The sequence below is a fragment of the Chlamydotis macqueenii genome, chromosome 3, assembly GCF_036417535.1.
Source record: "Chlamydotis macqueenii isolate bChlMac1 chromosome 3, bChlMac1.mat, whole genome shotgun sequence".
In the NCBI taxonomy this organism is placed as follows: Eukaryota; Metazoa; Chordata; class Aves; order Otidiformes; family Otididae; genus Chlamydotis; species Chlamydotis macqueenii.
In genome coordinates, this window is record NC_141558.1 from 114,026,433 (window position 1) to 114,087,380 (window position 60,948).

The window sequence follows — 60,948 nt, forward strand, 5'->3', positions numbered from 1 at the left end:
TTGAGCACCTGAACAACTTACACATGAGTGTAGGTGTGTTAACAAGTGCTCTGTGGAAAAGGGAGGACCTTGGTGGGCAACGAGCAGCTTGTAGTGCTGAGCTGGGGAGCTGGAGCAGGAGAAATGAAGTTGGTGACTCTGGAGAGAGGAACTCTGGGAACACATTTGTAATGGGCATATATTCGAACCACCATAGTGACCTTGGTTTTGTGTTGGAGGTAGAAGGCCTGACATTTGTAATAAGTGCAAGGGGTGGAATTCGCGATGGCTTTGGCCTTCCTGGCTAAATGTTTTGCAGGAGCAAGGTATGAAGTTTGCAATAAGTATTGCATTCAGGTTTTTACAACATTAACCCCTCCAGCCTGGTCCACAGGGATAAGAGGTGAAGTCAACAGAAGTGCATATATTTGGACTTTGATAATGTTGACCCTGATAATCTAGTCCATTGTGTAAGGGGTGGAGCTCCTAACAGATAAAAGTTTGGGCCATGATGCTGATAACTCCCGGACTCTGGTTCCCAGGGACAAGGAGTGGAATTTTAGCGAGCGTATGCACATGTTGCTTCAGGGTTAATCCCTCTGTCTTGTCCGCCAGGAGGAAGAGCGGAGCTTGTAACTGATGTGTGTTAAGATTATGACGATGTTGAAAGTAGAGTTGATAATGGATTTGTGTTTGAACACCTTTTAAGGAGGAGCTTCAAGGAGAGGAACGAGTTGGGCATGAACTGCAGGGATTACCGCATTCACCCATGGGCACTAATTAGTTCACACAGGAGCACCCAATGGGTTCATGCGTGAGCAACTGATTAGTGCATGCATGAGCACCCCATTAATTAATGCATGAGCACCCAGTTAGTGCCTGTATGAGCACCCAGCTGATCCATGCCTGGGCAACCAATTAATGTGCGCATGAGTGTCTGATTAATTTACTCATGAGTACCCTTTCAGCTTGTGCATGAGTACCAGTAAGACTCATGCATGAGCACCCAAATGACTCATGCATGAGCACCTGATTAGCTCATGCATGGGCACCCAATTAATTCATGCATAAGTACCAAGTTAATTTATGCATGAGCACCCAACTGGTTCACATTTGAGCACCCAAACAGTTCTATATGCAAAAGGGTGATGAGAAGTTTGTGTCAACTGGCAATAAGATAAATGAAGTCAAAACTCCCCAGGTCGAAACTGTTTTACCTGCAATGCTTCTGAGCCCTGCTCACCTAGCCACAGTGCAGCATCACGTAGGACCTGTCGCCAGGCCATGGACGTGGGGTAGAAAGAAAGAGGTAGAGGCAAGTTTTGTCCTGATGGTGACGCTGGGGTCATTACCTGGCTTGCTCTGTAAGGAGGCTCCTGCAGCACAACAGCTGGAGACAGGACCTTTGGTAGCATCCCCTTCTTCCCACTTTTTTTTGCCCTCTAAGCGGCTCCCAAGATGAGTTTTGTGGCACATCCCGCTGTCTGAAATGCTTTACAAGCCTCCTCAGCCTGGACTTTACAGGGAGGGGTACGAACTCCAGCTGCAGGCAAATATGTTCTTCAGACAGCAAGCTCTGGAGTTTTTCTGGCTGCCAACTTTCAATTGCTTTGTGGTGAGGACATCAATAGAGATAACCTGTCATTACCCAGCCACTCAGAAACTGGCCATTGGGCAGATCTGGGTTTTGGCTACTGTGGTTTTTAACTCACAGACCATGGCTGCCTCTGCCCCATGAGCATCATATGGGGGTCAGCTAGTTCGCCTGGGGCTTTCTGCACGGCACAACACAGCACAAGATACTCCACCGAGGTAGATGTTAGGTCAGATGGCCACTTTCTTGCTCTCCACAGACAGGTGGAGGGTGAAACTGCTGGCTCAGGCAAAGAGCAACCCACAGCGAACCATCGACACTGGCCTCTATTTACCTGTTTGGGTGTTGCTGCAGATGCTACTTATTTGGTTGTCGGTTTTGTTCTGCATTGCATGACCTAGCAAACATAAATAATTGACTGTGGTGGGGATTAAATGACAAATAATAACCAGGTAGGTGGAGGCATATTTGCACAAGAAAGAGGGAAAGTAGGTGGTGCCGATGTTGGAGGCATTAAGTTGGGTTAGGAGCAAACCCAGCACAAAACCCAATTCTTTTTCTTTACTTCGGTGATTTTTCTTTACTTCTGATTCCCACTGATCTCGGGTAACTCAGGGAAACCCAGCTTAAGCTTAGCAAAGTGCTTACAGAGCTCTACAGGACCCATTTCAAAGCTGACACCTCCGAAAACAGGCAGCACTCCATGCAGACACAGACCCTGGAGGCCAAATCCTGCTTGGGGCTTTGCCACGGATGCTCCCAGACAGGGAAAACCAGTTTGGTGTGGTGGAGCCTGTGAGTGTCTCCCTTTGCCAGAGCATCCAGCTAAACTCAGTGAAGCAATGAGGCTCAGACACCGTGAAGGAGGGAGGGGATGGGTGCTCAGCCACCCCAAGGTGTCCCCTGCCATCCATCCCTGCCTGTCCATGGATGGAGCTCCCTTGTCCTGGCATGGTCATTTTGGGGCTGGTGTTCCAGGGAAAGGTCCAGTTGTGCCTTCAACCCACCTTGTAGATGATGGCTATTACTTCAAAGATGCGATGAAAGATGCGCTCCTCATCTGGCTCAAATGACACATCTCATCTCAGGTCCAGGAAAAGATGTGAGATTCCTCTCTCTCGCATCTGCTGCCCACCTGGGCTATTGGAAAAAAAAAAAAAACAACAAAAAACCAACCTTTTTCCCGCCCCTTTCCTAATCTTTGTTGTACGAGAAAGATTGTGACTTCAGAACAAAAAGTGATAGAGAAGCCTAGCTTTAGGAAATCTTGAAAAATAAATTAAAAAAAAAAAGGTTTTTCTCTTCCCAAAGTTTAAACTAAAAGGTTTTCTTGTGTTGTTTTTTTAAAGTTAAGCCACTGCTCTGTTGCTCCAGACAGATGTGAGCTGGCTACACGGGCTGACCAACCCTGTGCAGTCACTGCCCGGCTCCGGGACGGAGCGCAGCAAGGCAGCAGGCAGGCGGCTCTGCTTGCAGAGCAAGCTTTGCACGAGCGCCCTGGTATCTGCTAAACACCCCTCTCACAGCTAAGGTCGAGGAGAGCTGGCAAAAACATTTTCTTTTCCCCCAAGCCAGATTTGCAACCATTCTGCTCGGGGTTTACCAAGTGCCATGGCAGTGGGAGCTGGCGAGCCTTTCTCAAAAGGAAAGCTCCACAGGGCCGGGTGAAGCTGAGAAAGGTCCAAAATTTAGAAATGTAATAGTAAAAGAAACCCACACCAGGGCAGTGACTTTAATGGAAATGAGCTGCTCGACTTTGCCCTTGGAAGTTTATGTCATTTAAAACAATTGTAAACATGTCAGTGTACATGGATACGGTTTCTATAGCAGCACAGCAACAGTTAAGGGCTCGCTCCCAAACATACCCCAAAGGAAACTAAAAATAGTGTGTCTGTTGTATCAAAATCTGTATACATATTCAGGAAGACATACAGAAACCAGGAGTTCGTAAGCTTCCTTCGGCTTTGTTTTTCCCCCCTCTTTTCTGAAGGGGGACTGGTGCTGGATCAAGCGGCAGCGCGTGGGGAGGGATGAGCCCGGTGCTGTGCTGGCTGTCCCCTCCCTGGTCCTTCCCGGTCAGGGCCAAGCCGAGAGGATGCCTCATCCTCTCCTCCTCGCTCCAGCATGAACAGACCCACTGGCCAGAGGTCAGACCCGGGAGAGTTGGATAGCCTCTACCAAAGACAAATCCAGTTTTCTCCTCTCTGCTGTGTCCTCATCGATGCCTGGTTGCGAGAGAGGCCTGCACATGCCAGTTGCTCTTATGCTGCCTCTGCTGCAGCCTGGAAACCAGTACAGCTGCTGGTTTTTACTGGCAGCGCGTACCCCTTCCCTCTCCACAGCATGGCAGGGTGCGAAGTGGGGTGCAGTCCTGCCCGTCACTGCAGCGGAGTGGGAAGGGCAATGGCAACAGGGTGCAGGCTCATGTGTGTTTAGGACTCGAGGGTTTCTCTCTTGTCTTTGAAACAGCAATTAAACAAGCTTGGGAGGCTTGTTATGCTGCAAAGCTGGGGCAGAAGTGCCTCCTCACTTGGCCAGCCTGGCCCAGGGTCCCACATCCCTTTCTAGGGTTGCTTTTGCCCACCAGCATGGTCATTGGTAGCATCTGCTCCAGCAACCCAACATTGCCTTTGAAGCAGAGGGAATTGTGTTCTCACGGTTTTGCAGCAAGAAGGCGGCGGTGAACAGCCTTTCTGGGAAGCAGGGCGTGTGCTTCTCAAGAGGAGCCTTCAGAAACACTCCTATGGCTGCATGGGAGGGTTTTGCAGTGACAACATCCTTCTCCATAAGAGTGCAAAAGTCCCTTGTGTTCCTAAGAGACCATGTGTTGCGTGTCACAGTGAAAACCATGATGCGCAACAGAGAAGACAGCCGAAATACACAGCAGATACAGCACATCAGAGCCAGCACCAAGAAATTTAACTTGATGCAAAGCAAGGATTTCCAAGGTAGAGATAAGCACTCGGGACCTGCCATGGGCCATCTCTTCCTGAAAGAACGCGGAGTTACGTTACCTTTTTCCTATGCACTTTCACAGTCAGGAAAACACCAATTATAAAGGTTGAATGAAATGCAGGAATGCTTAAATCCCATGCTTCATAGTGAAAACGTCTCACTTCTTCCTTAGTTTCTTCTTTTTAAAGCATCAGTCATCTCATGGCAAAGTACAAAAGATGCAATGAGAGTTAAGTGTCCAACAACCCCACGGCAGCAATGCCATACCCAGCGTGTTGTTCCTAAACGCAGCATCCCACCAGGCACTGGGAAGAGCCGCAGGCACAAACAGCGTTATTCATGCTCGATATCTCAACCAGCTCTACTCATGCTAAAATGATCCCGCTTTTATGATGTAAAACCCTTATGCTTTTTATTTGTTCTTAATGATAAACAGGTGCTTTCCTATGTTTTAAACAAGCGCTGCATGCCATTGCAGTTAATGAGTGACTGGTCCCTGCTAATAAAATCTGCACGAGTGGATTTATTGTGGGCATTAGTTTGCAAAATAATACCTGCATAAAGAGACGTTGCAGTGAAAGGCTTTTGGACTGCAGTCACTACTGGGGGAAAGTGCTTGCTAGCAGGCTGAAATCATCATCCTCTTCAGCTTTTGGGGGATTATAATCAGACAGAAGTGACAAGCGGCACTTAGCATTGCTGCAGCATCTTTAACCACAAAGGAAAAGTATCTCACCTCTCTGTCTGCTTTTATTTTGCAGAGCTCAAATTCCTCTGCTTTGACAAATGGCATCACCGAAAGTTTCGTTTCTGCGTTCCTTGAGCAGCATAACCAGTAAAATGGGAATTGCAAGCTGTAAACAGCACATTAAACCATAAGGAAAGAAGAATGAAGGAGCTGCATCACAGCACCTAATTGCCTTTGTGATCTGCCTGGGATTTTGTGACTTTTCTGCTTTTTACCCTTGTTTAAGGCGAGTTAAGTGCTCTGCCGGGAAGGGCAACATGACCATAACAGTGGCCTCAGTGGCTCGCATGGCAGTGGGACAGGGTCTGACTTTCTCTCTGGCCACACAGCCCTACACTTTGAGCAGTGGCTGTCGCACCATGTGTCCTTCTGCCGTTTGCTTTGCCCTTCCAGCTGTCACGTCCCCTGCTTTTAGGATGTGACTACCCCCGGTGTGACCTGAATTTCTCTTTGTTTGGAGGAAAACAGGTGCTGAGGCAAGAACACCCTTTGGCTGAAGCCTGGTTACGGCACCAGCTATGTGTTTATGCAACAAGAGGTGTAGTAACTCCGTCCCTGAGCCAGCTGGGAAGATGGTGCCATGGATTGAACTTCTCGACTTCACTTGGTCCTTCCTGCACATCATCCCCTCTTCCCACTTCCCTTCAGTCATCAATGCCAAAGAGAGAAGCTCTCCCCGCCCCAAGACATCCAGAAAAATGTCATGCCCACGATCAGCGGGGTTAAACTGTAGTTTTGGCTTTGGGCTTGCATTCCCAGCCACCTCCGTGCAGGGTATGCAAGAGAGGAGCCCAGACATACTGTCTCCCAGCTGATTTTACTCATGGGTTATTTAAAGCAGACATTGATAGCTCTGCAGTCGAGGCAGCTGAGTGCGGCCGCCAGTGGCTAATGAAGGTGAATGTCAGGAGTCATCATGGAAATGATTAGTATAATTAAACCAAGCTGTGAAATGCCAACGTGAGCAGCAGCAAAGTCCCTCTGACAGGAGGTTTGCTTCACTGGATTGAAGACTAGATCCTCCCTTTGAATCTACTTGTGCTGGTTTTCCTTTGGTTTTCCTTTGCATCAGCCCTCTTGTCCTGACGCGGTCGCTGAGAGCTGCCTGCGTCCTGGCATCTGCTCTTGCTGTGGCCATTGACGAGCAGCTTCATTTTTTTCAGTCTCGCTTCCCCAAGCTGTAAAGCACAGATGAAAATATTTAGCTACCTACCTGGCAAAGCTGATGTGCAGATTAATTAATATTTCTCAAGTGCCTTGGAAATTACCAAGTATTATTGCTACATAACAACTGTTGCTACGTACAGAAAATTCCTGCTGCCGGATCCAGGCGTGGACACCGCACCTATGTTTCCTGGCCTCGCAGAGGTCAAAGCCTGGCACGTCAGCCAGAAAAATCCTCCTTTTGGCCTCTCCAGGACTTTGCCCATGTTGCTTCTGCACCATTTGTTATTAAATTGGATATGTCAGGCAGTGCAAGACAACACCATTGGGATGCATCTGTGTGCCCCATCCCAAAGCAACACAAGTGATGGTTTCTGCCAGTGCCAGAGCTGGCAAACCAGGCTGCATCAGAGCACAGCTCGCTCCCATCGGGATTTGCCGGGCTGCTGATGCCAGGTGGTCCTGGAGCAAGCCCATCTTCCCCAGATGATTAGAAACAGCGTCAACACCTAGCCCTGAAAAGCTGCTTCGCTCCTGTCGTGGAGACAGCAAAGCAAGGGTGGACCCGCCAAGCTCTGCAGGCTGCGATACCACACCTTAGTATACGAGTGACTCATGAAGTGCTGAACAAGGAGATGGTTTCATTTCTCTTCCCCTTTTACACAACCAGGGTATGAGTTTTTTAAAAATCCCATGTTTTCCCCTCCATTCCCTAGTTTTCCTACTAGAAAAGCCTTGTTTCCCATTGGCTGTGAACCCTGGCTTGGTGGGCATCACATTGGTCACTCCTGCCAAGGAGCTTCGAGGTTGACAGCACAGAGGAAGCGGGGTGAGCTTGGGTTATGCCAGAGACTCTCAGACCATCACTAAGCCCCAAAGACAACAGATATACTAATAAATTAAGCATGTCCTGGGTGTTTTCCTGGTCCTGAGGCCAGCTGGCAACACACTACTGCTGTCAAAGTCTCCTGCAGCCCCAGAGAAGGTGGTCCTATCCAAACTGCCCCCTCTGAGTGGTCCCCAGCTCACGTGGCTTCCTAACCTGAGCTCATTGGCCTGAGGCAAAACAATGCTAAGGCCCTGGCACAAGTTATTTTACTGTGGCAGACACAGCCAACGTGTTTTAGGGACTGTTTATCACCAAGCCATTAGGTGATGAGGTCCATCACCTGGCATTAGCCACCCCATTAGGTGATGGGGTCCTGGCAAAGACCACGAGCGGTGGGCGGAACAGTGTCACATCTTCCTCAGGATCAGGCAGGATCCAAGGAAGCCACCAGAGCCCAGGCTGATGGGCAGGCAGGGCTGAGAGTTTGCTAGGAAGGTGGGATGCTGGCTCCTGTCAGTGAGTCTGTGCTTTCACAGTTCTGATTCATTCTGGGTTGCTGCAAGCTGCCATAACCAGAGCCTGCAGACACCAGCTCAGGACGTGGTGTTCTTCATCGCCTGGGTAATATTCAGAGCAAGGCTTTTTCCTCACCAGTTTCACAGTGACTCACTTGGGGCAAGCCCATGTGAAACTGAGGGTCTGCAGAAGAGGAGTTTTCCCAGGTGAAAGGACAAGATCGCATCAAATAAAGTTCAGTGGTGGTAAATGCAAATTAAAGTGCAACAGCAGGAAACATTTTGATCTTTCAGGTGAAAGCAATGGAATTGGTATAGGCTGTGTTGGTCCAGGGATGAAGCATGGCTATGAACAGCCAAGTGTTGACTCCAAAATCCAGCAGTGCCCCTAGAAGCAAAAAGAAACCCCAAACCAGTGGTTTAGTTCCTTCCTCAAACACATCACTCACATCACCGATGGTGTCTGAGCCTCTGTTTGGGTACTGCTGAAGATCCTCAGAGGAGACCTGGTGGGTCTGGCCCTAGCCAGGCCACAGTGGGCCTTGCTGTAGGCATCTCGCCACCTTCAAAATGAGTGGAAGGGTTGGAGGTGGCTGTGCTGGGCTGGGCCTGGGGAGCTTTTAATCAGGTCCTGGCTGCAAATCCCCCTTGAGATTGTTTGGACAGAGACCACGGTGGCCTTCTTTAACTTCTTCCTTGGGCTGCCAGCCTTCAGCCAGCCAGAAGATTCTGCGTTAATCATATTTTTTGAGTGGGAAAGCCGAAGAAAGAGTATTACTCGGTTACCACGCAACCAGCTCATGTGGCTTAAATCATAGCTACAACGGGCTTCTGGCATACAAGTTCCGAGGCAGAAAGCACAGGATTTTTTCCATAACACACAGAGAGGAGGAAAAAAAAAAAGAAAAAAAAAAAGAAGAGCTTTGGCTGCCTATATTGAATGCAAACAAAAATATATAGACATCTGTGGTTTTGTGTGTTTTCGTGGGATTCGAGGACTCAAAAGCTGCTTTGTTTCTTCAACTAACCTGTGGTTAGACAGCGTGGACTTGGATGTGGCATGGGCCAGCCTCTAAGCAGTAAATTGTCAAGGGGATGGTAGTTGCCCCTCTCAAAGGAAGGTACGAGATGGGGGTCTGATTCATCTGGATGGGAGATGGGTGCTACGGGTATCCCCACTGCTTGCCAGTCCTTTTACGAGTAAGATAGCATCTCAGCGTGTCCATCACGCATGCTCCTGTGCTGGCTGACAACATTCTGGGCCAAGCCCTTTCATTTTTCTTTGCCTCAGTTTCCTCACGTGTAAAAGGGAATGTGGAGGTCACCTATGAAGTCAACCCATCCCATAAGCAGCGAGAGCACTCACGAACTGATGTTTATGTACTGATTTTCTTATTACATCAACCTCCAGACTGATACACCAGCTCTAATGAGTGACACATAGTGTTTTTATTTTGCCTAATTATGCATTTAAATATGCCTTACTAAAGTAACACCTGCCTCCTCCATTTTGCTGGCTGTGTTGTGGGTTGGGTGAGGGGGAGATGCTACCACATCCTCCTCTCTGAGAAAATGCACGGGGCTGATGTCCTTCCAGCTGACGGCTGTGGAGAGCGTGTTTTAGAGAAGAACAAAAAAAAAAAAAAAAGAGGGAAAAAAAAAGAATTGAAAAAAAAAAGTATTTTTTAAAAAGGACCTTTATTTTGGGAGTGGGTGTCTGGAAAAGCTGAGATGTGTGTTTGTACGGTCCATGGGAGGACCACTGTGAGGTTGAGGAGCAGCTGAGCACCTTCTCCCATCTGAGCCACCCGCAAGATGCTCCCGGCGTGCTGCTGGTGGAGGGCTGACTGTGCCTCGCAGAGTATGGTTGATGGGGAAATCGGCACAGACACTGAACAAACTTTCCCTCTAGGCCCACATGTGAGGAAAAGCAATGAAATACACACCAGAGCCCGCGGGGTGCAATCTTGTCCTCAGTGGAGAGACAGTGTGAGGCTTTACGTGCTGCTTAAGCTCCTCTTCTGCTGTTGTCTTGAAGGCAGGTCCTCTGAAAGGGCTGCAGATTTTGTCCCTCATCATTAATGAATGTACACCAGTGGGATTGATATGTGTCTATCCAGGTGCCCGACTGCGATGCAACTGCCAGCAGCATCCTCACTAGAGACCATGCCGGTGCAACAGCTCCATCCCTCCCTCCTCCCCGCCGTTATGAAGTGCCCCTTGATTTTACATCTCTGCAAATACGCTCTGAAAGGGTATATATTTGCTTATTAAATTAAAGCAAGTTGCATTTCTAAGAACCAGTGGAAGAATGTAATTTAATCGGCGCACACGATCAGCCTGATTGATTGCGAATCATTGCGCAGCCACTCCTCTCCTCTGCCTAAGCGCAGCGCAGGCGTAAGCGCACATCCCCGTCACTGGGCATGGAAAAGGAGGGACCAACTGCCAGGTTTGTTTTTTACTGTGATTTAATGTTGAATCCGCAATGGGCCCAAGGGTGAGTTTGTGAGGAGCTGGAGGAATTAGCATGTTCCTTTTGAAGAACCCAGAATCTGATGATCATACTCTGGGTTACAGCATCACGTCTTGCGTTTGACGTACTCCGACTTCCTGTCAGCCAGCACGAAATGTTGATCTGCTTAACCCTTCCAAAAAGGAATTCAGCCTTGACTTGCAATCTCAAATATTTTCACGTGACTGAAGTCTGACTAATGACGTAATCACAGTTCGTGGCACCGAGCCCCACTGATTACCCACGCAGGCATGCATGGCAACACGTCGCTGCACCGACAGCTGCCCAGCACCCCACCATTGCTCTCAGCCCCAGCAGCTTTGGTCCCCAGTTAAGTTCGTTTGAGTGTAGGTTTGAATCCCTACGGATCTCATGGGCTGGATGAGAAAGGCCACAATGCCAACCTCCATTTCACAGCCTGGGGAGGCCGTGGGTTCAGAGAGGAGGGAGGATGCACCTTGAGGGCAGAGGTTCTCCCCCAGAAATGAGGGGTGTCTCAGAGGTTTTGAGGAGGACTTGATGAGGTATTCTGGCCGGTGGAACTTGGCAGCCCAAGTCTAGAAGATGATTTGGATATGGCCAGGAGATGCACTGGAGCCAGAGGTGGTGGGATTGGACTGACCACGTGCTTTTGGGGACATGGATGTGAGCCCCACTAAGCCACTCTGGCTTGGGGTCATTTTATTTAATAATATAGATGAGAGCAGTGCTGTGTGGATGAGGTGTTGCTGTTGGGGCCACATGCGGCTTAGAGTAGTACAGAAACCTGGCTGAGAGCCTTTACTGTTTCTCCATCGCTGCAGAGAGATCACAGGGCCATACATGCTCTGATGGGAACATTAGAGGAGACCATGTGTCGTTTTATTTTGCATATGACTCAGAAAGCCTGTTTGACACGAACACTGGAACAGTATGTGGCTGTCAGAAAACAGAAAATAATTGTTGAAATATCAAAGATTATTTCAGAGCTCTGCTTTGCTGGGCGGCAGCTCTAAGTTTCAGTGCCAGGAGGGAAAAAATGGTCTGAAACGAGACGGATCAGCAGAGGTGATGCTCTACCTACCTACCTACCCTCCCTTCTCCAACCAATTACCTGCCATGCTGGGTCACCTCAGGCTGGCTTGGGTCCCCCCGAAAGACCAAGTCTTTTATGTTTCAGTTTCTTGCTGTCTCACCATGGGTGGTACAAGCTTACGAGACATGGGATGTGGTGGGATTACAGGAAAAGCAGCTCCCGGGCTTGCTGCTGGCAGGTAGCTGAGTTATGAGGTCCAGCTTTTAGCACCAGCTTGTTCTGGGTATGTCACAGAAGGCTGCAAGCCTGGAGTGGTGGTTGCTCTTTTTCCATAGCAAGGGACATGTGTTAAATATAAGGAAATACCAAAAGCAGCCACCAAACTCAGCTGTTTCCTTTTTTTTTTTTTTTAAGTGCAAAAGAAAAGCTTTCTGAAAACTGTTCCTCCTACAAGAGGAATGCTTTGTAATGGTGGTTTGTCTCTTAAGCTTCCTCTGAACTGTGTTTGAGAAAGAAATGAACCCTGAGGCAGGACAGAAATCGGGAAGGGAATGGCCAGTGGGACTGAGCCAAGGAGTTATGTGAAGAATAAACGCTTGCATGGATTTAAGAAGGGATCGGGCCAATTAATGAAACAGAAGTCCATCAAAGGCTGTTCATCACAAAGGTGCCAATTTAGAGCTAAAGAAGAGGGCCAGAAACGAGATGCAAGCTCTGGTCCTGCTGTGGATGCTGTTCCAGGACAGGGCCAGGCTCGGCTCTGGCATCGCTGGCATCTGGACCCGTCCCTGAGGCAGGAGGGACAAGGCCACAGCGGGGATCCTGGGGTACTGGAAATCCCTCATTGGCGCTTTGGCTTCTGCAGAATTGCGGTACAGCTGGGCAAAATCAGGAAAGAGCCTGCCAAGAGTCAAAGCGACAAACCCATCAGCTACTACAGAAAAGCACAGCAAGGGAGAGCAGCTTGGAGCAGCTCTTCAGAGCCGGACGGGACCCCGTTCAACCCCATTCAACACGGCAAGGGGACCAGTTGCTGTGTCAGGACCTGAATGCTATGGGCAAGGCCAACCCCTGCTCTCTATCATGAATGCCAAGCTCATCCTCTCCCTCCAGGTTTTCTTCAGCATCCTCTGCAGGCACTCCTGCCAGCTGCACCTGATTCCCATATGACTTCCTAAAGTGAGCATGGGACATCGGCGCGAGGTCTCCTGCAATCTAGCCCCGGTACGCCCCAGGCATAATATTTACCTCTCCACACCTCAGTTTCCCCTGGTAAATTGGATAACAATGAGATCTGTTAACAGTCATGTTACATCACATGCGTGGCAAGTGATTCATCACACGCAACGCTCGCAGTATGTAAGGCAGCACAGAGGCGTCGGGCAGCACAGGGTTCATCCCGGTGTGATGCTTGTCTATGATCATGGTGGCCTTCCACCTCTCCCTCATCTTCTTCCTTTTCCCATGTCCCCCAGCTTTTGCCCTCCATCCCAGGGAAGGAAGTGCCTGGTCCCTCAGAGGAAAGACATGGCTTCTTCCCAGGAGGGACCCAGTGGGCTTTCGATGCTAGGTATCGTGCCAGAAGCTTCCCCACCGACACCCCCACACCACCGTCACCCCCCTGCCCACATACGTGCTCCTGACGGACCCACAGCCGGGTTCCATGAGAAGTGACACCTCCAGCAGCTATGGGGCAATGCGGGGTACGCTCCTGCTCGAGGGTGAGGGTACGGCTTGCCCCCATCGTGAAGGATTAGAGGATGCTGGTACCGGTAGCTCAGCAAAGAGGAGATTAAAGGCTGTCTCGATCAGAGGGCTATAAATACCTAGGTTGGAAATAAAGCAGAGATAATGGGCTGCCGAGCGCAGAGAACAAAGTTACAGCAAATCCAAAGACAAACCAATAAACGCTCAGCGGAGAGCTCACTTTTAACAGGAGGCTTTGTTTGCAGCAGTCACCAGAGGCCGGGGGTGGATTTACCATCGAGGATATTTTTAATCTCAGGTGTCAATGCTTCTTTGAAAGAAATACCGCCTCTGAGGCCAAAGCTATTTTCAGGATGCCCCAGGTCAGAAGAGATGATCACCCTGACCCTTTCGTTCTCGTAATCTGGGAGCTGTGCGCTATATCTCTTAATCTCTCTCTAAAAATCCCAGGGCAAATGAAACTCAGGTTGACGACAAGCAGAGCTGTGCTTACACAGCCCAGCACCGCCAATTATTTCTCACCCTTGCTAATTCTTCCGCAGCTCTCGGTGTGGTGGCAAGGAAAGCATCTCCGTTGACTTTGTGAGTCATGCTGGGGCAGGACCATGATGTTTTCTGAGAAATGCGGTGGTAAAAGCCCCCGTTTACCTTAAAAATCTGTTTATTTGTTTCTCACTATGTACAAGAAAACAAAAATAAGTTTGAAGGCCACAACCAAGTCCTGTTTTTCCTTAAACTACAGAAAATATAGAACCAAATCAATTAATGTAGTCTTGCTTTCCATTGCTAGAAGGGTCTTTCAGCTGGAATACTATTTCAAGGCATTTGTCTCAAGAATATATTTTGTCCAAATAAATGCTCTTGGAGAACCACTGTAACAGTCATCACTGGCAGTACCACTGGAGCAGCTGATGATACAGAGCGATCTCCCTGTCTTGCCTGAAATATGTTTTTATATATTTATTTAGGCCTCCCCATGCACATAGCAAGATGTATCTGGTCAAGATCAGGGCAGCACATCGTGGGTTATAACACCCAGGATTATTTATTTCGCTCTTGCAAGGAAATGAGGCTAAAAATCCACAAAGCAGCACTGAGTGGGAGTCCGAGCAGCGTGGGGCTTTCACACTGGGCAGCAGCTTCTCCGTCCAGTTCGTGTTCAGTCCTGAGCCTGGGTGATGGCCTTTGAGCATCACCTCTGACTCCCAGCCAGTGGGCTTCTTGTTCTGCCACGCCTGACATTGTTATTTAAAAACTGACAGCGTTGCACGGCTAAGATCCAAGGGCCAGGACCAAGGTCCGTAAATGTGTGCAGATGTTTGGAAAACCAGCTTTTACTGGAAGAAGGAGAGTGCTGGCTGTGTCCCTGTCTCAGGGTTGTGCTGCAGCCCCACTCTGCAGCCCCAGCCAGAACCCTCCCCGGACAGATACATATATGCATATAAATACATACATATACACATGCATGTACGTACATATATACACACAGATTTATGCACACGTGCATACACATACATACCTACATGGAATGACAGAATGTTTGGGTTGGAAGGGACCTTCAAAAGCCATCCAGTCCAACCCCCCTGCAAGGAGCAGGGACATCTCCAACCAGATCAGGTTGCTCAGAGCCTCGTCCAACCTGGCCTTGAACGTTTCCAGAGATGGGGCCTCCACCACCTCTCTGGGCAACCTGTGCCAGTGTTCCAGCACCCTCAGCGTAAAAAGTTTTTTCCTTATGTCCAGTCTGAATCTACCTCCCTCTGTTTTAAAACCATTACCCCTCGTCCTGTCACAACAGGCCCTGCTAAATAGTCTCCCCCCATCTTTCCTGTAGCCCCCTTGAGGTACTGGCAGGCCGCTATCAGGTCTCTCTGGAGCCTCCTCTTCTGCAGGCTGAACAGCCCCAATTCTCTCAGCCTGTCCTCATAGGAGAGGTGCTCCAGCCCTTTTATCGTCTTCGTATACATATACACATATACGTATACACACGCATATACACACATGCATATACATACATACATGCATTTGCATACACATACACACACACGTATACATATACATGTGTGTATACATATATATGCACACGTATATGCATACATATATGTACATATACATACACATACAAACATGCATACACACGCGTGTGTACACACATATGTTCAGACACACACAGACATACACCCAGAACACGCCTACACGTACACACTCCTGTACACACACGGATGCACATGTATGTATGTGTGTGTATGTACATGTATGCACACATACACACGCGCAGCCACGCGAGTCTGGGCGCACGGCGCGGGGGGGAGACGGCGGCACTACAACTCCCGTCATGCCGCGGGGCGCGAGGGGGGGCGCGGCCTCCTGAACCGCCCCCCCGCCGTCCCGCCCCGGGCAGTGGGGTGCGCGAGCGCGCGGCGGCCGCTGAGGCAGAGGGCGGGCGGCGCGGTGGAGCGGAGAGGGGGACAGGCGACGCGGGAGGAGGCGGCGGCGGCGGTGGTGGTTTGAGGCCGTTGTGAGGGCGGCGGAGCCGGCGTCGATCGGGTTGTTCTCTCCGGCCCTTTCCCGGCCTGTTGCTCGCCGCGCCGGCCGGCCCGCCGGAGCCCACGGGGGCGGGCGGGAAGCGCTGCGGGGGCTCCTTCCCCTCTCGCCTGGCCGCGGTTGTCTCCCGCCGAGAGGAGACGGGGACGGGGGCTGAGGCTGCCCCTTCCTCTTCACCGCGCTCCCCGCCACCCCCCGCCGCTTCGGGGGGCTGCGACTGCCAGCGTTCGGTGCCTCTTCCGCCTGCTTCCTGCCCGCCTGCCTTCCTTCCTCGCTGGGGTGAGTATCGCGCCTGTCGCGACAGGGCCCCCTCCGCGCGCCCGTGTCGCGGGGGGTGGCGGGGCTGGGGGCCTGCCCGGGGGCTGCCTGCTGCCGCGGGCTGCTCCCCGCCCCCCTCCCCGCCGCGCTTTGTGCTGCGCCTCCGCAGGGCCGCCTTTTTGTTGCTGATTTTTTTTTTTTTTTTTCCCCGAGGGTTTGGGGAGTTTGTTGTCCCTTTTTTTTTTTTTTTTTTTTTTTTCCCTTTCCCCCCTCCCCCCTTTTTTTTTTCCCTTTTTTTCCTTCCCACCCCCCCGCTCTGGGGCTGGATGTGCTGGGGGAGCTCTTTGTCATGGAGCGGCTGCCGAGCCGCCTGCCCTCGGGAAAAAAAAAAAAAAATCACTTAAAAAAAAAATTAGGAAAAAGAAGTCCTTCAGTACTTGGACTCTGAGGTTTTGTTGAAGTCGGGGGGTGGGTTTTTTGGTAGTGGTCGTGTTATTTTATTTTTTTTTTTGGGGTGGAAAGAGTCCTCCTGAAGTCCAGGCTGGGTTTATCACCTCCCTGTACCCGAGCGTTGAATGGGAGCAGGCGGGTGAAAACAAAACAAAGGGGGATTCTGTTTTGCTGATGTTAACCTGCAAAATCTTGGTGGGAAAGCTTCCTCCCTTTTTTTTTTTTTTTTTTTTTCCCCCCCCTAGCTCTTCCAAATTTGATGATGTTTTACTCTGGAACAATCCAGGTTGCCGGTAGATAAGTTGTGTCTTTTTAATTTTAAGCTTTTTTTTTTAGGGGCAATTGCAAGGGTTCTCTCCCGCATCCTCAGCCAAGGCTGAGGCCTTGCCATCCAGCACAACTTTTGTCGGGTTTTTCTTTTCACTTTTTTTTTTTTTAATGTAGTTAAATAATGCGGTTTCAGGAAGAGCTAATAGCAGGGGGACATTTCTGCCTGTAACAGCCATGGAGATTATTTTTAAAAGGCAGAGAGGAGGAGCAGTTGTGTTTTCAGTTGAATAATTTTTGCCTCTTAAAGGGGATGTTTTAAAGCAATTATTATGGTTTTATACTGAAAGCTTGTTTCTTTTTTTTTTCCCCTTTTATTTTTTACTACCCCCTCAAAAACTGCAGCTGCTTCACCTCTGCAAAATGCAGCTTCTAGAACACATGCGAGCAAAAAGCAGTCTGGCTGTAACGCTTGTGTTGCTGGCCTTGCCTTTTAAAGGCCACCCATTTGTTTTTGCTGGGACTTTTCTGCCTTGAAAACATGCTACTTGGCAAGTAGCAAAAGCATTTCAGCCAGACAGAGCTGGTGGATCTGTATCCGAAGGATGATGGGTTTATTTTTTCCATTTTGAATGTGCGTGGGGGCAGGGGGAGAGCTGGGGAAAAAAAAAAAGGCTGTTTCTGGTTTCTGTTCAGCAGATTTTCATATATATATATATATATTTTATTTATTTATTTATTTTACAAAGAAGCAGACAGATGACCTGTTGATGATACATCTTCCCTTGCTTTTTATGCCAAAAGGCGCCGGTAGGTTAGTGGAGATGAAAGCTTCACCCAAGCAGGCTACCCAGATTTTCGTTTGCATGTGTCGTCGTGCGGTCTGTGTGGCTTTGTGATGTTTTAGGCTGACAATTTCAGAGTGAGTAATGTAGTACCAAAGTTCAGACGCCTGAGTGGGACACTTCCCCCTCTCCTCTCCTCCGCCCTCCTTCTACTCAGGAAAAAGCCTGCTTTGTAGAAAATTGAGCTCTCCTAGTTGGGAAATCAGACCCCTTTAGTGCTGTGTAAGATAAGCATCCTAACTCTTTTTGAAGTCATATGAATGGCCAGGCAGGAGGCTTTAGGAATGCGTTTTAGTTGTGTATAGGCACCTACGGGGTACCTTAAGCTTAAACATCTCTTGTTTCAAATGAACTAGGCTTGTAGGAGCACCTACATTACCTTGAATATAGTCTTGTGAAGTGTGCCTGATGAGTGTTTCTGTTCTTACTAAACAACTGAAATGTATTTCTCAATGCAGCACGTCACTGTGCTAGCGTTCATCTTGGAAATGAAAAATTTGAGTAACTATAGTATTTCAGATAAAGCAGAACTTGGGTTTTAGTGTTAGCATGAAGTCTGTCTGCTACAACTGTTTTGTATTTTGGTATTGATATGGTTTCTATTAAGAAACTAGGCATGGAAAACAGAATCCTTTCACTTCAGGATTTATGACTAGAGACTGTGTGCTTGTAGGTGCAAAATACAGCATCATCTGCTTGGAGCCAGTGGTATTTAAAACTCGTATTCATTCAGAAGGAGCTAATTACAAGTATGTTTTGATATAAAATGTCTTCTCAGACAGGAACTCTGGAATACAGGAAAGCAGAAAACCCAAAGCTGTTTGTAGATGCTAATCCATGCCCTGAGCTAAAAAAAGGAAGAATGAGGGTGTTTCATGAGAAATCAAAGTCACCTTTAAGTGCATACTTGTAAGTGAAATTACACTGTTGATTAGGAATTCCTGCAGGATGCCAGTAATTGGAGGTACTTGTTGCTAGCTGGTCACTGTGCGCCTTGCTGGTTAGATTGTAAAAGTTTTGACTGTAGGTGGCATCAAGAGGAAAAAGCACAGCTCTTTTGCTTCTCAGACATTTGTTCCTTAATCTCCAGATTCACGGGCAAAACTGTCAAAGGAAGTGACAGCAAAGAGATGCTGTAGGAAGTAGGTCGAGCGCAGCTAAATACTGCTGAGAGAGTTTCAGTGGAAAAAAGTAAGCATGTTTCCATCTGATCTAGTTTCTGTTTCCTTTCAAATCTACTGGTTAACAGGGTGCACCAGTAAATCTCATGCTCCTCCTGTAGTCCTCTGGTTCTACTGAAATTAATATTGTGTCCCCAGTCAGACCCAGTTAGTCTGCCTGGATGGAGAGATTCATGGGGAAGAAGGTGAAATAGCAATTTAAGTTCTGATCCCACGTGTGTAAATTGTGTCAGCTGGACAGAGAAGTGGCTCTGTCTCCCAGGAGGCCCTGGGCAGCTTGTGGGGTGGATTTCCTTCTCCCTGTGCTGCTGGAGGTTCTCCAGTGGATGGCTGGAGGTGGGCTGCAGCAATACAATAGCATCCTGGTGTGTTCTTTGTGGCTTTGATGTTTTGCAGTGGATGTGGCAATTAATAGTCAGAAGTGATTGTGTTTCTTGTTTCAAATGTTTGAATTGATGTATTAAAAAACCTGCCTTCCAGGTTAAAAAATAAAGTTCTTTGGCATGCTAGAATCATCCTTAAAGGATAAAAATGCAAGCTCTACCGCATTGCTTCTTTCTCTTAAAAGCAGTAAAAACTATTGACAGTCACTTGATTTGCCAAAAAATTGCAGCCTTGCGCTATGAATATGTTATTTTCCAAGTGTCCTGTATTTGTATTGATTTGAAAAGGAGATCTTGCTTCAAGTAGGAATGCTTTGTGTGAGTGTGTACACAACTTACTGACTGCCATGTGATTGGGAGCACCAAATGTTGCTAACTGCTCAACATGACCTTTCTGGAGTAACCCTGTAGTTGTGAATGGATGTAAAGTAGTTGACTGGAAACCACAGGCTCCACAGGGAAAGTCTGTTGTCCTCCGCTGGCACCCTGTGCTGAAGGTGGGCGGTCATCAATACCAGCCTTGCTCCAGCAGTGCCTGCTGGGCTGGCACTCTGGGTGTAAATGCTGTGAGGTGCTGTTTCGGAATGTGGGCTCAAGTGTGAGCTGGTCAGCAGCTTGTTTGGTTCAGGTTAATGCAGCACCTCGGTGGAAGCGTTTGGTTAAAGATTGATGGTCCCCCCGGTCTCTGCCATGCAGGAGCACAGTTCAGTTCATGAATAGGTAATAAAAGTTAATCTGCTGACCTTGTTTCTTCATCCGTGCTGCTGAATTCAATTGTAGTGACTTGACTGCCACCCATGGTACATAATTATATAAATGCTGAGTTTTAGGCTTAAAATTTCACGTACTCGAAAGCAGAGTGGACTGAACCTTGCAGTGCATTTCTGGCTGTGGTTTCAGGATCAGGAGTGTCCTATAATTTTCATGTCCTAATTGAAGGTATATGGCAGTTGTCAAAGTAGGAGCAGTCAAAACCTCTTACTTTGGCCCCGTAATTATGTCCCTGCTGATAAAAGGATTACTTCAATTCACACATTGCAATACTTTCCTTGTTCGCTAGTAGAGTATGTCTTGGAAGACTTTGGATATGTGTCATGCTGGCTCAAAACACTCTTGGTCTTCCTTGATGTTGGCTATACAGCTATGTCAACCAGGTATTTTTCTGTGCCAATCCTGTTTGGAGCAGCTTAAGTGCATAAGTGTGTGTTGAGAAGGGAAAAAAGCACTCCTTTTGGGGGAAGTTTTTTAGTAGTACAGAGATGTTTGGGCCAGGGAGGTGCTGATCTGGCTGTACTAGATAGGGTGGGCATGTATGTGTTGGTGGGAGCAATTGCACCATGTAATTGACAATAAGTTAATCAGAGTTCCAGATGTAGGCAAGCTTTTGCTGATGGAGTGCTTTTGTCAGCCTGTTAGTTTACACATTCGGTATTCATGGAGATAAGGATGGTGGTTTTGGCAGAAGAGCTTTTGTCACGCTGTGTTTCCATTTGCAGGTCGGTAACGTTTGCTATAGTGGCTGAGGCCCTGTGTTGTTGACAAGTCTGTAGCGTAGCACAGAAATGAACAGCAAGGAAAGCAGGAAAAAGCTGAATTAAATAGACTTAAACCAGAATTGATCTATGGAATATTTTTAAAATTATTATTAGGATAGTTGATAATATGAATAGCCACTAGAGAATGATGTTTTGTGGATTGATTGAGGTTTTAAGCGAGTAAGATACATTTAAAAATTTTTTTTAGATGCCTAGAAGATATGGGATTGGAGCAAGTTGGTCGAGTAACATTCTTTGGGGGACGATTTACTGGAGCTAGGACTTGAAGAGAAGATGGAAAGAAAAAACACAACCAGAACCCAGGAAAACAATAAACAAAGCACAAAACCTGCCTAATCAAAATTGTCTTTTAGTAGACCACCATCAATGGTTTTTTGCTTCCGTTGCCAATTAATTAATCTGCCTGACTGTACTTAGCTGCTTGTATTTCAAGCATGCAGTGTTTCTGCACCTAGATAACCTCTTGGGCTTCATGACAAACACTTAAAGAGACTCTTTCCTGAGCTGGGATACCTATTTTTCCCTACTTTATGGGCAAGATAGTGGATAGAAATCAAATTAGAGGGGACCGATTTGTTTTCTGTTAAGACGACTGTTAAGATTTGCCATTGACATTGGTGGAGCTCAAGTCCTGCAAGAGTTTCTGGAGGTGTAGTCAGAGCAAACTTAGTGATGTGATTTGAGCCTCTCACCCTGTTCTGCTTGCTTCTTCAGTGGTCCTGCGTAATTGTCTGATGGTTTGCCTAGACGGAGTAGCGAGCTGTTGAGTTTCTCCCTCCCTCCCAGCTTGTCCTCTAGGTTGGTAACCCCTTAGCCTGGGTCAACACCACAAATGTCTTAATTGTTTTATGGGCCAGGGCAGCCAAACCAGCATCTCTGGGTTACATCTAGCTTTGAAATGTTTCTATCCAGCTGGTCATCTATGCCCAAGAAGCAATCAGCAGCGGCTGGGGCAGCTCGTAGGTGGGCTTCAGGTATGGGAACTAGCATGCCTGTGTAGCCTGCAGGTACAGCCCCCTTAACCACCAAGTCCATTGGAACGCTGTAGGACAGCGTTAAACTAGTAGCAAAATTAGACTTAGGGTCACACGTGTTTGGCGTTCTTTTTCTTGTGTTAAGATCATGCTTCTCTGATTGCTTCAGGTCTGCCCCAAAGTTCTGTCTGTTTTTTATAGTCAAGAAGTAGTAAATAGAAAAGGCTTGATCTTAAAATCATACAAACTTGAGTATTTCATCTGTGTTTTGTCTTAAGACAAATTATCCATGTTAAATGATAAAAGTGATCCCTGAAGAACTCCTGCTAAGAAATCTCAAGGCTCCTCTTCTCTTCAGTGTTAATAGGTATACTGAGATTTTTGTCTGATGCTACCTTGATATCCTTTCCACTTACCTGGAGCAGTTGTAGTTCAGTGCAGAATTTTTACAAAAATAAATATTACCTTAATCATGGTTTAACACAAGGTTCAACTGGGAAAATAAGTAATGGTTGTTTTGTCATATCATGTAGCTGAACTATTTATTTGGTATGAGGTTAGGGGAAAAAAATCGAAAATGCATCACACATAGAGGCTTACTATAAACTAATTCGCTTCCTTCTAAAGAACTTATTGCTCATTTTCCTTCTGTAATGCACCTCTTGGGATAAGCTGCTAATTCTAAAAATATGTCAGTTCCACCATTTCCCACTAATATATTTTTTCCTTTGTTTGGCTTTGGTTTGCTTTTTCCCTGAGACACTTTAAGTACTCCGAGGAATGCTCAACATGGAAGAAAGTAAATGCAAATAGGTGTTCGAGTTGCAGAATTTAGATCACTACTGTATTTCAGGGCTAGCAGAGGATGACTTTGAACTTCTGCTCTGCATTGAAAGAGAGTACAGGGGCCTCAACTATTAGCTGATGTCTTGGGTAGGGTATGTGCTTTCTCTTGGATCTGGCTCCTTTCTGCTGGACTGGTGCTGTGTTTTGAATTCAGGAAAGAAAATGTAACATGCTGCTAATGATGTAAAAATCTTCTGATAAAAACTGGGAGAGTTCCTCGTGTATAGGAAACCAGAGCTGTTGACTATTCCTGTGTGGGAAAACAGAGGTATGGATTGTTCAGTCAATACTGCTATTTCCCTCTTCATAGTCAAACCTTGATGGTAATCCTGTTTCAGGTTTAGGAATGACTATTTCAGAACTCCACAAAAAAGCTGTGTGATGCCCACGAGTGGTGTGAGTGCACTGCCTGGCTGTGCATGGCTTCAGCAAAGGGCTGGGAGATATCCAGCTCAAATTCCCTGAAAATTACGGGAGTGATCAGTAAAAAATGCTTCTCAACAAGGAAAAGGTTTAAACATCTCTCAGTTTTTCAGATAGGTAGTGCAGAGAACCAGAAGGCTCAAAAGTAGGCTTGTAGGAGTTTCATTTGTTCTTTTTCTCATGTGATAATGTTTAGGCAAATTTGTGATGATAGTGCTCGACAGTAGATAAGGACGGCTCTTCTCATCCAATCTGCTAACCTGTTAGACTTAAACCATTATATATGGGTTTTTATAGATAGAAACACCTCATATATGTAAAAAACATAACTCTGCACTTCATACCTTGGGATTAGCAGACGAAGTTTGAGACAAGTTATGTTGTAATGCCTATTAGTCTGAAGACAGTTAATCACCCCTATGTGCTTAGATGAATTTAATGGCCAAGTCATCTCCTCTTGATTCTTGTGGTAGGTGGATCCATCATACTGGATCTTTGTTCTTCGATTTTTTTTTTTTTTTTTTTAAGGTAATGACTGTGCTGCTGATAGCCCACATCCACTGTTTTAGCATTCGTTTGGTGCTGTATGTGGTGGATGTGAAATCCCATTCCAGTAGAGCTTTCCATTTTGGTGCAGCATGAACCGTTGCCTGTTGATGAAGGTTTCTGTGAACTACTCAAGGTTGTTGCAGAGGGCTGGTATGTTCTGTGGTGAGGGTAGCAGCTGGGTGGTTTGGTTTTTTTTTTGTTTTTTTTTTTTTTTTAAAGAAGTGATGCATTATTCTGCTGAGGCTGTCAGCCACCTGCTAAGGTTGAGGAACTCAACTTGATCTTGCAAACAGATAAATGCACGAGTGGCTTTTATTTTTATCCATTTATTTTTTTCTTGCACGTGTGCATGTTTTTACAGTCAGTACTGTGGCGAGCCTATTAGCTTTGTCTGAGGCTTTCCGAGCAGCAGATGTGAACGTAGACTAGGTCCTTGTACCTCTCGCTGCTGGCTGAGAAAGGCCAGGATGCTGTAGTAAAATGTGGGGGATTATAAGCCACTTATGACTTAGATAGAGCAACTGCTTTGGAATTTCTATGCCAGCATACACACATTATTTAATTTTTTTCCTCTCATTTAAATAACTATTCATATTTCACTGTTCTGTGAGATAATGTGTAGTCAGCAAGGGAAACTCCTACCTCTAGAGGCAAAGTGTTAAAAGCAGTTTTCCATCAATCTTTTGCTTGCTGTAACTTGTTTAAGTTGGCAGTGTCCTAACAGGAGCAGAGACAGGAGCCTGATCCAAAAGGCGAGGGAAGAGTTAACCTTTACCTTAAACCCAGGAGGGACCTGTTGCACGGAGAAGTGAAGAGCTGATTGACAATGTCAATAAGCATGTGTAGAAAGTGTCTGATGTCTTTCAGTCTCTTAGAGTCTGCAATAGCAAGTATTGTAGGCCTGCTGCTGTTGTTTTATAGCTATTAATGAGCAGTAACAATAAGATTTGCCTGGCCATTTTGTTGTTACATATTTCAAAACCCCTGTCATCAAGAAATAGCAATTTTAAAGGTCCAGATAGTGCTTGGCTTATGTGTAGAGTGAGATGGCGTGAGAAGTTTATTGCTCCTTCCCTTACTCTGGGCAGACATCAAGTGTGGCACTGCCTGTTTCCTCTCCCATTTCCCAAGGCAGGGCTGGGGCTGGAATACTGCTGTGCCAGCACCTCGTACTGGCCTTGAAGACAGGAAAGATGTGTTGCCTCCTGAATCCCCGGGAGATGCGGTGAAGGCCATCTAAGCCCTCCTACATACAATCACAGAAAACCTAACAAAACAGGAATTGTACACCACTCTCCTGTCTAACTAGGAGCTCTGTATATGGGAGGTGGTGGGGAGAGGAACCTGTGTGCTGGGATGATGGATGATGTCTCCAGAGCCCCAGATGGGGATTAGGCTTGTCTCCCCCCTCCCCCCCTTTTTTTTAATGGTTCTTATTTTAATAAAGGTAAGGAACTCACAGGTGTGTTGGTGCTTAATTTATTAATGTTTGGAGGCTGCTGCAGAAATGCGAATTAGTATTCAGGTATTAATCAAATCTTGCTCTGCTCTGAGACAGGTAAACTAATGAAGTACCAACAAATATGAAGGTGGATGGAAAAAAATAGTGCAGTGTGAGTTCCCTGAGTTCACGCTTCCCACTTCTTTCTTCTACTTCCACTGTTTCAGATGTTTAGAAGTGTGTGTCAGTGTGACCAAGGACCAGGTACAGGTCTGAGACACAAGCCTGATGCTGAGGAGGAAAGGACAGTGACTTTGATTTGGAATGTGGGGAGGTATAGCATCTATTTGTAACCCTTGTCACAAGTGGAACGGATTGTAAAATGACAAATACTGATTCTCTGCCAGTCAGCATATGCTCAGTTCGGTGTTGCACAAAGCACGCCAATGAGATTTAATACAAATGTTCCTTCGGAAAGATCACCTTGATTTAATTTTTTTCAGATACATAAAGTAGAAGTGGTCTGAGGCTCTCTGTTCTCTAAAGACTAAGTGCTATATTTCTAGCTCTTGGCAGACATTGTCCACAAGTACTTCGTGTTCCATTGTGCTTATGCCAAATTTAATGTACTGTGTGTACTGAAAGCATCAAAACCAGACTTACTTTAATTTTAGATTTTACAGCTACCATTATTGATTTTTCTTAGAGCTGTTCCATCCAATCTGCTATCGTTTTAATTTCTTTTCCCTGCAGGAATTTGGGGAAGGATCTTGACAGTCTTTATTTGTGTGGCTAGGGACTGTTTATGTGAGTGAGAGCTGTAGATCAGACGTCTCTGCAGTGGCCAAACTCTCCATTTATAGAAGCTAAATCAGCACACTGCATTATTTGTGAACTCCTATCTTTAATACTGGCCGGTATGCTGTGACTAAGGATAACGTTATAAACAAAGTCCATCAACTGTTTTTCAATAAACTTGAATTTTATAAAAATCTGAGGTAGGAAAAGACTGCTACAATCAGCTAAACGTAGCAAAAATTGTGGACTTCAATTTTGCAGTGCTTGTACACTGAATGAATAGAAGTCTGCTCTTAAGACCTTGGACTCTGAAGAGACAAAAAAGGGAAGAGGTAGGGGAGAGAAACGGAGCACAAGTAGGAGTTATGGTAGATAGACAAAGAGAGGAAGGAAATAACTGAGGGAAAGAATAGGGTGTAGTGCAAAGCAGCGAACCAGCATGAGCTGGAGCATTTGTACTGCTACGGTCGTCAGGTCTGCTGATCCCTGCCTGACAGCTGTGTCTGCTGGCCTCATATTTTGGCTGTTCATCTTTTATTTTCAACCCTCAGGGCCAAGTAGCTCTACATAAGCATGGCTTTTGGCCAGGGTGGCTCATAGCCGTCAGAGTGGAGCAGGATTCCCTTCCGTTGTGCTGATCTGGAAGAGCATGGCACTCAGTGGAGCTGGCTTTTTCTGTCTCTTTTAGTCCTTCCACTGTGCCTCCTTTTATTAAATGATAGTGTTTTGGTTTCTGCTTTGCAACTTTACCTTTAGGTACTGTTGCTGGATTAAAGTTACTCAGCTCTTCAAAGACATGCATCTAATGGGGAAGAGAGGCATCTCTTGATACAGAGAGTCTTAAAATCCTAAGGAGTTCTACACTCCCTATTAACAGTCATTATTGTAATTGAAGTATGTGGGAATTCCTAGTTAGTCTTCATTGTAAGCTTAACTATGGCTGGCACTCATGGTTTTTGTTAGGCCTTACTCTTACGCTGAAGGATTAAGTGTGGTTTTACGTCTTAACTTCAGTTGTCCAGTCCTCAGCCATAGTTTATAGTTCAGACTTCATGCCATCTTAAGGACGGTGATTAGCCTTCGGAAGCATTGCTTAAGCTTTGACAATCTCCAGATTGCCAGTCTTCAGAGACTGTGTTTTCTGTCCTCCACCTGTCTTTTCATTCCTACTTAGCACACACGGGTTGGCATCACTGTTGGGGCATGTTCAGTTTCTGCAGTTTGCCTTTGCCAAGCAGTGCTAGAAGATGCTTTCCCAGCATGCAACCGAGGGACCAGTTTGAAAGAATTTACTGTAGAAGAGATTTTTGCAGCTGGACCCTAAGATGTGTTGATGTTGGTATACATCAAGTTTTATTGTAGCAACTGGTTGTGGAAGTAGCTTGCATTAATGACAGCAGACAAACTGTCCCTCATTTTTGCCTCCCAAAAGTGTTTTGGTAGTTTTTCTTTGTGATGTTCCTCATAAGAAAAATTGGTGCTACATCATGCCACAAAACTGAGTAGACTGACAGTGGTTGTCTTCCTCTTGTCTCTTGAGTTCTTCAAAGTCCTAGACCCCCAAGCATAGTGAAGACTGTAATAGAAAAATTGTCCTATGGAGAAATGTACAGGAAATTACTAAACCTGATGAAGACAGAACAAAAAGTTGTTGCAAGTGTGCTTTTGTAACTGAGACAGAATTTGAAATTTTTACTTTATTGCTGTTGTTGTGCTTGTTTCCAAGCTTAATTTTCAAACATCTTTCCTATAAGCTTAGTATTACCTCAATACACATGCTAATAAGATTATTGTTGTACTAAGATGTCTTTTGCTGATGAATGTAGCTTTTGTTACCTAAAAGAACAAAATAAGTTGAATATAAGAGCGAGTATAAAGAAAACAAAATTAGCTCTAAAGTTAACAATAGGAGTAGTTATGTTCCCTTGTTTTTTCAAGATTAAACACAGCTTTTAAGTACTGCTCAGGAACAAACTGTTTCCTGTCATCTCACTGTTAATTAATCCACGCATTTGAAAATACATAATTTTACTCTTTTTATTTTTTTTTCTTTTCTGGAAAGGAACACAAAGTCCACTACATGAAATGTGGTCCCAGCTCTCTGTTCATATCCTATGTTCAGATGCACGTGTGTACCCTAGTCTGTCCAATTCAGGAACAGAGTGGGAGTGAATTTGTTGACACCATGGCTGTGCAAAAACTTGATGTCATCTAAATGCAGGGCAGCAGGCAGGACCACTGCTTTTGCAGGCAGTGGTATTTTATGCTGCCTTCAAATTGTTTAACCACAGCACGCGCTCCCGCTATACGTTAGCGGTAACAACTAAGTGCAGGCGTTCCTGCGGGTCGTGAGAATAGGTGATAAATAATAGTTCTGTGATGCAGTGCTTCTGTCTTTGCATGCAAAGCTCATGCCTATGCGCCAGTGCCCAGGTTTGTCAATGAATAGAAGAATTTAATTTTGGAAGGCAGCTCTGGAGATCATCTGGTCCAGCTCCTCTACTCAGTAGTTTGAAGTTACAGCCAGCTCTTTCATCCCTTTATTTTGCATGTCTTAAATAGCATATGGCCAGAGTGTCTGTGGACAGTACTTGTCTAATGCTTACCAGACACTGTCGATCCTCTGTAAGTGTAAAACTTGGTATACTTCCAGAAGATATTCTTAAGTTTCAGTAAATCTTGAGCATGCTGAATCCAACGGACTGGTAACGGAATTCCTTGAATGATTTTGAACAATTGAGTATTTGAGTTGCTCTGCGCTAGGAATACTGATTGGACACAAGAGTGTGTGCAGTGTTCAAAGAAGTGTTATTCGTGCTTTTCTCAAAATGCATTTATTCCAGTAGATGCCGAGCCAACATTGATAAAGCTCTACGAAGTCATTCTTTACGGTGGCTGTAAACAAGAGGTAGACTTCCCACCACTACCTCTCCCAGCTGACAGATCTCAATGATGCTATAGCCATTTGGTTTTAACATGGATGGGGCTTAACCATATGGTCTCACTCTCGCTTTCTCTCGCAGTGTTGAAAAATGTTGTCCTGTCTGCACTAGCAGCTAACTGATCTGAGCCCATTGTTGACAGCCACCATCATCAATAGATCATTTTCCCTCTGCAAGCCTGGCTTTTGATTATGTATCGTAAATCCAAGTGGAAGTGCGGTTACAATCTTGCGGTTCTTGGACATGGTGAGTTTATGTCTACACAGTTGCTTTAAGAGAACAGACTTTTCTACTTGCACCTGAACTTCTCTATACAAAAAATTTTGAAGAGAAAATTCAATAACTGCTTCTAGAATTCCCTCAAAATAGACCTTTTATTTACCTCTTCAAGATTTTGTTTGAGATTAGTTGCAAGAAGAACAAATGTAGAACAATACAAACTGTTAGTATTGTTTTGCTGTTGCTGTATGTAACAGTATATGTTCTCGCAACATTGTCTTTTTTTTGAGAGAGGTGGAGACAGAATGCTTTAAGTTGTTGATTAGACAGCATCTCTCTACAGCAGCTACCCTCAGCTTTTATAATACTGCAGATGATTATTTTGGCGAGAGGGCTGCTGAGCTGTACCAGTTTGTACTTTCACATGCCCTAACATTGGGTTCCTACAGAAGGTAGCTTCTAGAGGCTCTGAGCTGATACACTTTTCACTGCCTGCTGGGGTGCAAGCAGGGTGCCTCCCTCTCACCTCCCCAGCCTTTGCGCACACGTAGCCCCCTCCCCTTCCACCCAGATGGGAGTTGTGTGGCCCTGCACCCTCTTTGCTCCAGACTTGCTGACCAGAGTTTGTCTGTGAGCTGACTTTTCTCACTAACCCAAAAGAAACGAATTTAATAACAGGAGTTCTCTGAGAGGTTCAGGGAGCTGTGTCTTCAGTTTTGTCATTAGCCTGCCTATATGCCCTTCTGATGTGGTAGGCTTAAGATTCTTGTGTTGCTTTCTGTAGCTTTGTCTGTGAATGTATCTGTGGCTTGTTCTTTTTCCTTAGCCCTCTGGTTTGAGGACAACAGCTGCTGCCTGCTCTCGCTCTTGCTTGCACCAAAGTAATGCAGCGCTGTGAGAACATCAACTTTTCCTTGCTTGGACCAGTTTTTATGCTAAGTTAATGCTAGTGAAATTGAGAGTGCAGCCACAAGTACATTGGGTGTGCTTAATAGTGAGAAGACTTTTGGCATAGCACTTTGAAAATGTTTACAGTTTTATTTTATATCTCGGGGGACTGAAGCAAATAGGCATGAGATACTAATCATAATAATGTTTTTCATGATCAAAGATATCAGTATTTCAATGGTTGCTATTTTTGTTTCAACTGCCAAAGTCCTAAAACAGGTTACGAGCAGTCAGTATTGGTGGTTAACAGCCCAAAACATTTTGAGTATAGAAAACTCGCTTCCTTAATTATTTCACCTGAGTTTGCTGACTTGAATTCATGCTGCATATTTCTTTTAGTTTCTCATCAGCTGTATATTCCACTGTGCCTCTGCGTTTTCTGTCAAGTTTCTATTGTGAGTGAATTTTTATTTCAAAATTACTTAACTTTGCCAGTGCATTTCAAGGTGAAACTCAGCAGATAGTGCAGTATGGTTTACAAGTTTAATAGTAGTATAGCTGTTAAAGCTTTGTTTTATCAACTCGGGAGCCTTGTTTGTTAGGGAGAAGCTTCTATCTAATGAAATATGGTGGGTCAGAAGGGACTTACCATGTTCAAATACTTGTGTGTAAGCCAAAATGCTTGTAACAAACTCTTAGTAAGAGTGTTGTTCTTTAAGAGTTGTGGAACGTAGCTGAAGGTGGTGGCTTGAGAAACCAGAAGGTGCCTGGCATTTGAGTGCTTCAGCTCTTTGGACAAACAGTACGCAACTTAAATACTGTAACTGGCATTGAGCATTGTCTCTGAGGCACTGTAAGTATTCTGGATGTCTGGGACTTACCCAGAATCAGAGCGGTGAATTAAATTACGCATCCAGCCCAGATCTGCTCTAGTATAGTCTTGCTTAGGTAGGGTGATGGCAATCTTCCTCATGCTGGTTAATTCAGTTGGCTTCGATGCAGTTGAATCCTTACTTGCACTTGCATAATTGGGCTCTGGTGTCAGGTTTGGCAAGGTCACCTGCTCTCAAAAACAGAGTTTGGACTTTAGTTTCTTTTGCTTCCTAAGTATGCTTTTACTTTTACTTTTTTTTTTTTTTTTTGCACAGTACACCTAGAAACAAAGTCCTGCTGCTCGGTACAGTTGATCATCTGTTAAACAGATGAGCTACAAACCTCCATTTTATTTTTGTGAAACATTGTGAAGGCTTAATATAATAAAAAGAGAGAGAGAGAACTTAGTCTGTTGCTACATTACTGAGCCAGGAAATAATCCTTCCTGACCAGTTCCTTAGCTGTTCCAGGCATGGTATGATGTAGTTTTATTTTTTGAACAATGGCTTTATTTAGATTGTCCTTCTAACTAATGGTTTTTGTGTGCTTTAAAAAGATACTTAAGGAAGAGGATCTTGTTGCAGTATTCCAGGCAGGGCTAAACTTACAGGCTGCAAGTATTTTTATGTGGTTTAAATTTAATTGGAGGTCCTTCATTTGTGCCACAGTAAAAAATCATCTTTGGAGCATGTTGGGTTTGCAAGCAGTTATCTGAAAGGCTGAAGTTTTGTCAAAGGATGCAGTCTGGTGTGCACTGGAGCTGTTTCAGATTACTCCGTGCGTTTCTGGTCAGAAAGATTCCACGTTGCTTCTGGTTAACAAGGAAGCTTTTCTTATGATCTTTTATTTCAGTTGGCTGCCACTTCACTGGGAGTTTTGATTGTAGTATTTCAATACCCCTTTGTGTTAGGTCTTCTGCTATCTTTGCTTAACTTTTGTATTCTGGACCATAATTTTTGCAGGTAAAGGCAAGTCATGCTACTTCAGTGTATACAGCTACAGTGGTGTTATTTTGGGGGGTGGGGATTGCAGCCTTTCTTTTTCTTTTTTATCCAGTTTCTACGTTTTACATAGACTTCTATATTGAAAGTTAAGGAATGAGCACCATACTGTAACTTTGGGAAATACAGATGTTTAAAATATCTTTATTAAAAAAATAGTAAGTAACGTGAGGATTTGGGGATGGAAAGCACATTTATTGTGATTGTATTAACCTTTTCATTTTTCTGAGTGGGAGAGGATGGCCTGAGAAGACATGTGTAGATACAAAAAGAAGCCAAATAATTCCTAAACTTGCACTCCTTAACATTAGACTCAGTCCTATTCTTAAAAGGAGGACCTAGAAGAAGTAAAACACAGTTACTCTCCCAGTTGGACTTTCACAGATCCCAATCCAGCAAATGGGAGGGTGCTTAGTTTTAATACCAGAAGCAGTAAAAAATAGCTCTCTGTTCCCAAACTAGGAACATGCAGTGATTTCCAGAAGTGGTGCTTTGCTCCACAGGCGCTGAGCTCTAACTCACAGTTCTTGTCAGACGAGTTTCAGGAGCGAAGCTTTGTGTCAACAGTCAAACACTCCTGCATTTTGGCTGTGATGATTGTATTCTTCACTTAAGTAATTTTAAAAAACAACTTATTTCTAGTATGAGATGGGTACTATAATTTTGTTAGATTTTAAAAATTTATTAAAACTATATAGTTATATATCTAATGTTACTGATACAAGTTCTTTCTCACAATTTTACTAAACTATACGTTCAAAATTAATTTATTTTAACCTGAGGACTTTTTTAGAAGATAGGGGTGTTTTTTTTGTATTTGCCTGGTTTTATTGTTGTTTTTTACATTTTCCTGCAATTAAATGGAAGTGCCTCCCTTCTGACAAGGAAAAAAAAGCCTCAGCTTGGAAGTGCTTACTAAAAGAAAAATGCTTCACCTCAGAAATTGTTGGAGCTGATATACTGCTCGTTATCTTGGTTTAGTAATGTTCTGTAGTGTTGATAGCATTTCAGAGTTGTTTAGTGCTGCTGATCTCACATCTTTTTGTCCTCGCAGTCATGTTTACAGAGAAGGAATAAGTATAAAAGATAGGCTAGGGGAGGGTGAGCTTGTGACAGTGCTGTATTTATTTGTATAGTTCAGAGTTTATTTTGGGGACATGTAATTCACACACTTCCATCAGTGAAGTGCTAAAAGTACAGAATGACTTCAGGGTTTTGAAGAGTTTAAGTACAACAGTGCCTGTGAAGCCAGAGAAAGTATTTTCTTTCCTTTATGTACAGAGAATATATATTACTTCTACAGCTGGTGTTGAAGTTACTGAAGTGAGAATGAGCGTGCTTGAAAATTTGTTTTTGAAATTCTAAATAAAATATTGGCCGCTAAGTTGAATCAAGGCAATACATGCTGCTAAGGCAGCAACTTGTGTATTCGTTGTCTCAGCTGATCAGCCTGACAATTTCATAGCCTTTGTCCCGCTTGCCTGGCACTTCGTAAACTCATTCTGGTTATTTAGTGCCAAACTGGCCACGCTGGCTTTGCCATATTGGTAGTTCTTTATCTAGTATGTCTGTTGTATAGTTAATCACTTGAATGGACTTCCTTAAGTGTTTTCTTTGCTTTGAATTTACATTGGTCCAGGAGCTTGAGCGTGGTCAGGCTTCTTTGCTGAGTCTAGGCAGTAACTTCTTCACGTGTGCCAGCTTGGTTGTCCGTGGCTGTTCGTACCCTCTGCGGCTGTATGGTGTTCTCCTGCTCCGCAAACAGATGACATGAGATATCCTAGAGCAGGAGGGGAGCTAATGACAAGCAGCAAATTGAGCGTGAGCAGGACTCCTACAAACCTTTGTGAATGTGTCCAGCAAACTTCTATGAATGCACATGAACGAGGCAGCACTGTGCTCAGCATTAACAGCTGTTAGTAATTTGAAGAAATGTTCGTAAACAATTGAGTTTGAGTTAGTCCTGAGAGGGTCGGTCTGCTCCTAAAAACTTGCAGACATTGCTTCTGAAGAGCCAGATTTCTTGAAATAAATCAGTCTGCACTGAACGGCTGACTAAAAAAGGGCAAGTGAAACAGCTCCTCCGTCCTAGATTATTACTGTTAACTTTGCTGTTCTAGACAAACAGGACGTAAGGTTTCCGTGGTGTGCAGGGGTGCACTTGAAGGTACCCAAACAGTATTGGTAGCCTGTATGGGTACCTGGAGTGCACACCATGGTTTAAAGTGGAGGCTTCTCTCAATCTCTTTCTCAAGATTCAGAAGGGAACAAGCCTGTATTACGTTAACCAGTCACCTTGGTTGATAAATAAGTGCATGCTGTAAATAATGTTAAATTGATTTCAAAACTGTGTGAAGTACTACTGTGTTCTGAATCGTCTGGTACTGTTTAAAAATTACGTAGTCGTGGTGCTGTCACAACTGCGGCTTTTTGTGGCTGGGTGCTCTTTTTGGTGTATTTGCCCAACGGTGTTTCCAATTTCCTGAATGGAAAAATTTTTCTTTGAGAAAATGAGTAGTTCCTTACTACTTAAAGCCTGCCTCTCGGTCCATACAGGTACAAAATGCAAAGCCAAGGGAATTGCTAGAAGGGAGTTTGCGAATGTTAAGGTACTTTTGCATTTATCTTTGCATGTCAGAGAAATGCCTGAAATGGGACAGAAAGGTAGATTTTCTTTCATACTTCTGCTAATTAAAATTTAGCCCAGTCTGTAACTGCTCAACTACATTGGCTTTGAGGCTTCTTCAGGCAACTTTGAAATATGAGCTGGTATCTACAGAGAACCAGAGTCCTGGCCAGGATACAGCTTTAAGCCTGTGTTTTTTTCAGAAGAAATTATTGAGCTATTTTGCTTAAGAACATTGTGTGGGAAATAAGTAAACTTGTATTGGACGATTAGAAATACACTGAACTTGTGTCCCCAAACCTCAGTTTTAGGAATATTACCAATTTCTAGGCCGAATCTTGAAGGTTTGTATTCCCACAGAATTCTGTTGAGTTTGGTGGATGAAGAAGGAATATAATTTTTTTTTTTCTTCAGAAGCACTTTCCTCACTAGTGGAATTACTAAGAGTCAAATTGCTGTATTGCTAATGTAACTTAATTACGGTTAGTGACGTGGCTCAACATCATTGAAAATGCGAGGGCAGTCCATTTAACTACCAGCTGAACATTTTAATGCTGCCTAGCAATGTGTGCACGCTTTGGCTATTGCTGGAAAAGTGCTCTTCTACAGTGACTGGTCAGTATCCCTGTACTCTACCAATTTAAAATTACTTTTGTCTTTATATGCTGTTTCTTTCCTCAGTTGACATACTCTGAGAGGACAAAAAGCAATACAGATTCTGGAGAGCATGGCTATGTTAAAAAACAAAGATGCAATTTTGAAAAACACCAAGAAGTATCTTATGACCCACACACTTTGAAAATATTTTTCCATCAGAGTTCTTCTGGTTGTAACTCTTCGCTATACCTTCTCTTATTTGAAGATAACATCTTTCTGTCCACATAGCAAACTGAAAACTTGAAACTAGTGACACCTTGAAAACTTCCAACTATAAGTCAAATGCTAAACATAACAATTTCCTTCGTTCTTAATTAAAACTGGACCATATGATCAGACCGAAGTCGCCTGGGTCACTGCAGAAGCAGTACAGCTCCATGTCCATGGTTGAAGTATTCTATTGTTGACTTATTTGGTGAGAATGTATTTGACGCAATACCAAATATCATATGTGACAAGAGCCAAGAGTACCTACCGACTCTTTCCTTGTACCTGTAAACCAGAAACTGGATTCCTGTCTCAACCAAGGAGTAAAATTTAGGGATGGTATCCCTAGCACTGAATTCTTACTACTCTTTGGGAGTGATCTTTCTCTTGTTAGGTGTTAGTGCCTGCACAGAGGTAAAGGAAAAGTGCAACTGCCTGTTTATTTTTGTAAGCAGCAAAGCTCTTACCCAATTGGATTAGAAATGTAGGAAGTAAAGTATACTGCTCTCAAGGGTTGCTAAGTGATACGTTGCCCATGATATTACAAAGGAAAGAAAAAGATAGAATTGAATAGCATGGGATTTTTTTTTTTCTCTGAGCAGTAGCAAACTAGGAGGAGGTAGATGATCTAACATGAAGAGGTGGAGGAGAAGTTTGAACTTTGTCCTGTTTGAATTGCTGATGTAGGAGGTGATTAACATGGAAACTTAAGTGTGCAAAAAGTTAGTTTTGTGTTTATGTATAAATACAAGTTGTATTAGCATAAAAGCTGGTTCACTTACTTATGAGGAGACAGCACAGGCCCATAGGTGGGCCTGTGCAAATCTCATGAAGTTCAACCAGGCCAAGTGCAAGTTCCTGCACATGGGTCGGGGCAATGCCAGGCACAAATACAGGCTGGGCAGAGAATGGATCGAGAGCAGCCCTGAGGAGAAGGACTTGGGGGTGCTTGTGGACAAGAAGCTCAACATCAGCCAGCAGTGTACACTTGCAGCCCTGAGGTCCAACTGCATCCTGGGCTGCATCAAGAGGAGCATGGCCAGCAGGTCAAGGGAGGTGACTGTGCCCCTCTAGTCCACTCTTTTGAGACCCCACCTGCAATACTGCATCTAGCTCTGGAGTCCCCAGCGTAAGAATGACGTGGACCTGTTGGAGCAAGTCCAGAGGAGGGCCACAAAGACGATCAGAGGGCTGGAGCACCTTTCCTGTGAGGACAGGCTGAGAGAGCTGGGGCTGTTCAGCCTGGAGAAGGGAAGGTTCTGGGGAGACCTTTTAGCAGCCTTCTGGTACCTTAAAAAAAAAAAGACGAGGAGATACTATTCAGAAGGGACTGTTGTGATAGGATGAGTGGTAATGGTTTTAAAATACAAGGAGGTAGATTCGGACTGCACATCAGGAAGATATTTTTTACACTGGGATGGTGGAACACTGGCACAGGTTGCCCAGAGAGGTAGTGAATGCCCCGTGCCTGGAAACATTCAAGGCCAGGTTGGACGACGGGGCTCTGAGCAACCTGATCTGGTTGGAGATGTCCCTGCTCCTTGCAGGGGCGTTGGACTGGATGGCCTTTAAAGGTCCCTTCCCACCCAAACCATTCTATGATTCTGTGTTTCTATATCTAGAGATATTTTATTATACCTCTATTAGAAATCTCTTGCATATGCAATAAATTCTTGTTCTCTTGGGTTATTGCCTAAAGTAACCTTCATTCTGCACCTGAACTCATACATCGCTGTTCAAAATATTCCTAAAAAGACATACTTGAATGTCAGAAACATGGGAAACTGAGGTGCCAAACCAGCTTTTTATGTATGGGTCTGTAATGTATCGTATTAGGCCGCTATAAAAACCTCCCATTTGGCTTGCAGAGAGGAGGCAGACCTCTGACAGTTGTCGAGAAGTATGTAGGTCATTGGCTTTTATATGTAAATACTGGAGGTGATGTTTAGAAAGAGCCAGGTTTTGTACTTTATATACAGACTGTCCAGAGTTTGAAGATGGGAGGAATATAGTAAGATGGTACGTTTATTAGCAGTGATTTAGGAAATATTCAGACACAAACTACAGATGTGGAACGTTCACATGCAGAGGTGAGGAGAGCAGTGTGGACGCTATCCAGCACTTTTAAAACTGGAATTAAAGGCGAACTACAGTCGAAATGGTGAGTGTTAAGACTTTAAGTGTGGTGAGGAATTAGAGGGAAATTCTCTTGGATGAACTTGGCTTTTGCACTTCACAGCCTTTGCGAGTGCAAAGGTACTTGCTTTATTTTAAGATACACATTTGTGTGATGTGGGAGTTGAATAGATCTGTACTGAATAGTTTTTAAACTTTGTCCCTCAAGATTATTTTTTTTTTTCCCCTAGAATGTGAGTGTGGGAAGCTGGCCAGTTATAGCTGAGTTTCTATAACTGAATACTTTTTCTGTCCTTTTTTTGATAATCTGTGTGAAATGTTATTCATCACTGAAAGTGAGGTAAAGATGTGTTGATACTTCCAGTGACTGTCTGTCTGAACTTTCTATGAAGAAGTCCATGGTCAAACGATCTAGCTTTGTGGGAAAGAAAACTTTCAAGTAATGCAGGTTCAGCTAGTTCTACTAGAAGGTACCTTAGAAGTTTTGCAAGCAGGAAAACTACGTCTTGGAAATGAGTTCAAGTTGGGCCTCCCTGTCTTTGTTTAGGGGAATAATACCTGCAGCTTGGTGAATCTGACTTCTGCTGTTCCAAGAATGCAGAACTACAGCTAAAAAGTTCTTTGAGGAAGTGCTTATGCAGAGCCTAGGTTAATTGAACTTGCAGATATGGTATTTGGCTTGCAGAGCTTTCAAGATCCAGAAATATTCCTGGATTTTAAAAAAAAAAAAAAAATCTTTCACAATAGCTTTTTCCAGGTACCTGGAAAACTCAAGTTTACTGTCTTGGAAAGAAGGCTAGTGTAACTACATCTGTGTGTTTCTGACTTAGCAGATGGCTTATATCAGTTAGACCTTTTGGATAACAAACGTGTTTTTCTTCAGGATGATGCCTTGCATATCATCCTTTCGGTTCTGGATTTTTAGGAATCCAGCATGGCTGATGCTTCAGGCCGTTCTTCATCAGCTGGGTGAAGGACCGTCTTAAGAGCAGCTCAGTGCTCGAATGCCTTACTTAAGCAATGATTGCTGGGAGTGGAGTTCTGTAGTGTCAGTGCTCTTGTGAAGCTTGTTGTAAAACACAGGGTATGCTGTGGGTCTCACCCTTTCAAGTGTTTAATCAACCCAAACAATCTTTGGTGTGGCTACAGCAAGCTCTCTGCAGTTATTTTTTGCCAATTATTTTATTTTAAGCAAATGTTGAATCAAACAGTCATAGGAAGGCTGTGAACAAACATGAAGCTCCAGACTGGTCTGAAGGACTACTTGTGATCTGCAGTTCTGCATTTGGTACACCTTTCCTATTTCCTGAGGGAATGCATGTCTTGAGAGGCCGTTTCATACTTAAGGCTCCTGGTCTCTCGCAGTAATAGCTCAGGATCTGGGAAGCCAACTCCTGCTTTGAGCAGGAGGTTGGACTAAATGATCTGAATTGTCCTTTGATTCTGTGAAGTCCCTTATGAGGAAGGGAGTTGACTTAGCCTCATGGAAGCACAGAAAAGTCAGTAGTCCTGATGTCCTGTAGGTGTTTCTTTATTCCTGCCTGAAATTCCTTCAGGTTAACTATGAAATATGTTCTCTTCTTGATGCTTGTTCTTGCAAGGATCAGGACTCGTGCATGCATTTTTCTTAAGGGAGGCTCTACCTTATAGGAAGTTGAAAGTACCGAGTTGGTGCTAAAAGCCATGTGTGCCTACTAAAGCAGAGGTCAAACTGAAGACAGAGGGACAATTGTTTTTCAGTCTGCAGGATGAGGTACGCATTGATGGTAACACGCTATCCTTAACTACAAGAAGGGTGCACCTGAAGAGCAGGCACACAAAAATATAAGGGTGGAATAGGACTTCACAAGAAATGCTCGTTAGGTTTGTCTGATGGCAAAGGATGACTCGTGTCAGGGGAAGTGCCTCTCTCTAGCATGATGGTTTGTTGCCTAGCTCTACTACAGCTTCAGCAGTGAATTGCTCCACAGTTGCCTGAGGATCACCATGATGGTTGGATGACAGGCATTTTAGAGTTGGCAAATACCTTTGAAGGAGAATTTGCTATGCATTAAGAGCTTGAGATTCTACTTGGATCTCATTTACTTAGCTGTCCTGCAAATCTAATTAGCTTCTCCCGCCCCTTCCAGAAGTGGTCAGTGTGGAAGAGTTCATAAAGTACCATCTACCCTTTGTATTGCAGCAACTTGAGATGCGGCAAAGCGTTCTCTCAAAGCTCTAGCTATAACAATGAACCTTTGTTTGCTTGGCCCTTACAAGAATTTTCTTACTTCTTGCCACAAGGCACCACACAGTAGTGCAGGGGATTAGGTCATTTCCTTCCCTCCTCCTCTTCCTGCAGATTATTTGATTAACATTTCTATTGTATACTCTAATTAGCATGTTCTTGGCTTCAGACTGCTTTCTCCCTCCTTAATCTCCTTTAAACACTGTAGTATGACTTTATTAACTGTAGAACATGGGAACTCCTTGCGCAGAGGTTCCACGTGATGTAACACAGTGAAAGGTTAACAGGGCTGGCAGGTCAGTAATCTTCCCTCCTTTCGTCTTCCCCCGTGCACCTGGGGTCAGGCTGCTGAGAACCCCCTAACAGTATTCACACTTTCCAGCACATGAAATATTTGTCTTTTTGGGGTATTTTTTTGCTTTGATCGGAGTTCAGCCACTGACTTAACAGAGTTAAGATGAGGTATATTGTGTGTTCAACCTTCAGTATCGAGTGTACAAATATACTTCCCTCTTGGGACCATTGTAGATCCTATTCTTCCACGTTTTTGCTCTCTTTTCTCAGTGTTCCCTTTGGTCTCCTTTCCTCTGTACCCTGTGCGCAGCAATTCCAAGCACTTATCCTATGTGGAGTTTTTATTCCGCTCCCTGTCTATCTTGTTAAATAAAATTGTCAACAGGGATGTGTTTAAAATGTCTCTCTTGAAATTTAGCAGTAGTACACTGATCAGGTTAAGTCTGAGCTTGCCACTCGGGCTTCTTGGCTGTCTGCACGCTAAGGGGATGTGGCATTGCCCTTTGCCCATATCTGCGAGGCTGTCTTTTTTTAACCAATATCGCTAGAAATGCATTCATCTTCAAAGCTTGTTTTGAATGTCAAGTGAAATCACGTAATTATATCAAACTGTATAGCATCTGCTCGTGAGTCAGATAGAAGAACATGACGATACAGCCCTTTTTTTCTTTAACAGCTTCAAGGAAAGAACCTCCCCTGCAGTTAAGCATCACTTCATGAAATTAGCAGTGATGTCCTCGGTGACAGATTTCGTTGTTTTAGTCTGGCATGGTCGGCAGTGTGTCTGCTCCAGGAAAAATCAAGATAGCTTGCCTAGCGACAGCATGCTTGAGGCGTTTTCTTCCAGTCTGTGAGGCAGTGCATAGCTCTTGCATGGAGCTGAAATCGTTAAACCCTCCTCTTAATAAAAGTGAGGGACAGTGTTGACACAAGAACAAGATGAGTAAAGCGTGGTGATGAGTAAACACGGGCAGGGAAACAAAGCGGCTCACACTCTGTAGGGTGAGGTTCAGAGGCAGCCACGTAGCAGTGTGGCTGGGGGCAAAAATAAACCCTAAAAAAACCTGCTTTGAGGTGGGGCATAACTTGCTATGAAAAGGTATTTGTCTGATAGCAGAAGACTATGCTCCAGAATGCCGTGGGTCACTAATACAAAGGCAGAGGGGATGCAGAGGTAAGGACTGCTCTGTGTGGGGCTGGTTTGGGCAGCAGAAGGCACATCCACCTGCAGTTCCTCACTCTAACTTCTGTAATCCACAGGCTTATTAACCTGGACTCTGAACAGCAGCCTCTGTAAAATGAGAAGATAAAGGAGCTCTAGAAGCAAATTAGTTTTAAGGTTTGCTTTTCAGACTGAAGGCTCCTGAAACAGGATGAGTGTTACAGCCTGTGTGAGAAAAGTAATGCGACCTAGAAGTGGTCGTACCAACGTGACTGGCCACTACAGTTAAATACCTGAACACACAGCAGCTTTTGTACTCTTGTTGCTGTATCAGTGTGTTAAGTGATACTAATATATTCCTGATAGTGGGTTTGGTTTTTAAAACAAAACAAAACAAAAAACCTCCCACAAAACTAAAACCCTTAGCCCTGCTTAAAACCATATTAAAGCTGCCAGCCCTGTATGGGCCAGGACAAAGTGTAAAATATTTGAAGGTGATGGGGAAGGTTGCATTGGGCAACACTTCCACCACAGTGAATGGTGCTGTTTTAGTGTTCTGCTGGTTACCAGTGGAAAAGCTAGGGTCAGGTGCCAGCAGAGTGAGGCTGCTGAATTTTCGGCGGGGAGGAGGGCTCAGCTTCAATCTCAAGATGTGGCTTGGTGAGTCTCTGACTTTACTGGTGAGATTGATTCAGAAGGTTCCTATCCCCTCACTTGCATTAGTATAGCGGCTTTACAGAATAAACCCACCAACAGATTAGCATCATGATTTGGGTTTAAATAGTTGGGGTTTGTGTGGCCTGTGACAAGCTCAGTTATCAAGTTTTGGGAGCCTGTGACAAGCTCAGTTATCTGACAGCTGTGATAATGACCATACTGTCTCAGATCAGTATTCAGTGGCATGTCCTCTTTGGTGTCCAGAAGCAGAAGCCTAGAGAAGAATGGGAAGAACCTGTGTGTCGATGCTTCTCCAGGCACTTCTCAGTGTTCAGCAGTTGTGGCTCAGTCACTTCTGTGGAGCAAGAGCTGAACTAGGAAACAGATCCAGCTGAAAAACAATTGAGCGGGTAAACCAACTTTTAAAAACGTGGACAAGTCAGGGAAACCAGTCCGTGAAGTTGTGCTTGCAAAATTGAGGCGGCAAGCTGAGGAAGGAGCAGCAGAAACATGAGCAACAGTCACCTGTAGAACTTGGAGATGTCAGATGCCTGCATATACATCGCTTGAGCCAGGGTAACCATGCACACCTCCTTGGCCCACTACAACTGTGACATAAAACTTGTTGTAAAGATTAAGCTACTGCATTGTATCATGCTTGCAGCAGCCTCAGAGCATTTGCAGGATGAGTTCTAAGAGGCGGTAACTTGGAAGCGGTGGTAACTTAATCACCATTTTATGGCTGAGACGTTTAAATTATCCCACCTACTGGCTTGATGCGGTGATGTCGATGTTAGTGGAATAAGAACTGTGCTCAGAACCCGGTCTGGCACGTGCAAATTTGCCTTTCTGAATGTGCATCCTATAGGAATGAGCTGTTAAAGCATCATTGGACATGGGAGTCCACACACGCAGGGGGTGTCTGCAGATGTGTCCAGTTCTATAGCATTAGTGAAAACAGGGGTAGCAATGCCTCAAGAGTTGCTGCTGGTTTAATTCTCGCTGTATTAAGAAATCACTTTTTGTGTGGGAGGTGAGGAAAGCTAGCTGGGCTAATAAGTGATGATTAAAAAATAAAAAAAGAAGAAGGTATAGCATGCATGGGTACAGTTATGTAAGAGAAGTGGAGAAGGAAATAGATCAGCGTTTCTCCGAGAACCTCATCCACAGAGCTGCTGGGGAATTGGGCTGCAAGATTGTTCTCAACACACCCTCTGCTTCCTTTTTTTCCTTTTTGAGGCCAGAGATGGGTGAATTTATGGAGCGGTGAGCAGGATGCAGGCTGTGACTCCAGCCAATGGTGCATGGCGCGGTGGTGTTTACCTAGCTTACGCAAGGCAGAGCCAGCCCCTCTTTAGTCAGAACAAGCTACCCACGGCTTCAGTGAAAGCGCAGGGAGCAGAGGCACTCAGTCTGGCAGTTGCTGGGGATTTAAAGGAGTTGGTGGATTTTGGCTGGTTTTAAACACGACCGAAGGGGTGGTATTTTTCTTCTCTTCTGTGCAGAAATACGGAAAGGACAAAAAGATACTGGTAAGTGCTCTGTATACCATTGCTTTTCCCTACTAGTGTCATATTGTTTTCGGTCTCTCTGCAACGGAAGAGGCTTTTAGAAGTGTTTTTCAGTGAGAAGTTAAAAGATAGTTCAGTGATGTGACTGAAAGGAAACCTGAGAATAGGCAGCATCTCTGTGGGCTGCCCTTCCACCTAAAATAGGAAGAGGTGCTTGGAGTGCTTAGTACAGTAAATATTTCCTGTTTGTCATAAGTGCCCATTGCTCCTTATTTTTAGGGTGCAGGGCAAGATGCCTTGAAGCTGTCATCGTTACCTAACCAAATCATACCAGGGGGAGTTTCTCATAGAGCTGTTAAATATTTGCATTGTCTAAGCAAACAAAAAAGGCTTGAAATGTAATTGTAACTCCTGTTTTTGCAAGACGATATAGTATGCTATGTGAAAAAAGCTTTAGTGTAATACAAACATCAGTTTAGCTGATACTTTGGTACATAAACTGTCTCATTAGGAAGTCAGAGGCTCGTAAAAAGCAAAATGGTAACGTTCAGATCTGTAGAACAAGAAGTCTTTGTGGTTTTCTGCAAGCACGGGGTCCTCCGCTGTGTATTCTAGTTCAGGTGCATCAGACAGTAGATCTCCCTGGGCTCAGTCATCAAAGCACAAAAAGCTCCATCGGTTTACCTAACGGCCTTTTTAAAAGTAAAATACCTCTGTTTTGTTAAAAACTCTTGATCTGTATATGGAAGTTGTACTTCTGTTGCTGACTTGCAATGAAAGTTGGGACTGCTGGTTTTTAAAGCACTACTGTATAATTTGTCTGGAGGCCGTAAAAGAGGGTAATTGTAAAGGATTCTGACTGCAAAGTTCTCTGTAGCAAGACCGTACTCTTGACACATTATACCAGTATCGTACAGAGTTTTTTGTTTTCCCACTTGTACTTTCGCAAGGCTCTCCCTGAAGATACAAAGAGGCAGTGCTATGGCTAATCAACACCTAGCGTTGTTCTATTGGTGTGCCTCTGTCATGTTGTTTTATGGTTTCATACATTGCAGGTTATATAAATAATCTTCATTTGATCATCTGAGCATGAAAGCAAAACTATTCCTTTTTAACAAAACCTACGGAGTTTGTAGTAGGAGCCAAAGTGCAAGTACAGCCAAAAGCTCATGTAGAAAGCTGCAGATGAACCTTCCTAAGTAGCCTGTGCGAATAACTTTCACAGGTAGAGCTCAGCTGATGGAGCAAGCGCAACCTGTAGCGTTTGGCCCTCGTGCCGCAGGGGCAGTCAGCGGAGGAGCTTTGCCTTGTGCGAGGTTGTGTGCTTCATTGCTGGTACATCCAGAAGCTGACGTGGAGGACATGGGTGGTAAGGGGGTGTAGCCTGCATGTAAATGTAGTGGTTTAACGGGGGAAGAGCTTTCTCAGCTAATTAAGGTTATAGATAATATTGCAGTGACAGCTTTAAAATAGGCAGCTTTTGCTAAAGACAAATGTTTTCAGCTTCCCACACGCAGTCTGAATTACATCACTTGTAACCTGGAGGAGGCTATCGTGGTTTCCTCAGGGGAGGATCAGCTGTTACTTTTCTAACTGAAAAAAATGCTGGAGATTTTTTTTTCCAGGGGAATATTTTCAGAATTTATTTTTGTCAGTCTGAGTGGATCGTTAGCAGTTACATAAATCTTCCAGGTTTAATACGCTCAGCCACATTCTCATCCCATTGAAGGCAGTTCAGAGTAACAGGACTGAAGTCAGCAGAGGTCAGTTGAAATCAGGCTCCTGTGCTTAGATGGTTTTTTCCACCTTGGGAACAGGAATGCTATTTTTGAGTACTGTCATGAAGTACAGATTTTCAGATAGATACCTATAATAGAAGTCTTGTTCTAAAACACTTGCCTTGTTCATTGAACAAGGATGCTTGTCCTCAGAGCGCTGTTCACAGCTTTCCTAAAATTGTTGAGAAGTGCTCAGAGTTGCTTCTGAGACTGAAACAGAACTTGAAGACAGACGCTGGATGCCAACCCAACTAAAACTGCTGTTTCTTAGCCTGGAAAAAGTTAGCTGTAGCCTTGGTGCAAAGCAAGGCTTTGCTCTTGTGTGTCAAGTTAATACCCCTTTGAAAGTGTCTGTAGGCAATGTGTGCTTTTTTTTTTTGGGTACTATGACTCTTGCATGACTTGTTTCCAGGATGACCAGCCTACTAATGGCAGATGTCCATGGTAAAAAGATGCTTTCATTCTGTTTATGAGTATGAAAAACCCCTCTATTGAAACTTTACAGATGTTCTCAAGGCACAGCAGCAGATAGTGGTTTGCATTGTTTTATGCCTGGTATCCTATGCAGAAGAGACTGCTTGCTGATTTCAGAGCTTGGCCTTGTTGTCATGTTTTCAGTGCTTTCATATCTTAAAACACTCATGCGTATACTGGATGACTAAGCTTAAGAGGTTACAAAAGAAAAGGTGAACAGTATAGACTAAGGAAGGAATAAGCCATACGAAAGCAAAAGGCTGGGCTGATTTTCCATGCTTCCCAAGATTTATTCTTTTTTTTTCTTTAGTGCTGGAAACCTCCCTTTTCTAGAAAGGAGGAAATTAATTATCCTTCCTTGGAAAGGTAAAAGTGGGGCTACTGACCTGTTGTGACAGTGCAATTTGAATGCGTAACAGCTGCTTGGCTGCACCTTTCCTGTGCATCCGTAGTGAAGGATGCAGGCTGTAGACAGAATCTGGCTTTTCCAAAAGTACAATATAAAACCAGCTGAACTTAGTTCCAGGTATGTGTGTGAAGGAAATGTGAGCTTGTTTTTAACTGGAAACTGGGAGAAGTGTGAAAACTATGGCTGATAAACACATACTCTTCTGCAAGCTCTTTTACCCAGGTGATAGCTTCAATAAAAACTATTGTAATAAAAGCTTCTAAAACAATTGCTAGGAAAAACAGTTCATGGAGAATAGCTTTCCAGTGGTGATTTAACCATCATGTAGAAGAAAGTGGTTTCTCAGTCTCTGTCTCAGCTTTCAGAAAGAGTGATGCAAGGAGCTGATTCCTCATTGCTCGCAGCAGTGTAGATCAGCATTAACATCACTGTGATACTGTTTGAGGAATCTGACAACCTGGGCTTGATGGAGACTTGTAATCAAACAAGAAGGCAGTCTGCTGGGAATTACTTTGTGTTTTTTACTTCTCTCTCATTACTTGTTGCCTCTTCCTTCTTCCATGCTTGCAAATGTCTTCATTGTGAAGACAGAAGAGAATATGCAGCACTGAAATGCTGTGCGTGCACTCAGAGTTTAGTGTCTGGTCTTGCAGCCAACAAGATGACCTAAGGAGCTTGAATGTGTAAATGGATGTTGGTAAACTTGGGTCCTGCTTGTGTTTAGTTGGGTAACTGCACTATTCAATGTGAATTCTTTGTTTGAAGAGCGATATGAAGGCTTACATCCAAGTAAAGCTCTAGACAGTAACACAAACTGGTGATAAAATGTTGCTTCTTTGGTAACGGAGTTGCTCAGAACTTATGTCTAACTGATCAAAAGTGTAGCTAAGGTACATATTTCAGTTGGTTGAAAAAATCATGCTAGACTTCCTAAAATGAATTCTATTCCTAGAATAATTTAGGTTGGGAGGTTGTCTGGTGCAGTCCCCCAGCTCAAAGTGGAACTGGACAGCCTTGGGTCAGGCTGTGCAGGGTCACATGCAGTTGAGGTCTCAATGTCTGCAGGAGCAGAGATCCCATGGCCTCGTTGGACTCCCCCCCCACCTCCCCCCGCCCCGAGTAGCCAGTGGGGATTTTCTGTGTTGCAGCTTGTTTTTTGCCTCTTGTCCTGCCACTGCATACTGGTGAGAAGAGCTGTTTTGTCCGTATCCCCCGATTTAACGCAGAATTGCTGAGGGAAAAGGTGGATACGAGAATTGCAAGGATAGTAAATGGAGAACTGCAAATAGCAAATTGTATAAAAACGTCAGTAGACAAGCTGTCTTATGCTTTATTTCTACAAGCCAAAAAAATCCAAACCCTAGAATATGTAGCTACAGATCATAAAAAAGATAATACTATAAAAATGGAAGAATTTCCAATTTTTGCGTCTGAATTGGTATATTTTTATTTTAATATACTCATTGACAGAGGACTTTTATACTGTGGAAGTGTTTTTTTTATGCAATATTTTAGAAAAGGGCTAGGCTGGCACTAGCTACAGTTGCTAGCAGCCTATAATGCTGGCTCTGTGTTTAGAAAATGATGGTAATTTATTACAAAGAGACTTTTATTCTAGTATTTTTAGCTCACAGCCGAGTGTTTAATGAATCTCTGCTTGGGCTCATTGAATTTATGTTCTCCCCTCCCCCTGCCCCATTTTAACCATTAAGGTACTGCTGTTCCTGCTGCAATTCCAAAAGCTGTACTCGGTCTGCTAAATTGCGAACTGAATCCCAAGGTGCTGTGCCTCGGTGCAAACAAGAGCTGAAGACTTTCTGCACAAGCCACCGAAGACTAAATCTTGTTTGTAAATCGATGAGAAAAGGCAGCTGAATGATTGAGGGTGGCTGGTAAGCTGAAGCTGGTAGTTCAAAACCAGCCAAAATTCATTGTGTCTTTAGGTCCCCCACTGAAAATGGCATGTTCAGTGGAAGTGGGCAAACAAACTTTTGATCTGCTCTGAAGGCATAGTTTGCTAGGTCTTCCCAGAGAATAGTCTGCCTTCAGATTCAGAGACTAGTGTTCAGATGTGACAGGAGAGAGTACAACGATACTTTTCCTTCTCCTTGGATGTAGTCAGAAATCTGTGGCTTGCTTGCTGCCATAGCAATCTTTGCCTTCTGTGACTGAAGTGAACATTGAACAAGAAAGCTTGTGAGATACTGGATTTCCTTTCCTAAAACAAATTTTAAATACTTTTTCAGTTTAGATGTCATCTCTTTCCAGTCCCTCAAAACAGCTGGACATGACATGACAGTATTGTGCAAGCTAGCTTCTTTCTGTGAGCTGTCTCCCAGCTCCAGACGAAACAGAAAAATGTATTACTTGTACATGAGTTCTTCTTGTTCCAGCTTCCTATTTTTGAGGCTAAAAGGTGCTAACTGCAAACAATTGTGCTCACCTCTTACCCAATCCAGTAATGCCTTTCCAAACGTGTTTTCTCTGAGTCCAGACTGTGTTACTCAAATTCTTTTCAATTCTGTAGTACAGGACTGTGCACAGGGTTTTCAGGCTTTTGTCTTTTCTCTGTAGCAGCAGCAGAGATCTTGATGTGAAAAATTTACCACTACCAGTTCTCTGATTTTGGAGGAATGTTGGATGGAGTGGGATCTTGTAATTAACGGCTTATTTCTCATCAGTGTTGAAGGGTCTTGGAGGAATTTAGAACAGTCTGTTGTTCAGAGCCTGCTCTAATGAAGCCCACCCCACCAGTGGCCAGAGATGGCTGCTGCAAAGTTAATCGTTGTGGCAAAAAGCTCACTTGCACATATTTTGTTCAAGCAGTCAGTTGCTGAGTTGTATACGGGCACTACAGGGCCAACTTGTCTTTTTAACCTATTTAATTAACCTTTCCTAACACTTTCAAGAAGCTTTCTGTAGTATTCTAGAAACAAAAACTGGTCGGGTTAAGCTACAAGAGAAGGCTCATTGTATAAATTAGTGGATCCTTCCTCTCAACTCAAGAGCATTCCCTCCTCTAAGTTCTTAAACGCTTTATCCATCTTTAAATGATCTGTGAGCCTGCTCTGTTTCAGGAGGGGAGATGTTATCCCATGGCCTGTTCGGCTCATCCTCAGTGCATTGAGTTTTATTTGCAGACATCAAATTTCACTTGGACTAGACTTGAGGCCCTCACTGGAAGAATATGATTAGTCTTTGTTGTTTCTGAGAACAAGACGAGTCTTCCTTTTGGGTACAGTGCGTCAGGCAGATCATACTGGATAAGAAGTAGTGTGTATGTTGCGCTAATTTTTTTTTTAAAGGCACTGACTTTCGCATGTGCTTGAGCTGAAGTTAACTGAGTGTTGTTAGTAGTTGTGAAAGTGGTGTGTGCAGCTCCTAAATGTTCCGAGACATATTAAAAGAAAAATCAAGTTCAGACATTCAAGCCACACCTCTGAAAATGTACAAGCAAGCTGTTTTACTAATGATAGCTCTAGATTTCTAGCTCTTGAGCCTTCCTTAAGTCAAATAAGAAGTGAGTTTCCATCATGTGTGCTGGTCCCAAAATAAACTTGACTGGATTTAAATGTGAAACAAAAAAATCTATTAAGAGGGAGCTAAGCTTTAGAAGTTGGACATTTTTCCTTGTACTGACATTTTCTAGTTAATGTCTTGCATTGCTGAAGTCTGTCACTTGACCCTCTTTTTTTTTTTTTTTTTTTTTTTTTTTTTCCCACTTAGTGCTAGGTAGGTTAGTATTACTGTCAGTAAGCCACCCCTGCAGTGTTTTCAAAGGCACATAGTTTTGGAGGATTGTTGGTGTGGTGCTGCAAGGGGGCTGTGAAGCCAGGAGGCAAGGAGGACCCCAGATGGCCATAGCAAATGTGGAAATTGTGAACACATTTAATGTTGGACGGGTCCACTTACCAAGTGGGACAATCTCCACTTTGATGTGTAATGGCTACTGCCATGATAGGAGTTTAAGGTCACATTTTCATGTGATGAATTTGTTTTAAATTCCTCAATTTGGAATTTTAAAGGCAAAACCTTGGGCCCCACCTACAGCAGTAAGTACCCTCACCATCCCAGTTAACTTAGTGCTACATGTGGGTCAGCAATCTAGAAATGCTTCTGAGCAAACTACACTGCTTTGCTCTCTCCTGCGCTGCTGTTGCTGTTCCTGTGTGACAGACAGGGACCACTGGATCAGTGTAAAGCACTTTCTGCACCAGCTACATGATGGATCCCGTAAGCCTTGAACCAGGATAGCTGCCCAGTGAAAATGCCCACTGCTTCTTGTACAACAAAAATACACCCGTGTAACTGTCACATGGGCAGGGACGCAGACACCTCACGGTAGCGTTGTGTAGATCAGGTTTATTACAGTGTGCTCGCGTGTCTAGCAGTGATGCTGTTGTGATAACGTTACGTGTGTGCTAACCACAAAGACAATTGTCATTTAACTTATTGTTCCACACACTGTTTAATCCACAGTACCCAGGCTTGAGAGCAAAGGAGGAGAGACTTGAAAAATAATGAGAAGTGAAAGGAAAAAAGAAAGGTTTCAGTTTAGCCTCCTGGTTGTATTCTGCAGGCATCACAGCAAAAGTTTGGAGGACAGCAAGATGGTTTTGTGTGTATTTTTCAAGCCCTCCCAGATATGTGGGACAGCATGTGATAAGGCAATGGGCGAGCATATTGCATGTTCGGATAGCGCTGTGAGCTGATTGCAGGTGGGGGTCAACATATCTGTGCTGAGTGAGAAACTGGTAGACTGAGAAGAGATGTTAAAGGCCAAGCTTCTCTGTGAAGGAGAAAAGAAGACCAGGAGAGGGTAGAGATCAGGTCAGTAAAGGGACCTTTGCATTAGCTTCTCAACAAATATGAGCAGGGTGTCAAGCACTGCCACATCCTTTTCTTTGTTGTTAGGACAGAAAACGGAGTAGGTTTTTATCTGCATCATGATGTCTTTTTCTGCCACTGTCTACAGTCTAGTTGAGGTAGAAGAAAATGGAAATACAACATTGTAGTAGAGATGGAAGCTGATGACAGGATAGAAGAAATGTTATGTGGGCCAAAATGTGTATTTGAACAGAAAGCAGAATGTTAACCATCAGTACTAAAAAAAAAAGTTAATATCTTTTTGACTTGGTATGAATTCTTACTTGGAAGAACCAAGGGAATGTTCTTGTTCCTGTTAAAGCTTCAAACAGGCTAGCATCAGCTTTATTCTTTATCGAGCAAGTGCTGTGCCTTGTAGGCTTTCTCTGTAGGGAGGTCGGGGATGGGTTGAGTGGGTCAGAGGTGCCTGGAAATGTTACTAATGAGAGCCTGTAAAAAATAACTAGTGTGAACTGTTCCTCAAAGCAGAAGTATGACAAAAAAATTGCACTTCAAGACACTGTCCTCATTAAGAACTATGTGGAATTCCCTCAGGAAGTCTCCTTCAAACAACTGTTAGCATCACTTCTGTCTCTGGTTGAACATGAGAGATTGCATTGCACACCCCAAACTTGTATGGTAGACTTAACATCAGACTGTCATACAACTTGCTTCCACTTGCAAATCCAGAAATTTCTTGGGAAGCTCTGAATCGGACGCTTTTCTGTGAAAATTTATAGCTCTCTAGCTAATGGACTGGTCTTGCTTTCTTGTTGTTTTTGTTTGTTGGTTTGGTTTGGTTTTTTTCCCCTTTAAATTTAATCCCTATCTGGCTTTACTTCTTGATAGTTGAACTGAACATACTAAATAAAGCTACATTGTATTTATGCTAAAAACATGAAGGAAAAAAACCATGGATGTTTTATCAAGACTATACTGGAATTTTCTAAATGTGCTTGTGGTCTTTTGTGATCTAGTAGTTCTTTCAGGCAATTCAACCTTAATTGATGTAGTTTTACATGTATGTTTTTAAAATTATTTCAGGCAAAACCAAAATATGGAAAACACAAAATACTGTACCTACTGTATCAGATAGGTCTGCGGATTTGTGTAATTGATGGATTTGAGTCTTTTTTTCTTACACTTAATTTTATCTTTGTTTTTATAGGAAATAATGAAAAAAGTGTGCCACAACTCTTGATCAGAGACCTGAAATTTGAGAAGAAGTCATTAGCTAAGCTCATGTTTTCTCCTGATCAAGAAAATCATCCATCAAAAGCACCAGTAAAATATGGTGAATTGATTGTATTAGGGTAAGTATTTGTGTTCGGCTGGAAGTAAGAATGAAGGTAGAATTTCAGGGTGCGCTTAAAGCAGGTAAAATGCAGGTTGCTGTGAAAGATGGTCCCAGAGCCTCTCACTTGAATTCCCTCTTTTGCGGTATGTCTAGTGATCATGCAACCAGGTGGTGAGTCGATCAGCTTTTCTTTGGTAGCTGATCTCATGTAAAGGAGGGAGCACTGTCTTTTTCAGTGGCAACCAGGCATTGTACGTAATATGATAAATATATTGGAAAATTGCGCTGCAGTACGCATACTTTTTTTGTGACAACATGAGCGTGGAGGTAGGGCTCTAAACAGTGAAGTAGATGTAAGTTTATTTTTGGCTTTTATATTCTTCCCAGGTAAGTGTTTCATGACAAAGGCAGCCAATTCATTTACAAATTAATTTTGGGTTGTACCTAGACAGGTAACTAATGCGATAACGCGGAAGGAGAGGTTCCCTAAGACTTCAAGTAAATTTAAAGGAGTTTTATAAGAACATGGTTGCTGACTCTATAATATCTAAATGCAAACAGAAGATTTTAATAACGCAAGTTTGCCAGCTGGCCTGTTTACGTTGACATGTTCAAAGTGAGGGTCAGAGGGTTTTCTAATTGATTAAATTGTATTTTCAGAGGACAGCACATCTGTTTCTTAAGGATTTTATTTCAACCAAAATTCTCTAAAATACTAGCTCTCTACCAGGGTTGCTGAGTAGTTAGAATCTTTCATTTCCAGTGTGAACACATGATTTAGAGATAAAGCTGCAGATAGGTACATGACCTTACGTGTTTTCATGTTTGGGACCTAAGTCTCTTTTGCTTGTCAATAGTAGCTTTGAGATTACTCTGGGTAGCATTCCTTGCCCTACAAGCTTTGTGTGTATATGCTGTCATTCTGTGGGCATGTTTCAATATTGTGTTTATCGCTTCTCAGATTTAAATAGGTATGATTAATTGGAAATATTTAATTATTAATACCGTACTAATTAAGAAGATTTTATGCTTATAATGAAAGTTCTTGTGGGTCTGTATCTCATGAGAAGCAAATTAATACAGGAAGATGGACTTTGTTCTTTTTCTGTGATTTTTGGCAGGTACAATGGGTCTCTCCCAAATGGAGATAGAGGAAGAAGAAAAAGTAGGTTTGCTTTATTTAAAAGGCCCAAGGCAAATGGGGTGAAACCTAGCACTGTGCATATTGCCTGTACCCCTCAAGCAGCAAAGGTAAACTCGATTTCTCTAGTTAAGTCTTATTTCTCCTGGTGCTGTTAAAGAGTTCAGTGAAGTCTGTGCTGTTATGCTGAGATGAAATGATGTGAAAAGCAGTTAAGTTCTGGCTGTGAAAAGAATAGTTCATGTTTATCCAAGGTTTTTTGGTACCTGTCATTGTTAGCAGGAAACCATTCAGCAAAACAAATGTGGTGCCCAGTCCCTGCCATGTCCAGAAAGACAAATATTTATTTTTGAGATGTGAATGTTCAGGGCTAGTCATGTTAAAACACTTTCTATTTTGTTTTCCTTCCAAAGTCATTACAGACATCTGTTGTAACCTTCCTGTTTTCACACTCATTCATGCCTTAGGGCTAATCTTGCTGCACGTGAACCTGACTTTTAAATGATCCTTTGCCTGAGCTCTACGTGCACTTGCTACTCTGTCCAATGGGTAGGAGTTCCCCAGGGATGAGGGCAGATGGGTCTTGCAGGGCATGTTTGATACTGTTTGTCATCAAGTTCAGAGTTTCCATTAAGTCACAGTAAAGGAAGGACTTAGGTCCTGAAGTTGAATTGTGTTTCATGTCAAAACGAATATATTATAGCTAAAGTATTACCATTAAATACTTCTGTATTGTGCCAATTCAAGTGTATGTGCAATTGTGTTCAATAAGAAATGGAGCATTTCTACTAAAACCAATGGAATCTGAAAATGCTCAGTGGTTGTTTAGAGATCTCCAGTGTTGAGATCAGGCCCTTGAACAAATACAGGAGTGTTTGACTCCCTAAGTGGGTTGACACTTAAGAATATTGATTCTTAAATTCAGGGAATGGCATAAAGTATTCTGAAATCAAAAGCATTTTGCTAACCAAAGTTATTGTAATACAATTACTTCTATAGGAGATCTATGAAAAGAACATTTATTTTTGCCAATTCTTTGTGGTCTTCAAGTGAGTGCTATTTAGAAGCACTTTTAGAACTGTTCTGTTCCTAGTAGGTAGTTACAGAATGAAAATCTAGACTAAGAAACTGAAACCTAGATTATTTTGCTACAGCTTCTGCAACCTGTGCTGCATTTCTCCATTTTACCCTGCTTACCCCCACTACTTGTTAAGTTTTTTTTGTGTATGTACCTTATTAATCATCACTGATTTTAATATGAACGCAGGTCCTGTTTTGAGAGTGAAATCCCTAAGCTTTTGTCCTCACTTTGCTGTTGGAGAAGTTCAGGCTGAGAAGGTCATGAAGATGTTAGATTCAGTTTTAGCCTTTGCACTCAGTTGTTTTGTTCTTTTGTGACAAGGTCAGCATTGCTTTAACAGGAAGCATGACTAATAATAAGTCTTGGTTACATGCATTTTGTTGCAGCTTGCGGTAAAGAGACCAGTTTGGTCTGTTGTTGAATCAATGCTGCAGCTTTTTTTTTTTTAATGGTGAGGACTGGTTTTTATGAAGTTTAACTACAGATGTGTCACTAACAACCACCTGCCTTAATGCATTAATTAAGCAGAACGAGAGGCTGGTTATATAGATTGTGTGCTTTTCTGTATTCAGTAGAGTTCTTGTTCACTGGTTCAATAATATTTGACATTTTTCCACAGGCAATAAGCAATAAGGACCAACACAGCATATCTTACACTTTGTCTCGGGCCCAGACAGTAGTAGTTGAATATACACATGACAGCAACACAGATATGTTCCAGGTATGTGAAGTCAGTACGACACATAAATGTGTTCCTGCTTTTGGTAGTTTCTAAAAAGACATCCTCTCAACAAGCTTTTTTTTCTCAGACCCAAAAGTTTGCATGTGTGACTTTCTGTGCTTTACTATTTAGAGACGTTTAATTCTGTTCGTTCCCAGGGCCATCACATGAATAAGGCTGTATATCTGTGCATCTCTTTTAGGCTTGGTCAGAGGTGAAAGTTGGTGTTTTTTTGTGACTAATGCACAGGATTATAGTTTTGCCTTTGCTGGTCTGCAAGTCACGTAACTTGTCTGCTAGTCTCTCCTTGCAAAATGAAGAATAAAGTGCACAGTTCTCTTTAAGCACTTGGAACTTTGCTTCTAGCATTTACAGAGGGATTTGGGATCAGCCAGCTGGAGACAGGGCAGAAGAATTACATGTGAAAATACAGGAAAGCTTTTGACACAATATGAAAAATACCCCTAACTCCTTTAAGCAAACCTAGAGATAAGTCTAAAGCCCTGAGAAACGTGGAGAGGAGGCCCAGTTCTGATGTGCTGGCAATTCAGAGCAACTTTGCTGCAGTTCCTGTGTGTATGAGGAGGAACCACAAACACATTTGCAGCTGTGGTGTGCACTCATATCTTGTAATTGTTTCCTGTTTTTCTCAAAAGGAAGAGTTTTGTTTTGAGATTTTTTTTGTATGCTTTGTTCCTTCTGATTCCTGGACAGCTCTTGCGTTGATTTTCTTGTTGTTGGTAATTTATGGCAAGGAGTTTTGCTGTCACAGCATTTAGCTGTGATGCCACTGCAGGATCTAAGGAGCTGGCAGGTGTTGGTAAGTGGTGGAGGAAGCTGCTATGCAACTGCAAATGCCTACACCAGAGCAAAAGGGCTGTAACGAACTAACTGCAGCATAAGCTATTGTTTGAGTCAGTGTTCTCTCTTCAGGCATGCTGTGGCATGTATGCTGCTCTGAAATTGCCAGTGGCAATTCCTGTGTACTGATGGGTTATCCTGCCTAAGAAGCAATAGAAAAAACACATTCTGACAAAGCAGTTTCAGTCTCATGAATGCTCTGCATCCAGCCTTCAGCAAAATGCACCTCGGGCTTTTGGGTCTGCTGCCCAGCAGTTAATCAGTCTTAATAAAAGCAGCTATTTCATAAGAGGTTGTTGAGGGCTCTGGAAGTGAGTGAAAGGTAGTGGTGTGTAAGTGGGCTTTAAAACGGGCTGCATGGATGTCTGGGAGAGGGATATAATTTCTCTTTGTGCTTTATAAGGAAAAGGGCAAGATGAGTTGACAGTGAAACCCATGCAATTCTATCAAACCCAATAGAGTTCTGTGGGACTGCAAAACTCATTCTTCCATGCAATGAGAAAAGAAGGCACAGCTACTAGAACAGCCTGGTTGTAGTCAGAGGTTGCTTTCCTGTTGTTCTCTGCATGTTAATGTAACCCCTCCCTGCCACAAACATCTTGTGCCTGGTCTTTCCTGACAGATCTGCTTCTCAGTGCCCCACTGGAGCTGGAGTCAGCTCACACAGTCTTAATTTTCCTACATCTACACCACCACCTAGTCTGGCATTGTTCAGAATATTTTAGGCATGCAAAATGACTGAATACAACTTTCTTCATCTAACTGCAGTTTCCTAGCTGGATTGGCACTGCTGCAGCTGATCCAGCTGACCTGAACGTAACCTTTCTGATGAGAAGGCCTTCAATAGGAAATCGTCTCAGAATTGACTTAATTACATCATTTTATTTCCCCTTCCTTCAGTTGACTGTACTCAGCCTTCAGAATAACTTTGATCATATGGAGGTGGAATAACTAACTCATCAATTCAGATTAGTCTCTAGAAACCTAAATTTAGATTGGTGGAGGGGAATGCTTAAAACTGGAATGTAATGGTTTTTTTCTTGATCACTTAAGTGTTTTGAGTTTGAATATTCCTAGATCCAAGGGCAAACTTCTAAACAGGTTGTGCATTTTTTTTTTTTTTTTTAAATCTCTCCAGATTGGTCGGTCAACGGAGAGTCCTATAGACTTTGTCGTGACAGATACAGTTCCTGGAAGTCAGAGTAATTCAGATACGCAGTCTGTGCAGAGCACTATATCAAGGTTTGCCTGCAGAATCATATGCGAACGTAACCCTCCTTTTACAGCAAGAATCTATGCTGCAGGATTTGACTCCTCAAAAAACATCTTTCTTGGGGTAAGGGAGCTCTTTCTTTTTTTCTTCCGAGTTCAGTGTAGGCTTATTTTTAAACTCATTAATAGCTCCAGACAAATTAAAAGTTTTCCATGACGTAATTTCTCCTAGGAGAAAGCTGCGAAGTGGAAGACATCAGATGGGCAAATGGATGGACTAACCACAAATGGAGTTCTTGTTATGCATCCTCGTAATGGATTTACAGAAGACTCCAAGCCAGGGGTGTGGAGAGAGATATCTGTGTGTGGGAACGTGTTCAGCCTCCGTGAAACCAGATCGGCTCAGCAGAGGGGAAAAATGGTAAGAGTAGCGACTGTTCTATGCAACCTGTTTAAAATGAGTACAACCATAAGTGGTAAAGCTTGGGCATAAACAGAGGCTGGAATCTGCCTTGTTCCGTGTAGACGTCACCTCTGTAATTACCTACACTGACTTCTTATATGTGTATGTTCATACATGAAGGTGTCTTGCTCAACCTGAATAACTGATACTTTATCTGCAAACTAGTACTTAATTGCAGCTCTAGACTGCTCTCCTAAATTGAGTTCCCAGTCTACTATGCTCTTCTGCAAACTTAGTCATCACATTTTAAAGAGTACTTTCCTTACTCTCCTTCAGTTTATGCTTTTAAGTTCTTCGCACTTCTCCTTTTTATAGAATAATAAAGAATAATTATAGTTTTATTGAAACATGCCTATATACCTGGATATTTGTTTCTACCTTGGCATTCTGAGTCTTGCCTCTTGTTTCCAAAGCATTGGTGACATTTCCAGGAGAGGATTGGTTTTGGTATGACTTGAGATCTCTTAGCAAAAAGAAATGCTACGAGAACACTTAAGTGGTGCATTTAGCTAGGGATGCTGACAGCTGACTTTTTCTGGAGGAGAGGAAAGCCCTGTGTAAAGGTGTGTTTGAAGAAAACAGTCTGAAATGTGATGGAGGACTAAACAAGCCTTGTCTGGGCTCTCTATATGTATCTTGTATAGGACAGTCAGGAGCTGCTTGAAACTTCTCGTCTGGATTTTCCAGGCTAATTTATATTACGAAAGTGCATTGTGTTACTCTTCAGGTAACCTTAGGTGACACATCTCTTTATCTTTGTCCATCACAAGGTTGAGAATGAAACGAACCAGCTGCAAGATGGCTCTCTAATTGACCTGTGTGGAGCAACACTGCTGTGGCGCACTGCGGAAGGGCTTTCACGCACTCCTACTGTCAAGCACCTGGAGGCACTAAGACAGGAAATAAATGCGGCAAGGCCCCAGTGTCCCGTGGGGTTTAACACCTTGGCGTTTCCCAGCATGAAGAGAAAAGATGTTGTAGACGAAAAGCAGCCGTGGGTGTATCTGAACTGTGGCCATGTGCACGGCTATCACAACTGGGGAAACAAAGAGGAGAGAGACGGCAAGGATCGCGAGTGTCCCATGTGCCGCTCTGTTGGCCCCTATGTGCCTCTTTGGCTTGGATGTGAAGCGGGATTTTATGTGGATGCAGGACCTCCAACTCATGCGTTCAGCCCATGTGGACACGTATGCTCAGAAAAGACAACTGCATATTGGTCCCAAATTCCTCTTCCTCATGGTACTCACACTTTTCACGCAGCCTGTCCGTTCTGTGCGCATCAGCTGGCTGGTGAGCAAGGTTACATCAGACTCATTTTCCAAGGACCTCTTGACTAACACATGTGTTATCAAGGACTGCAGTAAACTGATAAGCTAAGCGATTCGGATTTTTAAACCAACTGTTTTTCGTATTCTCTGGGCTTTGCTGGTTTGCATTAAGATGAAGAATTTGGGGTTTTTTGTTACAGCAGCTAAATCCTCTCTCTATTGAGAAAAGTCTGGAAATATAAGAAATGGGGTGGGGGGGAGAAGGGGAAGAACTCCTGCTTTTTTTAGTTAATAACTACTTATGAAGAGGTGAAAGAAGTGTAGAGTGAACTTTGATGCCTTCCGTTTAATCATTTTGAATCACATGCCCACAGTGTTTGAAAGTTGTTTCATCCTTTTTGTATATGGAGGGTAAATAGTTCAAAGAACATTAGTTTACAGCTTGGATGCAAACATTGTAAAATATAACATGTATATTAACTCTTTTCTATTTATCTTTATTATTGAAAATCCGTAGGATGTTTAGAGAGTAGCATGGTCATAGTGTGTTCATCCAGCAGTTGGACGTGTAGAGTAGTTCTGGATGGAGAAGGACATGAGATGGAAATGGTAGAGAAATCTTTTTTAATCTAAAATACTGAGTTCTTAGAATAGTTAAAATGCTTTTTAAACCAAGCTAATGCAAATTATGATGGCATAAAGGTGTGCTTTAACCGTGTTGAAAGGTAGCTAAGAAGGACTTCTTAAAATGTCTTTTTGGTAGGACTGTACTTAAGATCTGGTTATGAGGAGAATATTTACCAGACTCTTTGAATATGCAACTTAGTCTAGATTAAGGATTTTTTCTCCCTTCATGCTAACACATCTCTTTATTTAGCATTAGTGACATTTGTGAGGGTTTTTCCCATGTTAAACATTAACAAACCTGGCAAGGCTCACTTTGTTCCTTGCTGTTTGCGGGGGGGGCGGGGGGGGGTGAGGGGAGAGGTGGGATGCACCTGTGCACGTGTGTGGGGAGCAGGGAGCAATTTGTGAATCAGCCATGATCCCAGCTTGTGACAGGCTTGTCAGTCGGATGTTTCTGCCTTTCTCCTGGCCCATTGCAAGCTGGCACACTTGGGCATGTGGGAGCTGCGGACTTCACATGCTTGCCCTTGCCCGCTGCGAGGTGAAATACTCCTCTAGGCCACACAGGGAACAAAGTTGAAGGGGATACCCAAGGGATGTGTGCCTGCCTCCTTGTGCAGCTTGTCACAACTGGCAGTCTGTTCGGGGGAGAGCTTGAGCTGGGACTGGGCTGGACTCATAGACCTCGGTGTGGGATGCTTGCGTAAGGTCCTCTCGCCCTGCGGTGGGCTCTAGGTAGTAGTCTCTCTCTGCTCTCCCCTCCCTGCCCGCCCTTTCCCTCTCTATCCACCAGAAAAGGCCAGTGCACTACATCCAGCTTTGCTGCTAACCCACTGTGCTTCATGGCAAATACACAACCTGACCTTTTTAGGATTGAGTTGAGCTTTTTTGGCCAGCTTAATACTTTTTTTTTTTTCAAAAATACGTACTGTATAATTGACAGTAGCAAATTTCTGTACTTTATAGCATAGCTTTAATTTTTCCTTTCAAAGCTGTTCTGAAGTTTTCTTGGTTTAAAGAGAGACCCATGTTGCTTAGATGTCATGAATTATTTACTTTGACTGTCAGTTGTTTCTCCATTTTAAAAAATAAATTATATATATTGTTTGGTTCACTCAGGAAATGCATGTGTCAGGAAACCTGTATTATAATTTCAGTTAGCTGTCATGTACCAGTAACTGCTGTTACTCCCTTTCCATAGAAATATAACTGATTTTGACATTTTCCAGATTTTATGCATTAAGTAATGAAACTTATGCAGCAAGAAATCCCTGTATTGTAGTTGTTCTAATCATTTTATTCAAACTATAGTATACTGTAGTTTAATTTTTATTTGCAAATTAATTTATTTAAACTACGTGAGTAAACAGTTTTCAAAAATAGAATTGTGGGATTGTCTGTTGCTTTGTTTCCAAGAGATGGGAAAGGTGGCTGGAGGTGGCCCTTCGGCTGTCATGTAAGAGTCTGTTTTGCACGTGTGGATTAAGATCACAGAAAAGAAGCAACTGTAAAGAGTTTGCATGTTATCCCAGTCATGGATTTGAATGGCTCCTTTCGGATGTGATGTCTCAGTGTGTTTTATATTTAACCCTACGTTAACAAAGGCAAGATTGTTGTTTAAAAGACATAGTTAAATGATCTCTTCCCAGAGTGAGTAAGCAAAAACTTCAACTAAATGGCTGGGCTTTTCTAAAATATCAAGAGTTCTTGATTCAATCTTCCACAAAATTGGATTGATACTTCTCTGGTCCTGATCCTGTTGACTCTGGCGATATGAAAAATCAGAAAAGGACATGATGAAAGCTACGAAGCAG

General features: G+C 43.6%; 1 protein-coding gene across 2 annotated transcripts; it reads left to right on the top strand.

The window, feature by feature from the left end:
- Window positions 1–15,705: 15,705 nt before the first annotated feature.
- PELI1 (pellino E3 ubiquitin protein ligase 1) lies at window positions 15,706–60,519 on the top strand. Of its 2 annotated transcripts, none has more exons than XM_086745284.1 (7): window positions 15,706–15,844; window positions 51,632–51,776; window positions 52,882–53,011; window positions 54,602–54,703; window positions 56,703–56,900; window positions 57,009–57,197; window positions 58,010–60,519. In XM_086745284.1, exons 2-7 carry the CDS (start codon window positions 51,706–51,708, stop codon window positions 58,574–58,576), a joined length of 1,257 nt encoding a protein of 418 aa, XP_086601410.1. In that variant the 5' UTR covers window positions 15,706–15,844; window positions 51,632–51,705; the 3' UTR covers window positions 58,577–60,519. The 2 variants fall into 2 exon arrangements, with proteins under 2 accessions (XP_086601410.1, XP_010123218.1); XM_010124916.2 differs by lacking the exon at window positions 15,706–15,844 and adding an exon at window positions 42,822–42,957.
- The last annotated feature ends 429 nt before the right edge of the window (window positions 60,520–60,948 follow it).

Coding starts and splice junctions, on each gene's coding strand:
- PELI1 (XM_086745284.1), top strand. CDS start 51,706: ATGTTTTCTCCTGATCAAGAAAATCATCCATCAAAAGCACCAGTAAAA. Junction 56,901..57,008: donor CAAAAAACATCTTTCTTGGG/GTAAGGGAGCTC, acceptor AATTTCTCCTAG/GAGAAAGCTGCGAAGTGGAA. Junction 57,198..58,009: donor CTCAGCAGAGGGGAAAAATG/GTAAGAGTAGCG, acceptor GTCCATCACAAG/GTTGAGAATGAAACGAACCA.